The 71,782-nt window shown below is 46.7% G+C and overlaps 3 protein-coding genes and 1 pseudogene across 3 annotated transcripts; 2 read left to right on the top strand and 2 right to left on the bottom strand.

Annotated features, from left to right (window-relative positions):
• Nucleotides 1-23,071: 23,071 nt before the first annotated feature.
• LOC120667913 lies at nt 23,072-24,186 on the top strand (annotated as a pseudogene).
• Nucleotides 24,187-39,991: 15,805 nt separating this feature from the next.
• LOC120666250 lies at nt 39,992-42,666 on the bottom strand. Its single transcript, XM_039946048.1, has 10 exons — nt 42,344-42,666; nt 42,196-42,259; nt 42,042-42,107; nt 41,612-41,689; nt 41,399-41,534; nt 41,033-41,303; nt 40,859-40,943; nt 40,647-40,771; nt 40,475-40,546; nt 39,992-40,385 (listed from the first exon to the last, which is right to left on the bottom strand). The coding sequence occupies exons 4-10, from the start codon at nt 41,683-41,685 to the stop codon at nt 40,288-40,290; spliced, it is 861 nt and encodes a 286-aa protein (XP_039801982.1). The 5' UTR covers nt 41,686-41,689; nt 42,042-42,107; nt 42,196-42,259; nt 42,344-42,666; the 3' UTR covers nt 39,992-40,287.
• An 8,286-nt stretch (nt 42,667-50,952) lies between these two features.
• Nucleotides 50,953-52,275, bottom strand: LOC120666249. Its single transcript, XM_039946047.1, has one exon. It carries the CDS (start codon nt 51,934-51,936, stop codon nt 51,247-51,249), a length of 690 nt encoding a protein of 229 aa, XP_039801981.1. The 5' UTR covers nt 51,937-52,275; the 3' UTR covers nt 50,953-51,246.
• Nucleotides 52,276-65,743: 13,468 nt separating this feature from the next.
• Nucleotides 65,744-70,998, top strand: LOC120666248. The gene is made up of 6 exons (XM_039946046.1): nt 65,744-65,985; nt 66,485-66,851; nt 68,078-68,162; nt 70,020-70,106; nt 70,190-70,441; nt 70,617-70,998. Exons 1-6 carry the CDS (start codon nt 65,816-65,818, stop codon nt 70,688-70,690), a joined length of 1,035 nt encoding a protein of 344 aa, XP_039801980.1. The 5' UTR covers nt 65,744-65,815; the 3' UTR covers nt 70,691-70,998.
• Nucleotides 70,999-71,782: the final 784 nt, after the last annotated feature.

Here is a 71,782-nt window from a genome sequence, read left to right as displayed (position 1 = left end):
GACAAATTTGATTTCTTCTTTGATCACGAATTCATGGGAACGCTTTGTCATGCCTGCAAAACAATTCAAGTGCACAATCTACCCCCAAGGTGATGGTCAGGAGTAGAAACAAATGCCAACAAACCCACCATTCCTGAGATCTCAATTTGTGTTGTGGCATAGCTAGCTTAGCGAAACTAGTGAGTGTACGTGTGTGCTAGTGTAAATGCAAATGAGAGGAAGGCATATAAACAAAGACAATGTTTACACCTAGTTCTAAACACCATGTTTACAACTAGGTTGCCGAACTTCTCCATAGCCAAAAAGACTTATTTAACCAAGGTCAAAACACCATGTCTATCCCAAGATCAATAGGCCTTAATAGCACAAGAAAAAATAAAGCACATTGCAAAGCTTATAAACCAACCAAATGCAACCTCATAGCTTGGTAACTAAATGATGATGGTCTTCAATCATGTCTAAACACCATGTTTACACAAGATTGCAAAAAGGAAAATGCTCACGTGAAGCATTAACATGGATATGAAAGCTTTCATCAATAAAGTTGAGACCTGGCTAGCAAAATGAGTGCATGAACAATGAAATGGACGCAAAGTGCAAATGAAAATTTAGCAAAAACAAGTGTTAGCGTGGTTGAAAGGACCTTTCGATGTTGTTCCGCAACTAGCTTATTCAAAAACAATTGCTAAGAGTGACAAAAAGCCTTCACGACACTTCATAAGAAGTGAGGCTTTTGTCAATGAAAAGGTTATTTATCGAAAAAGGACCAAGCAACCAAGCTAACAAGGTTTTAGAAATAGGTTTATGGGTTTCCTATATTTTTTTGGCTTAAAACAAAAATTTTGAAGAGAGAGTGTTGGGTATATAAATTCTATCTAAGGTGGTTTCAAAAAAACTAGAGAGAAACAAAAGTTAGATTTTTTTTGAATGAAAAACATACCCTATGGTTTTGGGATTGCTCTATGAGTGGTTTTTCTAAGGGTTTTAGGATCTCAAAAGCGAGGCTAGTCAATTGTTTTTAGAAAAAGTTTTTTTTATGCAACATGCAATGCAATGCAAGGGTGAGACGAACAACAAGTTATGCAATTCAACACGGGGTGGGTGAACAAAATGACATGGCATGATGAGGTGGTCTAAAACAAAACAAAAAGTTAGTCTAAGTTAACTAGCCACAAGTTTAGAATCAAAGGGTGGTGCAATGCTTCATAAATCTCTCTAAAAAGACACAAAGAAAAAGACTCAAAAACACTAATAGGGACACAAAAAGGTCTACAAGTTTCCCAAGATCAAATAACAAAGTGCTCCCTCAATAACATTTAGAATGAACAACATGAAGTTGTGGTTTTTGTTAGAGCAACGGTACAATGTTACTTGATATTCCGATTAAAGAGTGCAATGTAGACGGTCATATTAATATATATAAATAAAATGAACGGGTTTCCTCCCGCAAAGCGCTTCATTTAAAGTCATAGAGCTTGACTTTCTCACATACCTTCTCATTGATGTGAAGCCATGGTCCTTCGTGCGAGAATCTGAAGTGTCCATGCAGCTTGATGTCGCCTCTTATAATCCATCGTGGTTTGCTTGCAACATCTTCATTTGTCGAAAGTCGACCGCTTGTGTCTTCATTTGCCGATGTCATTGGGGTTCTTCCTCTACTCCAAGCCTCTGAATTTTATCATGTATGCTTGATGAAAGCATCGCCCAAGCTCCCCATCATTGTTGTCATCGTCATCTTCTCTATCTTGTTCTCATCGCGTTGCTCCTGCATCTTCTTTGTGCAATATCTCCTGTATACTCAACAGAACATATACCAAAATATAGATCTATTGAAATGTTTATGAAATTACCTTTCCAATGAGTGGTCATTCATCTTAAACCGAGTCCAAACGAGGGAGTTACGCCCGTTTCACTTTTGGCGCTTCGTGCTGTCCAGAAATTTTCAGAGTGCACAACCTTCAATGTTTTAGCCATACCCGCTTGTAGGAATCTCTGATTGACTTGGTTCTTGCTTCATTGGAACGGGAACTTCGTGGAGCTTTTGAATATCCAAAAATATGCTGCTATTTGCTTCTGAGGTCGAGCTGGACATTGATGAGAACAATATCTTCTTGTGAATTCATCCGAAGATGTCAATGATATCGATCATGTGGTCTTTGGAGCGTAGTGTCATGCGTCCCTAGGCTTCATGGTCATCACCATTGATTCATCAGAAAATATCTTGGCTTCAATGATGTGTCTTCTTCATTGTGCTTGCTTTAACCAAGGTGTCGGGATTGGAAGATGCTCCTGTGCTTCGTGTTGATGATCCGAATGGTTTCCTTCCTTGATAGCATCACTCGATTAGAAGTATATCGAGCATCTCACTGGAGAAGATAGGTGGTGTCGTGGTTCTTCTAATATTGTTGCCTCCAGCTTTGGTTAACTTCAAATCATCATCTTTTGCGTACACAGCCTTCCAATCATCCTTTGACATCATCATCACCTTCTTCGTCGGTTGCTAATGCCTCTGTCCTCGTTGAATTCACCATCCTCCAGTGCCGAACATGTACCAAACTTCTCCTCCATTGCAAGGTGCATAAAATTATGTTTCCAACAAGTGGTTATTCACCCCAATTAGACTCCGGATAAAGAAGTTATGCTCGTTTTATTACGGCGCTGCAATCTGTCCAGAGGAATTTCAGGACACGCAGCGTTGAAATATTTTATCATAACTCTTCACACCGATCTCCAAAGCTGATGGTTCTTGATCCGTAGGAAAGAAGACTTGATGGAGCTTCAAAATAATCTATTATTTTCTCATGGTACTTCTCTGATGTCGGACGAAAAACTCATCACAATAGTAACACTTCATAGATGATGATGATCGCACGATTTTCTTCGCCGGCATGATTCATACCTATTGCTTGAACAAACAATTCTTCCCAAAAACATCAATCTTTAAAATTAATTGACATGGCGGCGTACCTTATTTATCATCTTTTGCTTTGGGGAGTGGGGACTCGATAGCGGATGCTGGGCCACTAACAAAAGTTAGCACCTACCACTAAAGAGTGAATCTTGATGTTGTTGCCGTCATGTCGATGTGGACGTTGTCAATGTTCCATGTCGAGGCTCCTCGATCATCTTGTTGCCGATTGTTGAAATTTGTCAAAGTGGATTATGGACTTCTCGAAGTCCAAGTTTGGTGTCTAACTTTTTCCACCTGCTTTCAAGGACACAAACAAGAAAACAAGGGTATATGCAATAATAAAAATTAGGGTTAGTCCAAAAAACTAGATAGATCGCCCTAGGGTTCGAGTTGACGATCCCTGGCAACGGCGCCAGAAAAGCTTGTTGACGCACCTTAGTGCCCCAATTTATATACTGCAAGCGCACGGGATCGTGTAGCTTTTCCCTTAGAGTATTCCCCCAATGTTTATCAATCCGTGGATCGACAATGAACTTACTAGGGTTTTCCATCTAATCTAACGGATCTATCCTAACATGAAGCATTGATTGCATATAAAGGGTAAACCTTTGATAGATATGAGTGATGTACAAAAGTTGATCTCATCCATGAACATCGGTAAGGATAAAGCATGACCGAAGGCACGACTAAACCGATCGCTCGCATTCTAGTTGTAGTTCTAGCTAAACGAGTAAGCACAACATGCATCTCATCCAAAGCCTCTTTAAACTAAAACCTCTAATCCAACCCCTCGGGAACCCCCCTACTCAGGCCACGCCCTGTCACGACACTCCCTTTGGACAAGGGCACCCAGAAGCATGCTAGTGTCGAACCCCCTGGGTAGATCCGGTATGAACTCCTAGCCACCATAGCTACAAGAACACCCCACGCAATCTATCTCGAGAATAGATCTAGGAATAAGCGCACCCAAGGCAAGAATGAAATCAAAGAGGAGAGACATGATCACTGAATAGATCGGATGACATGAAGACATTACTCACATAATAGATTCGTTTGGATCGTCACCACCGCGTATACACCATTGACGACTCTAACTAGCTCATGAACTCCTCCATGGCACAACCATGCAGGGAGGCCATGGCGGCTAGGGGTGGCCTAAGCCATCTCCTAGACAACTTCGAAGACTTGCGGCGGCCATCGTCTCCCTACAATCTTAGCCCTAGGTTTTCATCGAGTTCTGGGTGGATGGATGCTCCGAGTTGAATAAGGTGTGAGCTATTTATAAGTCAAGGAAGCCACCGGTTGAAGGGGAGGCAGAACCGCCTCGGAAACGGGCTAGGCCGGCCGGCCCCATGGGCCTAGGCTGGCCGGCCTACCCTCTTTCGGGCCCGCCTTTGTCTCATCTTTCGCGTGTAGACTCCTCGCGTCTTCTAGAGTTTATGTCCTTCACGATTGCACCCCTTTGGACGTCGTTATCTTGGAGATATCTTCGACGAAAGGATAGGATAGGGAATCCTTCCTTAAATCTTCATTTGCTTTGCTTAATCCCGAAGTATCTTGATCTCATCTTCGTGGGCTTGGTCCTTTGGGCTCTCTTGGAGGATGGATGTACGTGAATGGCCTTCGAATCAACATGGGCTTTGGTCCTCCCTTTGGGCTTTGGCCTTCGCCTTTCTCTGTGTTAGCGCTCGATCACGGGCCTCGTCATTTCATGCTCCAAAATAGGCCAAAAAACTGCAAAAACGAAGTTCCTCCAAAATATATGTGCAAGTGTGAAAATGACCAATAATTAGGCCGGGGTTAGGACGGTTAGTGATTTTGATATTAAATTCATGCCATTATCAAGGATAAACAGGGGATAAAATGGGTACTTAAGGAGCGCCAACAATGACGCAATTGATTCCAGTTGCACTTAGAGGTATTCTACCAGCTAATGTTCGAGCAACAATTATAAATCTATGCGCATTTCTCAACACAATTTCTCAGAAGGCAATCGATCCATCGAGTTTAAGCAGGCTACAAGAGGATGTTGTCCAAAGTTTAGTCAGTCTTGAAATGATATTTCCTCCATCATTCTTCAATATTATGACGCATCTTCTAGTTCACCATGTCAAAGAGATTGGTATTCTCGGTCATGTTTTCCTTCATAATATGTCCCCTTTTGAACGATACTTTGCAGTCCTAAAGAAATACATTCGTAATCGGGCTCGTCCAGAAGGAAGCATTGCGAAGAGTTACGTCACAGAGGAGGTCATTGAGTTTTGTGTTGACTATGTGGAAGAACTCTGCCCAATTGGGATTCCAGTATCACGTCATGAGGGGTGGCTGATTGGAAAGGGCACACTTGGAAGAAAATCAGTAAATGCCACAGATCATGCCACGTTGAGCAAAGCACCTCTCACAGTTCTACAACAATCAGTCTTGGTGGCTCCATACATGCAGGAGCACATGCAAATTGTACGAAGCATATACTCTTTGAAGTCTAAGACATGGATTACAAAACATCATAACGATACATTCGCCACCTGGTTGCAGAAGGAAGTCATGGCCAACGATCAAATTCATGAGCAGCTAGCTTGGCTGGCCAAGGGTCCGGCAAACTCAATCCTGATGTATCAAGGATATGAAATTAATGGTTACACATTTTATACAAGAGCCCAAGATAACAAGAGCACCAATCAAAATATTAGTGTCCGTATAGATGCCACCGACTCTAGTGGCCAAACAAACTCATATTTTGGTTACATTGAAGAGATCTGGGAACTCGACTATGGGCCGTTGAAGATACCTCGATTTCGTTGTCAATGGGTTAAACTCACAGGAAAAGGTGTCGATATCGACGAGTACGGAATGACAACGGTAGACCTCAAAGAGCTTGGCTATCGAGACGAACCATTCGTCCTAGCTAAAGATGTCACTCAAGTTTTCTATGTGCAGGACATGTCTAGCAAACCGAGAAAGGACAAGTCCAGGAATAAATCAAGTTTTGTAGCTGGCGGAGATGAGCCAAAGCGCCATATTGTTCTGGCAGGAAAAAGAAAAATTGTGGGAGTCGACGATGTCACAGATGAAGAAGAATACAATAAGGTTGAAGATATGACTCCGTTTGTAGTGGAGGTTGACACAAGTATTCTTTTAGCCGAAGAGGAGGCTCCGTACGCATGTAATGATCATAATGAATGGACGATTGTAAAGCAAACCATCATTAATACTCTCTTAGTTGAATGATTATGTCTTGTAATATTTTCTGTGAACATTATCATATTTCTTATGGAATGAATTGATTTATTGGGCAACTAAATGATTTAATATTCAATTATTTGATTTATTATGATTTATTATGCAATTAAAATGCTTAGTTATGCACCTAAATGATTTATCATGTAGTAATTAGAATTATTGTGCATTTAAATGATTTATTATGCAATTATAATAACTAGTTATGCACCTAAATGATTTATTATGTAGTAATTAAAATTATTGTGCATTAAAAAGATTTATTATTCAATTAACTAATTTATTAGACGATTAAATGATTTATTAGGCTATTAAATGATTTATTAGGCAATTAATGTAATTATTTGATTTGAACATTATCATATTTATTGGGCAATTAACTGATTTACTAGGTATTTATCAGATTTATTATTTAATTAACTAATTTATTGGATGATTAAATGATTTATTAGGCTATTAATGTAATTATTAGGCAATTAACTTATTTACTAGGCATTATATGATTTATTAGGTACAATATTTTTTTCGAATATCATGAAGCAATATTTGATTTATTGAGCAATTAACAAATTTATTAGGCAACTAACAGATTTATTAGAGAAACAGAAAAGGGAATATAAAAGAAACAGTAAAGCCTTAGGTACCGGTTCGAAATATGAACCGGTACCTAAGGCTGCCTAGTCCCAAAAAAAGGGGGGGTTGAGAAGTTATGAACCGTGGCCGCGGCAAACAAAATTTCTAGAGTTACCATTGCGCTATCGAGTAATTTCAGTTAGATCGTCGCCAACAAGCGGGAAAAGCAAATGTCGTGGAAGCCTTAGGCATCGGTTTTCGTTCCCCACCCGGTGCCAAATGGGAATTTCAGTTCCCGCCCGTTGGGCACCTAAGGCACCAGGTGGGAGGTCACCCGGTACCTAAGGCATTCCTTAGGCAACGGTTGGATACCCAACCGGTACCTAAGGCTGCCTTAGGTACCGGGTGACTTTATAACTCGGTGCCAAAGACTTCCACCATATAAGCACCGGCCCTCTCCATCTTCCTCCACTCGCTGCCGCCCTCCGCCGCCTCGACCTCCACCGCCGCTGCGCCGCCGCCCCACGTTGACGCTCCTCGCTCCCGAGCACCGCTCCCGTGCGCCGTCGCCGTCAACGCTCCTCGATCTGCAGCTCTGCGCCGCCGCCACCGAGCACCGCTCCCGTGCGCCGCCGCCGTCGATCCGCCGCCCCACCGTGCCTCTTCGCCGCCCGTTCATCACCGGAGCTAGGTGAGGTGGTGAGGAAGCCACATACCCCCATTCCCCTCTCTCTCTGTCGCTCTATCTCGCCGGTGATTCCTCGCCGAAGCCGCGGCTCCGCCGCCTCGCCGCCGAGCAGCCACCTCCGGCCACCGCCGCACCTCCTGGACCCCCTAGCCGCATTCCCCGTCGCCCCCTCTCCCTCCCCGGCCTAACCCCGCCACGAACCGAGCCCCAGAGCACCGTTTTCGGTGTACTCCGGCGGTCCGCCGCCACCTCTGCTCGCCGCCGGCGCAAAGCGCCACCGGCGCAAAGCGCCGCCCGCCCGAGCCGCCGGCTCCGCCTAGCGCCAAGCCGCCGTCCGCCTGAGCCTTCGCCCGAGCAGAGCCGAGCCACAGCTGAGCCAGCAGCCGCGTCTCAAGCCGCCCCCACCCTTTTTCAGCCATTAGATCGAGATACAACGGATCGGATCTGTTAGATCCGAGCCGAACCAGAGCCGCCCAGGTGCTTTTGCTAAAGAGACCCTGAGTTTCTTCAAAATTAACCCGCAGTCCTTCCTAGTTCAAAAGAAATTCCAGAGAGGCCCTTTCTAGATTTTTCTTGCAAATACACCCCTAGAATCTTATTTTAGCCATATCATTCACATTTTGACTCCGATTTTAGCGATTCTTGCGCTCATGCGATCCTTTCATCGTGCTCTACATCTTTTTCAACTTTTCCAGTACTGTTTTTGTATTGTTTCTTATTTGTATTGTTTTTTGCTCATGTCTGATCGTGTAGACGACATGCCGTTCGAGTGTGATCTTTCGAGGTGAGATAATTTTTTTCTAAACCCATTAATGGACTTTCTATTATTAGTATTATGTATAGTGTACAATGTTTTCATTATATATAGTGTATAATTTAGTTATAGAATTTAGTTATTAGATAGACTTTATTTAATCATGTATTTAAATAGAGAGTGAATAATGCTTGTATTTATGTATTTATCATGTATTTCTGTAACTCATGTATTTATCATGTAACTCATGTATTTATCATGTAACTCATGTATTTATCATGTAACTCGTGTATTTTTGTAACTCATGCATGTATTTATGTATTATGAATTCTTCATTCTTAATTATGAAATCAAACACGATGCTCTCTCCTTCTTAACGACTTCTTAACGGCGATCGGTCTCTCGCTAACTCTCGTTGTCTCCTTGTCCCCGACGCTCTCTCGCTGTCTCCCCACCGGCGCTCTCTCGCTGTCTCCTCACCGATGCTCGGTCTCTCGCTCACACACATGCACACACACACACACACACTGACTCACACACACACACTCACTAACTCTCTCTCTTTCTCGGTCCCACTAACACATAAACACACACACACACTCTCTCTCTCCCTCTAACATACATACACTCTCTCTCTCACACACACTCTCTCTCTCTTTCAAACACGCATATTCGTTCAAAGAATTGAATTCTCCTGCTTCATTTAAGGATGGACACATACTCTAACACATTTTTACGGTTTCAGTTAAGGATGGACCCCTTCGGTGATGACGAGGTTGCCAAGCAATACATGTTGGACGCAATAAACGAAGATACGAGGGCCAACACCACCCAGCCAATCGCTGAAGAAGATGCTCGGATAGCTGATTCATTCCTGAATATGTCTGGAGATTCCGATCAAGAAGATGATGACTTTGCGCCGCCGCCTAATCAACAGCAGCATGTTCCAGTACGAATCTTAAAACTATATGCATGGTGACTTCAGTAGATTAGTTTTGCAATTAACATATCTTTTCTGTAATTTAGTCGACCTCCGCATCCACTTCGTTGAGCCAGTCAAAAGGGAGACGCTGGCCAACCAAGAAAATGGAGGGAAGACATGTCATCACAGAAGTGGACGGAAAGGGCTGTCCAAGTGCTCCAGAGGCTGCTAGCACATAATTTGTCAACCAATGTGGGGTTATTGTTCGGGCATGAATTCCGATCACCACAAGACTATGGAAAACGAGCAAACCCAAAGAACAGCAACACGCCGTGCCTGCACATCAGAAGGAAATGCTATGGGCAGAACTCAAGGATATGTTCACTCTTCCTGAAGGAGTTGACCAAGAACTTGTGAAGAAATGTGCCTTGAAAAAGATGGCCCTTGCCTTTGCAACTTTCAAGAAGAAGTTGTACATCAATTACATCAAGAAGGATAAGGAGCCGAACTGGGATGATCTTCCTCAGGTTAAACCATACTGGGAGGAGTTCAAACAATACAAACTATCAGAGGAAGCCCAAGAAAAATCTGAACAGGCCAAGGTGAATGCAGCAAATAAGAAGTACAGCCACCACCTTGGGGCTGCCGGGTACAAGAAGTCAGTAATAAAATGGCAGAAGATGGAGCAGGACCTTATGGATAGAGGCATCAGGCCGACGACTTGGGATTGGCCGGATAGATCCAAGTGGTGGTTATTTGCTAATGGCGTGACACTAAACCAGTTGGATGGAAGTTTGGTCATGCCCGAGCATATGCAAGAAGTGTCCCGCGATCTAGTCGCTGCAATAGATGAGACCCAACAAGAAACATTCCAGACTCAAAGGGAGAATGATGAGCTGACAAGGGCATTAAAGAATCCGGAACACCCTGGACGAGCCCGCGGCATCAGCGTGGTCCCATGGAAAGTTGCTTGGGCCGGAGATTCCTCTTACAAGACTCACCGAAAGAGCAAAACCGAACAGGAAGATAAACTTCGTGCCATGCAAGAAGAGATGACTAGGAAGGTTGCGTCCTTGGAATCTCAGATGGACGCCAGGGTCAATAAGGCAGTGCAGCTAGCTCAGAGCCAAAGGGGCACTGCTGGGTCGCACCCGGATGTTGTGATAAGCCCAGTCTCTCAGTGACGCAGCAGCTGTGCATCCATAGCGGCGCCCGACGTACAAGCAGAACAGTAACCCCAGATTGTGCCAACGGCGGTAGATGACCAGAGGTATCCAGTGGACGATGTCACCATGCCGATACCGTGCGATCTTCATAAGCGAGCAAGAAATATATCCATTCATGTCACATACGGGTCAGCCCTGCCCCTGAATCCTTCTACTACAATTCATGGAAGGCCGATACCCCCTAGCTACACCTCTGTCACAGTCGAGCAGATACTTGGAAACAATGAGGATCTTGAGCTCGACTTCGTTGGAGGGGATGGAGAGAAGACATTGGGAGACGCACTACACGGGGTCGTTATATGGCGCAAGGCCAACATCAAACTTACTGCAAGCACAACAGCTCCCGTGCAGACCGATCACCTATCTCCGCGGTCTCCCTCACCGCCGTCCCCACAACCACTTCCTTCACCACCGACTCCGCCAGCGCAAAGGGCCACGAGTACTCCAACTCATCCTGACCCAGAAAAAGGAAAGAAAAAGACAGCATCCCTCCCAGCGGCTGGACCCTCAAAGAAGAAGTAGAAAACGGTCGAAAGAAAATTAACCTACGAGAAAACCGCTGAGGAGTTGGAAGAGGAGACTGCTCGATATATAAAAGATCAATTGAAGCCTAAAGTCCCCCACCGAGGGAAAAGGTACCTCTAGAACTAGGGAAAAAGCTTCTCGCAAACCTAGACAACCCACCAAAACCGAAAAGCTTACCCTCGGACTATGATCGTACTCTGACAAAAGCACACAAGATGAGAAATCTGAAGAAAAAATATGGCAAGACCATTCCTCAGCTTGGCACACAACAAAAAGGACTCGAGCCCCTCCGGGTGCCAGGGTTGCCACTCCTACACCCGAAGGACGTACAACTCCAGACGGACCTACAGGCCGCGATATTTCTTTCTGAAACTGGATTAATGCTAGAGGAGGCAACGGGGCAAGTGGAGGCGGAAATCCCTGTCGCTCCCGTTCTTACTCCATTCCAGCACGGAAAACCTTTTGTCACTGAGGAAGAGGAGAAAAGTCTAGGCACGCAGATGTTCAATTTGCATAGATGGTACCTGCGAATGTCAAATGACGAAGGGAAAATGTTTGGAGTCAAGTATCGTGACCATGATTTCTTCCGCGGGGAGGACGACTTTTGGGTGTACTTCGAAAATTTATATCACATTTACCATCGACAAGCCCTCAACGCCTCTATCATCACCATTTGGGTTTTGTAAGTATCACTTACCTCTACATTAATACTTTTTGTTAACAAGAACATAATTATATGTGTGCATTATAAAATTTCTATTGTATCGTTTAGACAGGAGACCCAAAGAAGCCGAAAACATGGATGGCACCATCGGATCGGCTTCATGTCTCCTTTGCTAGTCAACCAGAAAGTGCTCAACGAAAATTACAAGGAAACATGCCAAAACATGTACGATTCGTTGACTAGGCAAAATTACAAATCCTATATATTCATATCATACAACTTTGGGTAAGCCTTGGTCGACTCAATCCTCTGTTATATTACTAAATAAATACTAAGTCGTCTAATGCATGTATGTATATATCCTATCTATATCTGCAGTTATCATTGGATTTTACTCATACTTTCCGTAGAGACCGGCAATCTTATAGTCTTTGACTCAATGAGAAATTCAAAGTCCGCAATCAAACATATCCTAGACCCCTTGAACAGGTAAGTTCAGTTTGCACAATCAAATCTTTTTTCTATTAATAACAATTCCTGAATATCAAACTTAACTTGGAGCGCAGGGTTTCGAAAAAATTTGTGAAAAATAACAAAGGACATGGTCAATGGAGGCCCGAACTGAACATTAACATGGATTATCCGGTATGTTGATTCATAAAGATTTGTCTAGTTAAGTATATAATCCCAAATTGTTCTAAATAGAGTAATTTATTTGTTTCTCCTTAAGTGTGCGAGACAACAACAAGGAACTGATTGGTGCGGGTACTACGTATGCGACTACTTGCACATCATGACTCCATCCGGGAAGGCTACTGATGAAGACACGAGAGTACGTCCAAACCGTTCACTAGTACATTTTCATAATTGTACTAACGCACATGATGTTAATCCTTTTTTCCTAAATGATAGATGTCTCAAATGGGGGATGAATGTTACTCTACTGATCGGATCAACGCCGTGTGCGAGCAGCTCGCCGGATTCATTTTGAACAAGATCTTGGATCCTAGAGGCGAGTTCTACCATGATGGTCACATCCATAGAGGACTTCCATCGACCTCCTGAGGGGACCTGTAGTTGGACTGCAAACATGACTTGTACATTTGTAAATATTTTTAAACGTTATGCCTTGATGTTTGTAAATTTGTAAACATATTAGTTCATCTAATTAGCTTAATTATATGCTCACATTTCACTTTTAGTTAGTTTCAAATATTCTCTAAAAATGAACACGAACGACCAATGAACATATAGTACTGTAGAGCTTGAGTGCGTTTAGCAATTACAAAAGAATAAACTATAAAAAATATAACAAACAAAACTGGATTTGGGAAAAAAAGGAAAAGGCCACTGGCACCAGTTGGAAATACCAACCGGTACCAAAGGGGCTGCCACCTTGCGTCAGCATGGCAGCCTCTTTGGTACCGGTTGGTCTTTCCAACCGGTACCAATGGAAGCCTAAGGCACCGGTTGAAAAACCCAGTGTCTTAAGGCAAGACCATTGGTCTCGGTTTGCGGGAACCGGTTGGAAAACTGGTGCTTAAGGCCTTTTCCAACCGGTTCCCATAGCCTATTTTCCAGTAGTGAAAGTTCAGCGTCAAGAGGGACAAGGATGTGCTTAGTACAACCATTGGGACCAAAGAGCACGGAGGCCGCATCAGAGGCATGTCCTCAAAGTTGACCTTTAGGGATGGATTTGAGGAGGACCGCTCTACCTACAAGAGGCATGACCGCTACAAGGAAGAGATGATACAAGCGGCTGAGAAAGCAGCGGAATTAAAGTTTAAGGAAATGTTTGCACAATTAGAAGAGCAGCAATCAGGGCAAATATGGATGAATCCGTTGCAATTGGGGCTGCAGTAATCCGGCCAGATGGTGATGATGCCCCCTCTGGTAGTGGCCCCAGCGAATACGGCCTGTGCTCAGAGCAGTGTTGCCTCAACCACAGGACAACCATATTCGGTTGATTGCATCACAAATACTACTCCATGCATGCTGCTCTATCCAATAGGCAGAGCTGGAAAGACGAGGGAAGTTGCCAAGGCGCACGTGGATCCTGTGGCGGTTTTATTTGATGGAAAACCAATCCCGCCCCTATATGCATGCGTGCGAGTGCAGGAGCTACTGAAAACAAGCTACAAGGACAACGAGATAGACATCCTTACTTCGGATGGGAGGACCATGCTTGGAGAGTGCATTGGCGTCACCATTCTGTGGCACAAACGTGATATCGTACTGCTTGTTTCACCAGAAGGGCCGGCACATCAGACTCGACTGGCTCTAGATTATGTAGCGGCGGCCCCGTCACCACGAGCTACAGCATCGCCGCCACCGGCTGCAGCCTCGCCGCCACCGGCTCCAGCTTCACCGTCCCCAGCAGCTCAAGCTTTACCGCCCCCAGCAGCTCAAGCTTCACCGCCACTAGCAGCTCCACCTTCACCGGCCCCTGCAGCTCAATCATCACCACCACGACCGCACACGGCACCGGCTCACCAACCACAACAACAACAACAACAACAAATACTTGGGTTCCCTGTCCACCGAGTTATACGGTCATACCAGAAGGAGGACTCAGATATTGCAAATAAATGGCATGCCGCAAACACCAAACAGAGGTTAAAGGAAAAGTCAACGGATAAGGCACGGGAAAAGTCAAAAAATGTTTCAGATTCTAGTGCCACCAGACGACCGGGCGTTTCCGAGCCCCGCACTAACCACGACTTCATTAGGAAAATTAGGGTCGATGACATAGCAAATTTATCGGATTGCCCTAAAAAAATCGAGTATGGTAAAGATTTTCTACCCCACTCTTTGTTGCAAGACTATCCAGGTTTTATGAAAAGGATGCACACTTGGTACAGAAGGGCACGTAGACTTCACCTCACAAGCCTTTGGGCCAGGTACCCTCCGGAAGTTTTCAGATTACGAACTGTGGGTATCACTAATATCGTGTTCGATTTTGAAGACATCCAAGAAATGTTCCGCCTCAAAGAAATTAACATAGAAATGATCAGACTCTGGTGCATGTAAGTGTCACATCCAAATTCATATCTTATATGCAATGGTCTATACTTATATATGCATACATCTCTAATTAGTTGTGATATTTTGTTCTACAGTATGATGCAACGACAAGCGGATAAGGCAGGTAGGAAGGTTGTGTTCCTTGACCCGTTAGCTATTGCTGAGAAGCGCCATAAAGGGCCAATGTTTTGGGACGACGACCACAATGATTTCAAAAACTATAAATCGCGCAAGGAAATTAATGAAGTGCGGAAGCAGGAACATAGAAAAATCATTTCGATAGTTGCTGCGTACATATCGCATCAGTTTCAAGAGTGGCAAGACAGGGATGTCATATGGGCACCATATAACTTTCGGTAAGTGTAGTCTCAATGATTTGGTATAACATGCACTTCCTTCGAATATCTGACTAAGAAATCATATATGATATTTTTGCAGAAATCATTAGATTGTATTTATGATCAAGCCAAAGCAAGGACGTATTCTTGTATTAGACTCCGCTGATTTCGATCCGGATACTTATAAGGAATTCGAGGGCATCCTCAACATGTTAGCAAAATCATTATCCTATACTTCGACTTTATGCTGAATCTTGCATACATAAATAAATACTTATTTCTTTTCTTTTTCTTAAAAAACAGGTCTTATAGGCACTACATGTCCAAAAAATATGGTGATGCGCACACACTATCCATGCCACAAGCAACCTGCAGGTTCTGTGTACTGTGGATACTACGTGTACGAGCATGTGAGGGAGTTCGAGAGGTACACAAAAGATCCCGAACTGGTAAGCATCTACTCTTTGCTAGGATAGATGCATAACTGCATATTGTAAGTATTTGCATATTGTAATTTTGGAATGGATTTCTTATTTTTAGGATCAACGGCCACTCCACAATGGTCCACTCCATGAGCAACAACTTCTTTTTATAGTCGACGATTTATGTCACTTCATTTTGCATGAAGTGGTCCATATAGGTGGAGAATTTGTTCACCCAGAGCATGAATTATCACTCGACCCAAAATATGCAAGCCTCCATCAGTGGGAAAATCAAGAACTTCGGGCCGGCTCTACTAGCGTTTCTCAATGTAAATGATGTTTGTACTCTACGCACTTTTATGATGGATGTAATCTAATGATGTATGTAATGGTACTTTAATATGATTTTATGTTGGATTTGTAATTAGCAATGTTTACGAAATATATTCATCATCGATCAAAAAAATCTGGAATCGAAATAGAATTGGCGGGAAACACAAATAATAAAACAGAAATAGAATTTTGAAAACAATGGTGCAATTGCTTTACAGGTGAAAATGGGCGGAAAATAAAAAATAAAATAATTAAATACAGAGGGAAGTGTATTACAATAAATTGGCAGGAAACAGAAATTTGAATAGAATTCCAAATTTTGGCTTGGCGGGAATTGAATTTCAGGGGCGGCTCATGCTTTGAGCCGCCCCTGTAAAAGGATTTCCAGGGGCGGGTGATGGCGTCAGCCGCCCCTGGAAAAATCGTTTTCAGGGGCCGCCCCTGAAAAAGGCTTTCCAGGGGCGGTTGGTGCCATGGCCCGCCCCTGGAAATTGATTTTTAGGGGCGGGCCCTCTACCCGCCCCTGGAAATTGATTTTCAGGGGCGGGCCCTCTACCCGCCCCTATAAAACTTGATTTCTAGCTGCGGGAGACAGCGACGGGTCGCGCGCCCGCCCCTGAAGATGTCATTCTACGTGTCCCTATAAACATTTTCTATAGTAGTGTTAGTAGAAGATCGATCGATTGATTCTATCCAGCCTTGGTTATATATGAACTTTCTGTGGAATGTATGAATCTAATGAATTATCGAGGAAATATGTAACATGATCCTAGATCATGGAACCCTTTATTGCTGAATCTCTCTGAATTCCTATGCATAAATTGTTATTCTGAAACATTCAGATCCTCACATCGATCAGCAATTTATGTCTTCCACTATTCCTATATATATGTTTAAGTGGAAACGTTCACTACCGGAAACCGCAAATTTTCCGAGTGCCCAATCTTTCCGCGTTTATTAATCTTCTAGCGTCTTCATAGCATTGATAAAAAGCCGTAAGACATGAAACTTATTTGAAAAAAAAAGGAACGTTTGCCACTCCAAAATTTTGTCTGGCACACATTTTGTTTTGGTACAAGCTACTCTGTCAATCTTAAATGGATTTATCCAAGGAAATATTAGACAGATTAGACTTGAAGCAATGACTTATTAGGTGCTGTAATTAAATGTTCATGTGCAAGAAAAATTTAACCGTGCATGCAAAATTTTAAGAAAACCATCTCAATTAAACCATTCTGAGTTTTAAGGAGAATATTTCAACTAATAAGTGACCAACATGCGGAATATTAGTATTCGATAAACAAGGATTGCATTCTGTTTTTTTTTTCTTGAGATTACAGGATTGTATTCCATACCGTCGGATCATCCAATCAAGCAATTTTTGCGGCCACTTGTCCAATTTACCTCAAATGTAATTTGGACACCCTCAAAATATTCTCTCTTGATTTTTTCTATATTGTGGATGTCTTTATGTGATTTTGAGACCTAGGATTGCCACTTGATTTTAATACAATTTTTAATCAAAATTACATTTTAATACCTAGGATTTCAAGATTTACATAACTAGTGGACAATCGTCCACTAGGTCGACGAAATATATATATCGTCCATCGGTTAGACGAAATTGTAACAAATTGTCTACACGGTGAACGAAATACAGGAATTTCATCTATCCATAACACGAAAACTAATTCTGTCTGTCCAGTAGACAAAATTAATTTAAAAATGAAATTTTCAGAAAATTGCGTCAACTTTGCATGGATTTACATGACAAAATTTAGATATTGTCTAATGGTTGGACAAAATTTAGATATTGTCTACTAATATAGTATATTGGATGGACAAAATTTAGATATTGTCTACTGGCTGGACGAAATTTAGGAGATTAAAATTTTTACCAACCTTTACAGTGTGCTCCATATTTTGAATGTATTTTACAATATATAATTTAATATAAACTTCATTTATTTTCTATTTGAAACTGTGTAGACATAATGTTTTGTATATCAATGTGCTGAAACAAGTTCGTCAAATTAGGCAAGAAACATAAATTTCTGGCTTTCCTTAAGATAACAATTACAAAGCAACGCCCCATTACGTCTTTACTACTAAGGTAAATGACACGTGAGATCATTGCTCTTAACTGGGTACTTAAACAACAAAGAACAGTGGCACGTGCAATATGGTAACCGCGTGTTGTATCTAAACCTAACATACCTTAGGGAATGTAAATTGCCAAGATTACATGGTGGTGCAGTGCTTTACTGAGTGCACCAGGGATATTTCCCCTTCCTAATAGCTTCGTGTCCTGCTTTCTTAGCACGGCGGGCCCTCTCTCGCTTCCTCTCCCTGTCAGCTTCACGTTCCTCCGCTTCCTGGCGTTCCACTTCTTCAATCCTCTTCTGGATATCTTCCTGGTCTTTCTTGCACTTCTCCTCCATCTGTTCCTCACGCAGCATTCGTTGCCACCTTTCCGCAGCCCCCTTGCTTCACGTTCAACGTGGTCCTTAGCCTGCTGAGATTGCTCGGTGTCCAACCACTGCATGAAATCACATAGAGGCGGAGTCTTTCCCCAAATCATGTTAAGAATCAGTAACCGGTCTAGAATTGCAAAGCTCTGATAGTGTATTGTAGTACCTTAGGACGGTCCTTGCCGTAATGCTTGGGTGGGTCATACTCATAGTTGTCGCACATGAAGAACCTCATCCCGAAGTCGTCCCCCAAAACCGAGGACTCCATGAGCTTGCACAAGGAACCACAAAAGCACATAGGCACTTGGATTCATTGGGGGACAGTTGCTCTTTGCTTACTCCATGGAATATAGGTGGATCCTGAGGACGACATGCTGTTGAGCTGTGTGGTGCTTCCAGTGTGCAGTTCTATGGTTCCATGAGCTGCCTAATGGCCTTATTTATGGACCCAGTTGGAAGGTACATGGCCTATGTCCATGCACGTCCTGAAAAGAATGCAGTGAGTGATCATAGCCCCACACGGGGCCAAATATATAGGAGTGCTGGAACTGCACTTTTTTATACATAGCCTGCACCGGCCTATTTTTGATAATGACTTGGCACAGTTTAAAGCTGTGACCTTTGTCCTGGACATGTCCCATCAGTCTGAAATGGTTGGGTTGAAACATTGAATGAATAACTCGTAGCTTTTGAACCAACGTACACTGAATGATTCCCCGGCATTCAAACAACATTAAATATATAAAGACAATACACAAACGTACAGAAACCTCTAGGATACTTTCAAGCGGCACACAGACACCACGGACCCGAAACTTTAACCAATTTTGCAGTGGCATGTGGGGCACCTTGCTATCATAAACGAGGGGCGTTTCTAAACTTTAACCAATTTTGCAGTGGCATGTGGGGAACCTAGCATATTGTGTGGCGCCTTCGCCATAGTAACCTCCCATTGTTGTTGGCGGTGGCGTGGCGGCGGCGGTGGCAGATACCCCTCCTTGTGACAAGGACTTTTGCTGTATGGATCACTGCAGATTGGCTCCTGTGAAACGACAACATTGTTGTTGTCATCATCTTCCGGCACTTCAGTGGAAACGACAACATGGATCACTTTATATGGACAACTACTCACCTAGAACCTAGTGTGTCAAAGAGCAATGCCCACCTCTCCTTGGGCTCTGCCTCTATCCAGTGAGAGAAGCACTTGATATTTCGGCCCCCTCCGGCGTCATACGGTTGGATCATCTAGCCCTTCACCAAGTGGCGGTAGTCCCGGTGTCACCCCAGGGTTGTCATCTGTCATTGGTTTCTGGCTCATCTCATTGACAAGAGCTCGAGTCAGCTTATCTAACTCCTTCCACAGTGCATTGAACTTGTCCTTCTGGTTTTGGCAGCACAGTCGTTTGAACATATCCTGTAACTTCTTGCTCCTAAATTTTGTATAGAAATTCGCGGCCATATGGTGCATGCACCACCTACTTTGCAGGTCAGGCCAAGGTACCGGCTCATATGCATCCTCTTGCATGGACTTAATTGCTGACAATAAGCTAGCATGCCGATCATGAATCAGGCAAATGTTTGGGCGATCCTGCACTACACCAATCTTAAGATGCCTAAGGAACCATAGCCAGCTTTCTTTATTCTCACTCTCACCAAAGGCGAATGCCAAAGGGAGTATTTGCTGATTTGCGTCAACTCCAATAGCAGTTAGAATCTGCCCGTACTTACCAGTCAAGAAGGTCCCATCCACACAAAGCACTGGTCGACAATGCTTGAATGACTCAATGCAAGGGCGCAAAGATAAGAAGGCACGTCGAAACACATTTGCCTGTCCATTGTAGACTGACTCCTTGAATGTGGTGTACGTGCCAGGGTTCCTGTCCTTCAAGATGTCAAGCACACGGGGAAGATTACAATATATAGGATGCCTCATGTTGATCAGAGTATCAGACTACCAGAGCCAGGCAATTGTCTATTGAATAGCACATTGCAAAAATTGCTCGTCTTACTTTCATAGTTAAAGGGAAGACTCAAAATAGTAAAGGCAATAATTTATATCCTGCACTCCATCACAGCCTGTTGATCATTCCGATCCTCATTTCCTCAATGCGTGCATGGTGTTTCACGAGCTGGAGAGACAGAGAGAAGAACTTGAGGCGCTGTTAATTGCTGAGCGGTCTGAGATGGTCTGAAGGCTGACCACAACGATCTAATGTCTATCTTCCGTTGTAGATAACTGTCTTTTCTGATTTTGGTCCAGGATATTGCCAGCTATATGACATTTTGGATGTAACTATGTATGGATGCAATGTAATGGATGTGTATGGATGTAACTGTGTATGGATGTAATAAATGAATATAAGAAATTTTGATTTTTTGTTTTTTTAATTCCAAATAGATAACGGGCATTACCATAATGCCCGTTACCTATAACTGTTATTGGTAATGGGCGTATTGATGCCCGTTAGTGATATTCTGTTATCGGTAATGGGCGTATTGATGCCCGTTACTAATATCCCGTTATTGGTAACGGGCGTAATTGATGAATGTTACTGATATTCTGTTATAGGTAACGGGCATTGTAACGGGCATTGACTTAATGCCCGTTACCAATGAATGTTGTTGGTAACGGGCAAATGTCCGTTACTGATAATGGGTCATTAGTAACCCCATAAATTTAACTATTTATTTTCTTCTATCAATACTTGTAATCTTTGATTGAATATATGTGGTTATTAAGGTATTTTTTTACTATATTTTATGTACTAACTAGTTATACTCTAAGTGGTTCTTTATTTAAGGATGTGCTTTCTAATTTTTTTATTTAATATCAAAAGTCCATTTTTCCCATAAAAAATCCATTTTTCCTCCTCCGTACTATTGTGTCATTTTTTTAGTCAAAATCAAACTATTTGCGTGTAACGGAGTAGGCGCCGTTGCAAGCTGAAATGTTCCATTCTGTCCAGAAAAAAAGGTGAAAATGTTCCTTCCACGTACGTACGAATCAAGCTAAATATGGAATCTTCTGAACATTCTAGCAGTAACAAACGATGGAACATGTCGCAAGTCGGCTGCAACTAGCACGACGCTCAACCACGTCGGCCCGAAGGAGAAGAAGCAGGGCCGGCTCAAGGGGAGGGCAGCCGGGGCGACGGCCCGGGGCTCATAGAGGAGGCCCAACATTTAGTATGTCGTAGGTACTATTATTTAGTTCAACTCGGAATATACGAGCAAGCAGCCAGACACGTAGCTAGGCACGTAGATTTTCCAGCAAATATTAGGAGTCACACATGTGACTGGCAGTCAAACTATTAAACATATCGAAACATTTTTTTATTCTAAAACAATTTATTGTTCCAGCAATATAAAAACCGTTCCATGTTTAAAAAAAATATTTCAATTTGCTTATATTTACCGTGAATTGATATATTAGACCAACCTAACTTTACTTTCGGCCCATCCTGCCTAACATCCACTCGGGGTTCGAGTAGCGCACGGTCTTCCGAACTTCCGCCCTTTTGCACTGCGATCGCAAGTCGAAGTTCACCGTTTCGTTTTCATCTGCTTTTGCCCGGGGACCGGCACTGGATGTTCTCCTTCTCCACCAGACACTGACACCGGAGACAGGAGGCCGACGCACTCACGCACAGGCTGGCTGATGTTGCGGCACTGCGGCCCGCACGAGCATTTGCTGCCTTGGCGCTAGCACTAGCGCTCTAGCAGGTTGTAGATATTTCTAGTTTCATATTCTGCCTTTTTAGTTTCTCATATTGATATTATTATTTATTAATATCTATTTTATTTTTAATTACTATTATAAATAAAAAATAGTTGGGCTAAAGGGCCCATACTATGGGGCTCGCCCTGGGGCCCTTGAAAACTATGAACCGGCCCTGAGAAGAAGCGGCCACCCGGCGCACGGCGACCCCTCGTTAGCGCCGCCGTTCCGACAGCTCTAAGAGCAAGTATTATGGTGGGCAATAAGAAGGCTGAATGTTGAGGTGGAGGAGAGAGAAGAGGAGAGAGGAGAAGTGGGCTGTTAGCTTACAGCCAGCTTCGACACAAGAACAAAAAAATTTATGAAATAGACAAGTGAGCCATGTATTAATGGTGGAGAGCTAAACCACTATACTAGTAGGCTGAGAGATGAGCTGCAAAGGTTCTTACAGCCAACAGCAGGCTAAATTATTAGGCTTGCTCTAACACAGGTGACCCATGGAATTCTCTGAGGCATTTACTGGCTGTGCAGACTGCACCCGAACAGTCGCCGGGCCCGTGGGACGACGATGTATATAAAATGTGCAGCGGCGAAGAAGATGCGATGCAACGCAACGCAACCCAACACAATGTCAGTTCCCTTCGAATCTCATCGTCGCCTCCACCTTCTCGGCTGCTTCTTCGCCGACCCTTGTGATCAGTTGTCTAGCTGAGGTCTTCACTAGGGATGGCAATTGCTTCTGCGGATGTGGGCATCCGCGGATTTTAAACCCGACGGGTGCGGTTGTGAGTCCAAATTTTGACCCACAGTTGCACCCGCACCCGCACTCGCAATATGCGGGTGCAGGTGCGGGTTTAGAATTTCACCCGCGGGTGAACCCGCATCCGCAACACATTTATAAACCCAGCCCAATTCAATACTGTTTATCATATAAATACATGGAAACTCTGGCTCATTCTAATTGTTGTGCTGCTGAATTATGATTTGTCGTAGCGGAGATTTTGGAACTTATGAATTATTGCTTTGTTGCTAGTTGAAATCAGCTATTTGTCTATTCAAATTATGAAGCTGTCTATTTTTATAGTATAGCTTGCCAAATCCGCGGGCACCCGAAACCCGGCGGGTGTGGATGCGGGTGCAAAAATCCACCTACGAATTTGTCGCAGGCGGGTTTCTCCTGCCCGTGGGTTTCGCTGTGGGCGGGTTTTCGCCGCACCCGCACCCGAATCCGCGGGTGCCATCCCTAGTCTCCACTCCACCATACCATGAAGGAGATGAAGCACACCTGGAGCCTTCAATCCGAGGCCGTCCGGGCCGTCCACCTCATCAAGATCCACGGCTTGGATGGCTTGCACAGGGCCGGCTTCCGGCGCCGGCAAAGCATGTATTTCGTCAAATCCACATGGAATGTGGACGGGTACGACTGGGAGGTTCGTCTGTACCCTTCCCACGTCGACGGGTCCTCATTGTCGTCGTATAATGTGGCACTCAAGCTTATCTTCCTCGGTGAAGCCGGCGGGATCGACGTGACAGCGAATCTAACCTGTCGCCTGGTGGATCCAAGCGGGGCCCTTCAGCCATCGGCAGAAAAGATCACTGCGACGACTTCGTTCCGGCGCCCCTCAGATTCCTCTGAGTCACTTCGGCTCATGAGTCTAGGCGATGTATTCGGTTCAGGTTTCGTCCAGCGTGACCGTGGAATGCACTGTCACTGTGTTCAGAGATCTAAAAGCCATGAGCCATCCCCGTGCCGTCCTCCAACCTGCCCCAGCACCTCGGCCAACTCCTGGAGAGCCATGCCGGAGCGGACGTCACCTTCGCCGTGTCCCGCGAGTCCTTCGCCGCGCACAAGAACATACTAGCCGCAAGGTCCCCGGTCTTCTGGGCTGAGTTCTTCGGGGAGATGGAGGAGAAGACCTCCAGACGCGTCGAGAGCCAGGAGATGGAGCCCTCGGTGTTTGGGGCCTTGCTGCGTTTCATCTACACCGATGTGGTGCCGGAGTTTGATAAGAAGATGGAGCCGGCGACGGCCACCTTGGCCCAGCATCTGCTTGTAGCCGCTGACAGGTATGGATTAGACAGGCTTAAGGCGATGTGTGAGCGCAGACTCGCCGGTGGCATTGGTGTTGGCACTGTGGCGGCGACACTGGCTCTAGCGGAGCGGCACGGCTCAAGGCGAGGTGCGTCGAGTTTATCACCGGAGAGTCACGCAAAACTCTTGATGCCGTCATGGAGACACAGGGGTTCAAGGATCTGATGGTGAACAGCCCATCGCTGCTGGCCGAGCTTCTCGTTGCTGCGCATGGAAATGGAAGGAAGAACTGAATTATGTATTTAGTAGATCGATCTCGATGGATCGATAAGCCTTGGTTATATATGAACTTTCTGTGGAATGTATGAATCTAATAAATTTTTGGAGAAAATATGTGACATGATCCTTGATCATGGAACCCCTTATAGCTGAATCTTCTCCGAATTACTATGCATAAATTGTTCTTCTGAAACATTCAGATGCTCACATCGATCAGCAGTTTATGTCTTTCCCCATTCCTATATATTTAAAGGGAAACATTGTTTGTTCAATCTTTGCGTGTTTATTAATCTTCTAGCGTTTTCATCTTAAAGCATTGATAAGAAGCCGTAAAACATGAAACTTATATGAAAAAAAAAAAGATTTTGTCTGGCACATTTTGTTTTGGTGCAAGCTACTCTGCCGGTCTTAAAATGCATTTATCCAAGGAAATATTAGATAGATTAGACTTGAAGCAATGGCTTTTAGGTGCTGTAATTAAATGTTCATGTGCAAGCAAACTTTTAACCGTGCATGCAAAATTTTAAGAAAATCATCTCAATTAAGCGGTTAGAATTCAGTGTTTTAAGGAGAATGAGCCTAATTGGTTTGCCACCGATTGTTGCCATACCAAAACCAAGACAAGGCAAGGATCCGATCGGCAGATTTTCACGTCAACAGATTTACACCGGAGAAAACTGGCACATTTTTCTTACGCACATCTCCATCTACTTATCCTTTTCTGCTCTCGATCTCGGCCATAGTTCAGGGGCAACGTATGCTATGCAAACTAGGTTGCTGTGCAAACTATGCAAACCAGCGATCAGGACCTCAGGATTCTAATTCAATTGCTAGAGATAAAAGGTGGGTTATTTTAGCACTTAAGCCCCCCACCAATTTCCTCCTAATCTCAATTTGTGCAACTGTAGAGGCGGTGCTTAACTTCCACACGAAGCCGGGAGCCGAGAGGCTATAAGGGGTTTCTTTTCGTCGTTTGTTGCACCGCCGCGTGACCGAAGCGATCGGCTTGCTGGGCCGCCGCCTGCGCAGCAAACGATGGCGGCGGCGCAGCAAACGACGGAAAGAAACTGGCGCTGGGATCCTAGGGGGCGGGGTTGCACAAATTGAGATTAGGAGGGGATTGGTGGGGGGTTTAAGTGCTAAAATAACCCACCTTTATCTCTAGCCATTGGATTAGAATCTTGGGGTCCTGGTCGTTGGTTTGCATAGTTTGCACAGCCCCCTGGTTTCCATGCCATACGATGTGAACATGCTCTCTTTCTGGATCCCTACGATGTGGGTACTCATCTGAAACTCGAGCATCAGCAATCTGCTCAACCCGCTCACTGGCAGAAATCCTTCTCCCTGCAGGATCACACAGCATAGTCCTTCCCCCCAGCCGATCATGCACTGAAACCCTACCCCCCAGCCAATCATGTATAGGGATGCGTCTGTCATCACCCCTTTCTCTGATGATTGGCCCACGAGGCCTCTGGTTGAATCACGACTTCTTGTGCAATCGGTCTTCATGGTAGAAACAGTTGCACTCTGGACAATTATCCACTGTCGGCAGAGTCAAACCTTCCTCCCAACAATACACAAAGAAAGGACATCTCCAATGTCGTTCATGGCATCATGCAGCTTTCTCTCTGTACTGTCGCTTCTCCTGGTCACGTTGAAACTTGTTCAGCAACATCCGAGATGTGACCTTCTTCTTTGGCGCCACAGATTCTTTTTTCTCCTGTGGCTCCTTGCCCTTTGCTTCATCGGCCGATATCTGAGACTTAGGGTCAACAGCTTCAGATTCCTTGGCCGATTGTGACATGAGCACCTTGGTTTGCAATGTGTTCCTCTTTCCTCCAACGTCCACCATGTTAGTAGGGAATGGGTGCCCATCGATCTTCATCGGCTTCTTGGGTGCCTCAAACTTAAGCCTACCCTGCTCTATAGCCGAATGTATCTGCTGACGGAATACTTTGCACTTATTTGTGTCATGAGACGTTGCATTGTGCCACTTGCAGTACTTGATGTTCTTCAGCTCTTGATCTGTTGGGATCTGGTGATATGGCTTCAGCTTAATCTGACCCTCTGACAACAACAGATGGAGAATCTTGTCAGCCTTGGTGATATCGAATCCATACTTCTCGGGTTTCTTGTTGCCAAACGGGCACGAGATCGGCTTCTTATTGTTCTGAACCCACTCAGCCGATCCCACCATTTGGTCATCATCAGAATTGGAGGAATCTGAGCAATCAACGAAATTAACTTTCTTTTGAAAGTTGTTTCTCTTCTGCTCATAAGGTTTGATCTCTCCCGTCATCTTATGGGCCATCTAACTGATGCTGTAGAACTCTTAAGAACCATACTTTTCCCTGATGTGCGACAAGAGTCCTTGGAAGGCAACTCTACAAGTTGCTGATTAGACAGAACGAAACTGAAGCACCAGTTCTTGACATATCTAAACCTCTGAATAAAAGCAGCAACCGATTCATCATTCCTTTGCCTCAAGCTAGTCAAATCGGTCAGCTTCATCTCATGCACGCCAGAGTAGAAAAACCGGTAGAATTGCTTCTCCATATCGGCCCAGAATATTATGGAGTTGGCTGGTAATGTTATAAACTATGTAAAGGCCGATCCTGAGAGAGACATAGAGAACAGACGCACTTTCAACGTGTCGTTCTGTGCTGCTTCTCCACACTGCATGATGAATCTGCTGATGTGTTCTACTGTGGAGACTTCCCCTTGTCTAGAAAACTTGGTGAAATCTGGAAGTTTGTAGTTATAGGGCAGAGGTAGTTGATCATACGCAGCTGGATATGGAGTTCTGTACATCAGATTCATCTGCTTTGGCCTTAAACCAAACAGATCTCTCATCACTTCGGCAATCTTGGATGTCCAATCAATCTGCTGACCAGTGGCCGATGCTGACTGTGATGCTGGTGAAGCCATCGGTAAGGCTGCCGATGCTGGGTGTGGACTGGGTGTGGCTATCGACTGAACAGCCGATGCAGTCTGTGTGACATGCTAAGTGACTTGATTAGATGGTGGCTGATAGAGAACCATCTCATTGCCATGATTAACCTGCGCTGACCTCTGATTAAACTGCTGTTGTGCCACAGGAGGTGTGTTGGGCACATTCACATGACATACGTAGCTGGTTGCAGGATCATGGAATATCTAAGTAACTCCATTAGCGTGAGGGAGTCTGGACACAAGGACCTTTATAGGAGACTTGGGTTGTATCATCATCGCCAAATTCAGCTGTTGAGGTGTTGGCCCAAAAACTGACACGTTGCTTGGACTTGCTGACGATGACGCTGACGTAGTTGTAACCGACGGCTATGGAGTCGACGTGGTGTCCTGAGACTGGGTCGGCTGAGGAGCCGACGCATTAGCTTGTTGATTCATCGGCTATGAAGCCGATGAGCTTAGCTGCCCTGCTGAAGATGACACCATGTATTCTAGGAGCATACCATAACCAGTAGCAGAATTCCATCCAACCGGGAACCCTGTGATGAAGCTTCCCTATGCATGTGTAGCCATTGGCGTGGAGCTGGTATACACAGAAGAGAACTAAGACGATACTGTTGCACTAATCGGCTGTGTAGCCCCATTGTCTCCCTCCGCCTGAGCTTGAGGGTCAATCGGAGGCATTGCACTAGCCAATCCAGTAGGGGCAAAAATCATCTGACTAGCCTGATATAGGCTGGTCCCACAAAGCCAAACAATCCCCCATCTTGCAGTGTTTTGAGCACAGCATTGTGAACAGAATTGTCCATAATCGGAGCATGGTTTATGAAAGCCTGCCCGATTGCATGATTCATCATATGCACCATCATGTCCTCTTTCTGCATTTCATCATAGGGTGAGTAGGAAAATCATACTTCTTGAACACCTCTCCACTCCTATTTGTACTGAAGGATAAAAGGCACCGCTGCTCGAAAGCTTCAGTAGCTACCTTGAGTTTTACTTTCTGCTCTTCCTTCAGCTTGTCCTTGTCGATCGGGATCTGGTTGCCTGTAGAAACCTTATCCTTCTCTTCAGATGTCATCTTGATAATTCTGGTCCCACCGAACGTGCCAAAAAATGTGTTGATGTGAAACGATTACACACCAAAGCCCGAGAGCCCCGTATGCCAAGCTCGGACTGCACTTGATTCAAACCCAAGGCGCTTGTTTGCTGTATGTTGTTTGACGTGTCCAACACACGACAAACTCTTTGTCGTGTGTATTTGAGTCTTTGCCGTGTGCCTCTGGCACAATGCAAACTACTTGTATCCCGTAGTGCTCTATGGTTATCAGGTAAATTTTTTATTTTTATTATAATTTATGTACTAACAAATTATATATGCTTTTTTGTTTAAGTAATTTGCTTCCCAATTTTATTTAATATCGAAATTCTTTTTTTCCTTTGTAGTCTGTACTATTATTGTGTCTAAGACTTCTTTTTGGTCAAAATCAAACTATTCACTACTAGAATTGGCTAATTCGCCGTGTGCACCAAGCACACGGCAAAGCCTTAGTTGGCACACGGCGAAGTTTTTGTCGTCGGTGGCCGACGGCGAACCCCCGACGGCAGCACTAGGCACGGCAAAGGCCTTGTTTGCCGTGTGCCATTTATCGGGCACACGGCAAAGACATTCGCCGTGTGTATCCAAGGGTACACGAAAAAAAAAAAGCATTGACGTCGTGAGGACGGCCTAACGGCGTGACAGAAGACTTCGCCGTGTGCCAGGAAGTAGGCACACGGCAAAATTTCCCACTTCGCCGTGTGCCACCTGGATAGGCACACGGCGAACTTGGTCACGCGGGGCCCAGCAGCAGAGTTCTTCGCCGTGTGCCTAGTGCTTTGGCACACGGCAAAGTGTTTAGGTTCGCCTTGTGCCTTTTCCCTGGCACACGGCGAACAATGGTCAGTTCGCCGTGTGCCCGGTTTTGGCACACGGTGAACTTTCTGTTCATGGCTGGCCAAATGGTCACTTTGCCGTGTGCCTAGTCCCTGGCACACGACAAAGTGACCAAACAAATCCTATTTTTTTTGGTTTTCACATATAAAGGACCCCATATCACAACATATATATCACAGGCATTACATATCACATATATATCACAACAAACATCACAGGCAATATATATCACAATATATATATCACAACTAGCCACAAATAACTTCAAACACATCCAAAAGTACAATGCAAAGTCCTACAAGTTCACAACATATCCAGAAGTTCATAAATACATATCCAGAAGTTCACAAGTCCATAAATATTGAAATAAGCAAGTTTATGGCTGCGGTGGGCCGTCGAACGATGGTGGGCTGCCGAACTGAGGTGGGAACAACTGCTGTGGGAGCGTCGGTGAGATGCCCGGCGACAAGTCTGGCGTATTCAATGCTGCCGATAGATTTTGCAAAAAAATGTAAGACAGTAAATTGTAGGTGAGACAAAAACCAAGTTCTCAAGTTATAATCTAAACAAGTCTAAATATGTAGGTCCCCTAAATCGTAAAGTGAATAATATAAGTCATAATCTCTAAGTCTAAAGTTCTCTAAGTATCTAATACTTCAAAAGAAACTAAAGGGTTTTCAAGATACTCACCGGAGGAGTAGTAGGAGCAGGAGCCACAGGGAAGGCTGGGATGGGATTACCCATTTGGACAGAAAGACTTTGAATGTAGTTGTACATCTGAGCCATCTCGGCCGCCTGCTTCTGCTCGTTCTCTTGTCATATCCTCCTCTCTTCGGCCAACGCCGCCTCGTACGCCGCCTGTTGCGCTTGCATTTGGAAGAAGATCATCCATGTAGGGGATCCTCCACAGGCCCGACTTCTGAGTCCAGGCATGTTCTTCGCCATAACCCACAAAACCACCACCTTCTTTAACCCTCAGCGACTATAACCACTCACGGACCGCGACACCTGACATCATCTGCAGTGGAGGTTCATCAACCACGACACCTTTCGTAAAGTTCTTGATGTCATGTCGGAATGGATGGTCAATAGGGAGGAATTGTCGGTACTTGTCGAACGAAGAATACTTGCCACCCTTCACCAACCAGATGAACCTCATAGCTGCCTTGCATACTGGGCAAGGGAACTTCCCGTGCACACACCAGCCGCAGAATATCGCATACGCTGGCAAGTCATGCAGGCAGTACATGTACCACACTCACATTTTGAAGTTTGTCTTTGTAGCTCGGTCATATGTCCATACACCTTCCTCCCAAGCATGGAGCAAATCATCAATAAGAGGCTCCATATACATACTCATATTATCCCCCGGATATCCAGGAATTATCAATGACAAGAATATGTTCTGCCGTTGAAAGATAACTCCAGGGGGGAGGTTGAGGGGGATAACAAACACGGGCCAACAACTGTACGGGGCAACCGTCATTTCATAAGGATTGAATCCATCTGTTGCCAACGCAACACGTACATTTCGAGCCTCCAGAGCTTTCATTGTGTTACGCCTGTCAAAATGTTTCCATGCTTCACCATCAGATGGATGTATCATCTTCTCAGGACGGTAGCGTTTGCCATTTTTGTGCCATCTCATTTGTTGTGCTGAATCCTCGGTCATGAACAGACGTTGGATTCTCGGTATGAATGGAAGGTACCGTACGATTTTCATGGGGATTTTGAGCTATTTCTTTTGACCATCACCAGAATCTACCTCCACCCACCGAGATGATTTACATTTTGTACAGTAATTTGCGTCTGCATGTTCTTTCCTAAACAATATGCATCCCTTCGGACAAGCATGTATCTTCTCATATGGCATCTTAAGACTACGAAGAAGTTTTTGTGCCTCGTACAAGCTCTTTGGAAGTATGTGTCCTTCCGGAAGCAGACTACCAAAAACCGTCAACATTTTGTCAAAGCCATCTCGACTAATGCCACACTCAGACTTTAGGGCCAGTACGCGTGCAATAGCATCGAACTGAGAAACATTGGTATGCTGGTGAAGTGGTTTCTGTGCCGCAGACAACATGTCGTAATACTGCTTTGCCGTAGGCTCTGGCGGTTCCTCTCTATGTCCTTCTTCGAAGTTACATAAATTAACAGCGAGTGAGTTGGGCTTAATGAAGAGTTTGAAGAAGGCTTACGAATCGGCTACTGCGTGAGCATTTGGGCCTTATGGGCCGTGTATCATTAGATTTAGTTCATATTGAGATAGAGATAGAGTCCGATATGGACACATTAGTTTAGATTGTTTCCCAAGTCTCCGGACTATAAATATGTACCCTATGATATTCGTAAAAGAAGAACGTCATCATGTTTTGCAACAACAACTCTCGGTGCATCGCCACCCCTAATTCTAGGGTTTCATCCAAGTAAGCGCCATGTTGCCCTGATCGCTTCTTGCGATCAGGGCAACATTGTTCTTGCCTTTACCTTGGTATTACTCGTACCGAAGCGTTTTTGATGGTGAGTTGTGCTAGTTATCTTAATGTTCGTAGCATGATTTTTAGTAGATCTATCATGTTCTTATTGTTTACCATCTACGAATATCTTGTTCTCTCTATGCATTCATGCTTGATCTTAAGCTAATTCTCGTTGCTGAGGGTTAGTTGCGTAGAGTTAGCACCTTGCTTCTTTTCCATCTAGTAGATCCAATTTGTTACAGTTTGTTCTTATTCTATAAGGATTAGCTCAATATCTGCTAGGTTAGGCCCTGCAAACAGATTGGATGTTCCGGTGATGTAATAGATGCTTTATTTTAGCCTTAATAGGGATTGTTCCGGGAATCGGTTCTTGCTAGTTCTTAGGCCTCTGTTTTTTGTTATGGTTTAGTTATCTGTTATGTTCGCTACGCCTAGTTACGTGTAGGATGTTCCGATCTAGTGGTGAAGCTTTTACTGTTGTGGATCGGATCAGCTAGATTTAATTGAAGCAAGTTTCTCATAATTATTTACTTTATTCATCAAAATCTGGATAGATGCAGATCCAATCTGACACCGGGACTCGATCAGTTCCTTAAAGCCGATGCAAAAGTCGTCCCGGGGAGCCGACCACGGCTCGGACTTACGTTTCCACGTGTTTGTGTATGCAGGCAAATCGTTGCAAGCACGTTCGCACCTTCCTGATCGGGTATAGGTCAGGTGGCATGCCTTACATTCTCCAGAATCTTCGGCGTGTGCCGGATTGCGGGCCGTTGTCCGAGGAAGCAGTGCCTGCCAGCGCCCCGGCGACCTCCCGGCTCTTCGTGTTGCCTGTCGCTACTCGCCGGTGGGTTTTGACCGACAACAGCTTCATGAAAGTCTGCTAACATGTCTGCGCAACCGGCATCAGCATCATAATCATCGATGCGTTGTATGACTACCTCTTCTCTCGCACGATGGGCTTCACCATGGCAGATCCACCGGGTATAGTTTTCCACCAACCCATTTTTGATAATATGTTTACCCATAGTGAGTTGTGAATGATGTATCCTATTTTTACACTTCGTGCATGGACACGGCATTCTACTCTGTCCTCTATCAAATGCCTTTTCCAAAAAGTCATTGACCTTTAGAGCAAACTCAATATACTCTTGTTCGCTCTGCCAGCCCTTGTACATCCACTCACGGTCATCCATCCTTTAACATACGAGCGAGAAATTTAAAAATCGATTTCATATACACGATATCTAACAAACTCTAAAAGGTGAAGATAGGTCCTAAACCCACCCGATGATGCGTAGATATGGTTGGTTTCCATGATCCACTCATAGCCGAGACAGAATTTTGGCAGCACCTCCCCGCTGCTCTCCAAATACACGTCCTGTCAAGGAGATTGTGTATCCAGAGAACAACAGGGAGGTGATGCCGAAACTCTGGCACGGATCGGAGTTGACCATGAAGACTAACCATATCTACGCACCCTTGGGCTGTCCAAATGACGTGGACAATTCGAAACACATACGGTTCCATATATGCAAAGAGCTGCATATTTCGAACCGTATCTCTTTCGAACGGGAGACGCCTAGGTTACGTGAAGCACAAACAAGATAAGTAAATGAAAGTCTGTGATGACTCACCTAACTGTCCTGCAAAGTGACGAGTCAAGAATGGTGCCACAACCTCTCCTAACAAAAAAAACAACTACATAGTATCAATAATTGAACATTTCAGTTTCAAATTCTGCAAAAATAAAACAGCACAGTGGTCGACAACCAACAAACATGCCTCAGATATGTTCCCATTCATTTGACCTTGAACTTGAAGCATAAGAAACCTAAAATAAATTCATGACCGCCATTAAACCATGTGACACATCCAGCCCAATCTTAACATCATCGCATCCGAGTTGTTGCTTGGGCATGGATGTGTCACATGGTTTCATGACAACCATGATAAGCATATCCATAGAACAGAAATAACATACTTCGACTAACACTCATGCTCAAGCTCAAGGTCAATATATATTTAGCATATATCATCACAGGCAATACAATTTTCTATCCAAAATACTCTCCAGCAGTGGCGAAAGCGGCAAAGTGAGATACAACTACCTACCAGGCAATCGAGTTTTCTATCTAAACTAGTGACATACAACTACCTACCAACAAACTAATTAAAAGCACTACCAAAATACAGGATGCAAAATTTTTGTTCAAGTCCTCACCTAGGAGCTTAACGGCGAGCGACCTTCTTCTTCTTCTCCTGCAACGGCGAGCGGCGAGAACCTCTGATCTTCTCCTCTTCTCGGCCGGCTCCTCTTCCTTCTTCTCCCCACGGCCGCCGCCTCCTCTTCCTGCTCTTCTTCCCACGGCCGCCTCCTCTGCTCTTCTATGTTCGACCGGCTCCTCTTCCTCCTCTCCTCCTCCTCCTCCTCTTTCTCCTCTCCTGCTCCTCCTCCTGGGCCCGCCGGCAGGGGCGTGTGCCGCGCGCCTCCTCCTACCGGGCCCGTGGCCGGCGGGGGCGTCGGCCGGCCGGGGGTGCGTGCGACCGGGCCCGGGGGCGGGACGCGTGCGGCCGGGTCGGAGCTCGGCCGGCAGGGGCATCGGGCGGCCGCTGTGTCAGGCGGAGCTCGGCCGGCAGGGGCGCATGCGGCCGCCGGCGGCGTCAGGCGGTTGGGGGCGCATGCGGGACCTCCAGCAGGGGCGGCTCCTGCAGGTCGATGGTGGGCGTGGCGGGGCAAGGACGGGGAGGGAGAGAGGGGGTGGGGCAGGGCCCGGGCGGGGCCGCGCCGGCAAGGCGGGGACGGGGCAGGGCTGCGGTGGCGGCGCGGCACCGGGGCGGAGGGGCGGGGCGACTGCGGGACGGCGCTGCGCGCCACGCAGCGGCGGCCGGGCGGGGCCGGGCCGGAGCGCAGGGGCGGCGGCAGGGCAGGGCCGCGCCGGCGTGGCGGGGCCGGGGCAGGGCTGCGGTGGCGGCGCGGAGCAGGGTCAGAGGGGCGGGGCGGCTGCGGGACGGCGCTGCGCGCCACGCAGCGGCGGCAGGGCGGGGCTGGGCCGGCGCGCAGGGGATGTGAGGCGGCAAACCATTCGGTGTGAGGCGGCAAACCATTCGGTGTCAAAGAATTCAAGAACTCCGATGGGTAGTGATTGTTTGGATCATCAACTGCACAATCAAAGCTGTGATAGATCATTTGCTGTCCTGGGAAGCGTTCGATGAGCTTCATGTTTATGCCATCGACGTTCTCATTCCTAGTTGATAGAATAGCTCGTGATGTGATGTAGTTTGAATTTGTCATGTTTTCCTCTAGCATTGGGAAAACCACATCAATGAGGTCATTGATGTTAGATTCTTCACCGGTGTAAGGGACACATATATCGCTAGGTAGCCTTACGTAGTCCTGATCAATGGTTTCCTCAACACCATTTCCGATGCGCAACAAGTAATCTGAAAACCAAGGATCTGACTGAGCCCTCATATTCTGCACAAGCCTCAACTGATGCATGTAGTCCCATAGGTAAGATCTACGCAGCATTGAGTTAATTATTTGTACCCTTCCGTATGACCGGAAGGACCTGTCTAAAGTCACCTCCAAAGACAATCGTCTTTCCACCAAACGGTAAACCAGGCTTATCCATGATGTCTCTCATGCTCTTATCAAGTGCCTCAATTGCTTGTCTTTTTGTCATCGTGGCTTCATCCCACAATATAAGTGAAGCACGACGAAGAAGTGTTGCCATCCCACTTTGCTTGGTAAAGTTACACACACCACCGTCTTGTATGCTAAGTGGAATTTTGAATCTTGAATGTGCAGTTCTACCTCCAGGCATGATGGAAGCAGCTACACCGGACGTTGCAGTAGCTATCGCTATATTTCCATTGCTCCGAACTCTTGCTAGCATTGCATTGTATAGGAATGTCTTTCCTGTTCCTCCGGGGCCGTCAACAAAGAAAACACCTCCAGTACCACTATCGACGGATGCTAATATAGTGTCATAAGCTTGCCTTTGTTCACGATTGAGGTATGACACAGCTGATAGGTGTTCATTGTCTAATTCAATATTGGTCTCCTCAAATATTTCCCGTACCACACCAGACATGTCGTCATTTGAGCCAGAAATCTCTGGAAGAGGGAATAATGTTATATCCTTACCCATCGACTGGAGGATATTTCTAATATCTATCAACACCATCTGTTGTACTGCATTTGAATCACTTTGGCCCCATTGGAAGTCATCAAACATTGCTTGTAAGTGCTTATCCCAGAGACCTCGCACATTGCTAGGCTCACAGAAGACCAAAATCGTAGCAAACAACCTTCAGAGAGATGAAGGCATGTGGAAAACATCAGCCTCAGTCAAGCATTCATTGATGCTACTATCTGCCTCAATAAGACCTCTTTTCTCAGCAGCCTCTCGGAAGGTAGGATAGACAATTCCTTCAAATGATCTTAGATGTTCGTAAGAAGTCGGTCCTCGTACGTGGTTCAGCAACACTCTTAGATAATATCTCTCCCCCTCAGCAGGATGTGCAGAAATGATCCGTCCAACCTGTGTTCGCTGCTGTCTTGGTTTCCATTTCTTCGACCTACTCTCCCAAACTGCTTGTTCTGGAAACTCTCTATATAGTAGGGTTTGAGCCCATGGGAATTCTTGGTTTGCCTTAAAGAACTGAGTTAACATTGATTTCTCAACACCCTGTGCTTCCAAAACATTATGCACATCGGCATTCTCATTGTAGGAAACAAGATGCATGCCTGGAAGATGAAGTTGTAGCTGTAGAACGGGGGGTGAGATACCATTTAGATCAAACCCATATATTCTCCATAATGCCTCCTGCGGGCCCACCCATCTAGCATCTCTGAAATTTTCTATCTCGTTAATCTCTTGATTGCCATCTGCATCATTTATAGACACGGATGCCCTATCATGGCCCTTATAGATGTACTTGTAAAGGTATTTCATAGCTTGAATGCTCGAGCAAACCTCAACATTCAAGTGACAATCATACCTTCTCAATAGCTTCGGACAATAAGGCACGACCCACCTATTGTCCATGTCATGTCCTCTAACTAATTCTGTCTCTCCATCCTCCCTTCTTCTATATATTGGGTAAGAGTCCTTCCTTTGGAGAGTTGTGGTCTGAAACTGGCGTGGATAATGGCACTTGCATTGACCATCTCTCATACAGGGGCTACGTCTATTTAAAGAACCACATGGCCCATGCATCATGTGTTTGGCAACCATTTCACGAAGCTGGGGATACTTGTCCTTATTTGGAAGCTCCGCCGAGATAACAGCATCGTACTATTCTGGGCTTGTTAGTTTGTAGGGGGATTGCATGATAAGGAGGAAGTGTGCATGTGGCAAACCCCTTTTCTGGAACTCAATGTCATGAACTTGTGTTGCCACAACCCCAAGGATGTGTCTATGGAATAGCTGGTGTTTGAGGTCTTCTAATTTGGCTTTAAATACTCGCACAACAAGATCCGGTCGGTCCTGTGGTGTCTGGCCCAGTTCAAGCTCTCTAACTATTTCTTCCCAGTTAGGATTACAAGTCATAGTGAGAAAGAAATCTGGTTTTCCATACTTTTGCACCAAGGCCATAGCATCCATGTATCTCCGTCTCATATCCCTTCCTCCACCAATAAATGATGCCGGTAGCACCCATCTTTTGCCAACTCTACGTGCTCGAACCTCTCCAACACATAAAGTGTCAACTAAGCCCTGGTACAGTTCAGCTCGTATTCTCGATTGGTTGTGAAGGATATAGTTGAGCCGTGTTGTTTCAAGCTTGATATATGTATCCACAGCGAACTGCTGGAATAGACGCTTACCATGCAAGATGGTGTTGAATATACCATGGCGCATCTGGAATTTGTAGCAATAGTATTCGCGCATCGTGACGCACAACTGGCTATTAGTGTCTATTAATGATAAAAGATGCATGCGGTTAGTTAATTATTGGATCGGATCAAGAGTTGAAATCATCCGAAAAAATAAGGCAATTTCTCACATAACGTACCTGGATTGTCAGGTTGTGTGGATGGCCTAATGACCTGGCCAGGATTAACACCAACCTTTGGTATTTCTGGATGCCACCCAAGCTCGCCCCTAGGAAAGAAGAGAGGGTATGACAAAGGGTCATAACATCCATGATGAGGCTTGATGGAGTAACATCTGTTATCGTTGCCAAACAGGGTTATGCCACGGTCAATATGTTGGTAAATCTCATTCCCCTCAACCCATACAGCGGCCACCTCTGACGTCAATGGTGCATTGTAGGTTCTCTGGTCTAGTTTGTAGTCAGTATTAAGGAAAATACGACACTCATCCATGTTCTCGACCTGTCCTAAGCTCCTAAATGTTTTAGAGTAAGGGTTGGCTCTTAGTATATCCACCAAACTCGCAATGATAGAACGGTCTCTTTCTTGGAACAACTCAAATCGAGCCTTTCGAAAACGATGTGAAAGGCTAGGGTCATCATCGTCGAAGTATAGTTGCAAGTGGCTTGAATTCTCATCTCTTTTTCCAAAGGAGTGTAGGTTGTGGTAAATTTGTCCATTCGCTTTGAAGGTATATACTCCATCTCTTGCGCTTGCAAGGTTTTGGTCGTAATCACAAGCAAAGGTTGTGAACGAAAAATGTCCATTGAACCATCTTGTATGATCTTGGAAATGTTGTGAGTTTGGGTCCTGGCTGGTATACAACAGTCGAAGCTCTTCAGGCGGCTCAGGCATCTCAATCTTGACCTTCCCATCTCGGCAACAAAATCCCAACAGCTCATATTCAAACCTCTTTGCACTGCAATGGTAGCAGTCTGGCACCGACTTCAACATATGAGTGCTTTCAGGTAGGTTCTGGTATACGATGTCACCAAACTCAAGGTTGTTTGATCCCACCACAGCGGCATCATTAGTGCCATTGAAATTTGTTACAACAGAAAAGTTAGGAACATGTGTGGCGCATCTAGCCGCCGCTCTTGGGTATCTTCGAACTTGTCTGGCTAGCCTTTGTTCTGGTCTCTCATTTCCATACCGTTCTCTGGCACGCGCGCGTCTACTTGCAACTTGTCCAGGTGTCATGCTTGCACGACGTGCTCTTTCACGTTCCCTTCTTGTCTCTGCACGGTATGTTGCTCTACCACGAGTGCTTGCTCGAGATATTCGTGATGGATTTTGCTGCTCCATAAGGGTAGTACGTGCTGAAAAGTAAAACGAATTGGAGTAATGATTATATGTTTCATACGACTATTGTTTACAAATCAGCCACTTATTTTAATTAATTATATGAAGTACCCGTAGAGCTTTCGCCTTGTTGAACATGTGTAGACGTGAGGGTACTTTGGAAAGGGCTCAAAACTGAGGGAGGTAGTCCACATGGATGGTCATCATCTTCTGATGAACTTTCTTGCGTGGCACATGATGGATCTCGAATAGAAAGCCCGGTAGAGACTTGACGCATCCGCATACTTTCAACTCTCTTTCGCTTCATTTGTATATTCATAACTTGTATAAATAAAAAATAAATGAAATGAACACCTTACATGTATACATCCATTGATTGAATTTTGTAATCAAAATCAAAAGAAAATTTAACTAACAAGTTACAAATTCATACTTTCTTTTCCATTTCTTCTTGGGTGGTTCGGATCTCCCGACATTGTAGCCTCTAGACCTAACAAGTAAGGCATTTGTAACACACTATTCAGAATATAAAGCTAGAGCTTAATTTCAAAATTCATCCATGCACTTGAACTATGGCACGAACTGCATAGCAAAAGTATTATACTGCAAAATATTTTTAACCTAAATCGAATGGAGCATATTACAGAATTTTACAGCTTATCTCTATATACGATTTCCGCACCAAAAGAAGGCCTCCCAGTGTGGCCACATCATCGGTCGTTCCCGGCCGTCCGATCGGCCGGGCGGACGGCCCAGATCGTGCTTTCTCGGTCATTTTGCAAAACAGTCCTCAGACTGACATCTCATGTGGAGGTCGGGCGAGTCCGACCCCCCTGCAGGGGTCGGGCGAGCCGGACCCTCTTCGCAGATGTCGGGCCAGGCCGACCCCTCCATAGGGGTCGGGCGAGCCGGACCCTTTGTCGCAGGGGTCGGGCGAGTCCGACCCCCTCTACAGGGGTCGGGAGAATGCCCCGCCGTCCCCCCCCCCCCCCCCCCCGTTGCACACACAATTTGGACACAAGGGGTCGGGCTCGCCTGACCCTTTGTCGCAGGGGTCAGGAAAACGCCCTGCTCAGCGGCTGCGCCCCCCCCCCCCCCCCCGCCCGCGTTATGTTGAACGAATAACCATAACACACTTCCAGTCATAAAGAACAATGTCCATCATTTTGTTGTATTTTACTAACCACATAAATCATACAGTTTTTTTTGAAAGGGTATCATACAGTTCACATATGAAGCCAAATAATCCTGAAAGGTCAGGACGTGCAACAAGAAAACAGACACATTGATCTGTCGATCATGCCTGGGTGCCAACAGGTTAAAATACAGGAGTGTGGAACTATCAACCATGTTTAAGCAACTTCTGGCAATCCATACGACCCAGTGATGCCTGCCTCGCTCTTCTTGTATTCAACACATGATAACCAAAATATACTATCATAGTATATTGTCCACTCAACTAAACACTTTTGAATAGCACAACCATGAATGTATTGGAAATGTAGTCTTCTTCTGGTAACATTAATACAAATTTCGAAAACATAGCAGTGATAAATAGTCTAGTGACAAACAATCTAGAAACACTTCCTAATGACCCTACATCTAATTTTCCTTGATTCCCATATCGATCAGTGTGGTAACACGGTCGCCAAGTATGCCCATCTTGCTTCAAGATATCTGTTAACGAAGCGAAGATTCTGCCTTTCCATCATTATTCGCCGAACAGCTGCAATTTACAAGATATATTGTTTTAGTCTATATGTGTGCATTAACAGATGAAACTGTTATTTAGCTTAGGATGTAGCAGTTTCTCACTTGCTAGTTGATGCCATGTGTGATGTCTTGGGTTGAAGTCCAGTGATGTGTGGTCTGAGCTCTCCAAGCATCCTGTTGGTTAAATAGGGTAGGGTTAGGGTAGGGTTAGTTAAATTGAAGATATGACTGAGGTATATTTGATCAGGTAGAGGTATATTTGATCAGGAATTACTGTGTGTAGAGTTTCGTCGCAGCATAGTGGCAATTATAATTTCCTTTTCATCTCTAGCTTTGTACCATCGTTGAAAATTCCGGCAGAAGAGGTCACTCCAAATCCCAACAATAATAAGGTGCCACCTAGAAATTTAGCATATTAATTAAGACCGTTTAGTGGTGAGGTGTGAATATATAACATATTGTTGTAGTACCGATTTGAATGCATACCTTGCATCCATTAACACAACCTCTCTATATAGCCTATTGCCCACATGCTCCAATGGCTCCATATGGACAACTATTCCCATAACATCTGAAACATTTAGTAATTTATCAACTTAAAGACTATGGATATTAAGATATTTGTAGAGCCATTACAACAAAGTAGGTTAGGAGCAGTACCTACAAATGTCTTGTTGGGTTGTCGGATCACTTCATGAAATGGCATAAGATGCTTTGGGCAGGGAGGGAACTGAAGTCGGAAGGTGTATGGCTCAACACGAGTTTTTCTGGTCAATGTCACCTCAAACCGATGCCCAATATTTCTGAATTCAAGGTCCCCCCAGTTTGGCCCAAAAACTACATCTTTCAAAATGTACTTGCATCCTTGCTGAAGTAGTGTGTCAAATCGATGGACGTTATTGCCATATGAAATTGCTTCAATTTTGGAACCCTATAGAGTTACCCAGTACAGGAGAAGTGAGCGAGATAACTATGCCTAAAACGACTTAATGATACAATTTATTTTTAGCCTTTGTAGTGACTTATAGTGGTGTCGACAAGGATGAAGTGTTGCTTATCATGATACCTAGGCTCCATAGGGAATTTAACATCTATCCTTACAATTATAGTCCAAGTCTGAGGTAGACCTCGAGAATCATCAACATCATCGAACAACTTTAAGCTGTAAGCGACACACGTTTTAGGTTGCTATATATATGTGTGTATCTTAGGTGTTCTGATTAGTGTAACTAAACTCACCAATCCGTTGCTGGATTTGGCTCCGCATACTCCGCATATGTCCTCTTACTTCCACCAAGGCGAAGTGGTGCCATTAAACTAAATATAAAATGGGGTGAAGCAGGTGTTTCACCGATTTTGGTATATTGTATGACATTAGGTGTGAACTAACCTTAAACATACACTACATGCAGCTAGTTCATTGCAGGTCGAAAAACGGAACTAATGCTGGCATTTAACATCAAGAATCATGCATTTCACACAGTTAATATTGGACAAAGCATTCAGGCAATATGCAAGCAGAGAAACTGAGCTTATTGCAGTCACGTATTACTGACTACCCAATTAACACCAGGATCAATTAAGCAAGCAAGCAGAGAAACTGAGCTTTTGTATACATCATAGCATGCACACAGGATCAATTAAGCAAGGAAACAGAGAAACTGGGCACCTGGATGTTAGCTTCTCAACGCAGCAGGCAATCACAAGAGGACACACCGATGAACGAAGCACCACACTATCAAGAATCAACAGAGAACAAAGCATTAGCTGCCGCCACCATGAGAGAGGGAACCAGAACAGAAGCGACAGGGAAACTGGGGCACCTGGATGTAACCTTCTCAATGCAGCAGGCAATCCCAAGAGGGCAGGCGACACACCGATGAACGACTATCAAGAATAAACAGGAACAAAGCATTAGCTGCCGCCACCATGGGAGGGGGAACGAGAACAGAAGCAAGAGAGGAACTGCACCTTTCGTGTGTGCGACGGAGGAGCATGGCAACACTGAGTAGAGCTGCGGCTTGTCGCGGCTCGCGGGTGCGCTCGGTCGTGGCTCACGGTCAAGGCGGTTGCCAACAACGTGGGGGGGTGACGTTTGGTGGGGGAGCTGTAACTGGCGCGGGAGCGGGCGCTGGCGCGGGAGCGGGCGCTGGCGCAGGAGCTGGCGCCAGCAGCCTCCTCGTACCGGATCCGTGCCATGGTGGTCGAATCCCGGCCGGAGAGGGACGGCGAGCCACTGCGCGGTGGGCGAGGTACGGCGGGGCGCGGGAGTGGTAAGGCGTCGGCGAGCGCGAGGAGCGGTTCAGATCCGAGGCGAGGGACGGCGAGGGGCGGCGCGGCGGGTGAGGGGCGAGGCGGCGGCGCGGCACAGCGAGGGACGGCGAGGGCGGCGTGGCAGGCGAGGGGCGACCGCGCGAGGCGTCGGCGCGAGGGAGAGCGAGAAGCGGGGGGCGACAGCCGAGGAGGCGAGCGACCGGCTGTGTGGGCCGGGAGTGGGCTGCGTTCGGCCCACGCGGCGGGGTGCGGGGAGGAGGCGACGCACGAACTACTGCTGCATTATAGGAGTAGAGATTTTTGTCACCACGTGATCTTCTACCCGCCCATAATACCCGTCCAAAATCTCTGCCGCGCGTAGGCACGCCGCGGCGTCTGACTACGGAGTGCCCGTGACGCCGAGACGACCCCAAGCCACACCCTGCACTCCGTGACAGGCGCGCCCACGCCGGGAAGCCGTCGCCGTCGGGGACCGGCAGCGCCAACACGGAGGGGGAAGGGGAGGTTGCCGGCGCCGGGGCTCCGAGCTCATGGGGGTGTTGGACGTCGGCGCCGTGGAGCCCGCATTGAAGAAGAAGCGGTCGGTGGAGGTTCGTCCGAGGCTGCGGATGACAGCCTCCGAGGCTCCGACCACTCCGACGCAGTGGTCGTGGAGATGCTCCCGTCGTGCAGGTCCAGGTCATCCAGCGTCGCGTCACCACCCGCCTCCCAGCCGCCCCCGATGGAGTCGTCGTCGTCGAAGAAGAAGAAGCTGTAGGAGTCGGCAGCGTCGAAGTAGACCGAGTTGACCGTCTTGTACATGTCGTCGCCGTCCGCCGCCACCGGCATGGCCTTGCGCGGCTGCCGAGGGTGCACCTCAGCGTTGTCATCGCTGCCGAGCTCGTGTCTCGTTGAAGGAAGAAGATAAGCCTGGATGAGTGGAGGTGAGACCGTGAGCTACGGAAAGAATAAGACCTGCTCGCTTGGGAGGATAGAAGAGCTGTTGGGCTTGGCTTGTGGGGAGTTCCTGGGCCGTGAGAAAACATAGTGGCCTGGAGAGATTTTAGATATGGTAATTACTTATTTAACTTAATATATTTGTAAATAATGACGATCACTACTACAGAACAGGCCTTTGTTCCAGCCCATTTGTCCCGGCTGCCTTTGGGCCCGGGACAAAAGGTGGCTTTTGTTCCGGGTCCAACGGCTAGCCGGGCCAGCGGGGGGATAGGGGTCTTTTGTCCCGGGTGGAGCTACCAACCGGGACAAAACTGTCCCGGTTGGTGGTACCACCCGGGACAAAAAAAGGCTAACCCTTTTGTCCCGGTTGGTAACACCAACCCGGACTAAAGGTGACCCTTTTGTCCCGGTTGGTGGCACCACCCGGGACAAAAGGCATCTTTTGTCCCGGTTGGTGTTACCAACCCGGACAAAAGGCCCCTCCACGTGATAGTTCAAAAGGAAGTTATTCTAACATCGAGTTTATGCAATACGAGGGATCAGTGAGTCCACCGAGAGAGCCACCAAGAAAGAAACTCGCCATCTCGCAGAGGTCACCATCACCGACCACCATGGGCGACGGGCCGAGTTCTGTTGGCGGCGGCGTGAAGGAGAGCTCGCTCATGTGGCCCATGCTCACTCGTGACAATTATGCCGAGTGGGCTATGCTGATGCAATGCAACTACGAGGCGTTGGAGATTTGGGAGGTGATTGACCCAGGCTCCAACCCCAAGCGCGCGCAAGATCGACAAGCCATGAGTGCGCTCTTGTGCTCTGTCCCGAAGGAGATGTGGCAGTCGCTCGGTGGCAAGAAGACGGTGAAGGAGGCGTGGGAGGCAGTGAAGTTGATGCGGGTTGGTGTGGATCGAGTCAAGGAGGTCAATGCCCAGAAGCTGATGTGCGAGTTTGAGAACCTCGCATTCAAGGATGGGGAGACCGTCGAGGAGTTCGGCATGCGGATCACAAACCTCGTCGGCCATCTCAAGACTCTTGGTGAATTGATTGACGATGATCGTGTCGACAAGAAATTCCTACGCGTGGCACCTCCCCGGTTCACGCAAGTAGTGGTTTCCATTGAGATGTTCGTCAATCTCAAGAAGCTGTCGGTGGATGAACTAGTCGGGCGACTGCGCGCGGCGGAAGAACGGTTCGATGACAATGTCGAGCAGATCACCGACAAGGCTGGCCAGCTTCTCCTCGTGGAGGAAGACTGGTTGGAGAAGCACAAGCACCGGTTCCACTCTGGGAACAAGCAGTCCGGGGGGAACAGCGGTGCCGGATCATCGAAAGGCAAGGCGGCGGCGCGTTCCGATGGCGGCGCCATAGGGCAGGTCAAACTGACCAGCGAGGGCATGCCAAGGAGAAAGGGGCGGTGCTGTAATTGTGGCATCTGGGGCCATTGGTCAGAAGACTGCAAGAGGCCCAAGAAGAAGGAGAAGAAGGTCGCTGCACAGCCGGAGGCGAACATGGCTATCGGCGGCGGCACAGTTCAGGCCGGCGCCGGCACACTGATGCTGGCAACGTGCGACATCGTGCACGAGCCAGTTCAGAGTGTCCACCTAACTGAGAAGGTGATCCCGGTGGAGGTTCCTGACGGCGTGTGGGTACTTGACACCGGCGCCAGCAATCACATGACAGGAGCACGCTCAATGCTGACACAGCTTGATGAGCGAGTTCATGGAACAGTACGCTTCGGAGACGGTTCATGCGTCAAAATCCAAGGTATGGGCTTTGTTGTGATGCAAGACCGAAACCATGGTCATAAGGTGCTGACTGATGTATACTATATCCCTGAATTGAAAAGTAACATTGTCAGTCTTGGTCAGTTAGAGGAAAGGGGTTCAAATATGTGGGTGAAAATGGTAGGTTGTGTGTGTATGATCAAGAAAGAACATTGCTAATTTCTGCTCCTAGGGCTGGAAATAGATTGTATGTGGTAAGGTTTGGTTTGGCTACACCAGTTTGCTTGCTTGCACATTCTGAAGATGAGTCCTGGCGTTGGCATGCTAGATTTGGGCATTTAAATTTCAGATCCCTGAATAATCTAAGTGCTAAAAACATGGTCACTGGTTTGCCAACTGTTCCGAGAGTAGAGAAAGTTTGTGATGGCTGTGTTCTTGATAAACAACATAGAGCTCCTTTTCCCCAAGTGTCAAGCTATAGAGCTGAGAGAGGTCTTCAGCTGGTGCATACTGATCTGTGTGGGCATATCACCCCCAAAACCATTGGTGGAGCTTCCTACTTCTTGCTAGTAGTTGATGACTTTAGTAGGTATATGTGGGTGGAGATGCTTAAGTCAAAAGATCAGGCTCTAGAGTGTTTCAAAAGGATCAAACTTAGAGCTGAGGTGGAGTGCAACAGTAAGCTGAAGGCAATTAGAACAGATAGGGGTGGTGAATTTACCTCAAATCAGTTTTCTATCTTCTGCAGCAATGGTGGAATTAAGCATTACACTACAACTCCCTACTCACCTCAACAGAATGGAGTGGTGGAGAGAAGAAACCAGACAATTGTAGAAATGGCAAGATGTATGCTCAAAAGTATGAATGTTCCATCATATTTGTGGGGTGAGGCAGTGTGTATTGCAGTATATGTATTGAACAGGTGTCCCACCAAGAGCCTGAACAACATAACCCCATTTGAAGCTTGGCATGGGAGGAAGCCCAATGTGAGTCACCTAAGAACTTTTGGCTGTGTGGCACATGTGAAAAAGATTGGCCCAAGACTGGATAAGCTAGCTGACAGATCTGCCAAAATGATTTTCATTGGGTATGGGTCAGGAACTAAAGGCTACAGATTCTTTAACCCTGCTACTTACAAATTGGTAGTGAGCAGGGATGTTGTTTTTGATGAGGGTCAGCCTTGGGACTGGGACAACAGTCAGTGCAACACAGATCAACAGGCTTCAGACACATTTATTGTTCACTATGATCTACCTATCGAAAATCCCGACAATAGTGGGAGAAGTAGTGCCTGAAGATGTCCTGTCTGAAAATGCAGGACCTGCACATTCTGAAGCTGGGGAAGGGGCTGGAGGTTCTCCTGTCACAGGTGGCTTCCCTGGTTCAGTAAACACACCTCAACAAGCTCAGCAGACACCATCCAGTCAAGAATCAATTAGTGGTCCAGTAAAATTCAGGGCACTAGCTGAGTTGTATGATCAAACTGATCATATTCAAGACTATGAGTACAGTGGGGTCTGCATGCTGGCAGCTGATGAACCAGTGAATGTAGAGCAAGCTCTTGAAGAAGAGTGTTAGAGACAAGCTATGAGAGATGAATTAGAGGCAATTGTACAGAACAAGACTTGGGAATTTTCAGAATTACCAAGCCATCACAAGGAAATTGGCCTCAAGTGGGTGTTTAAAGTCAAGGAATTTTCAGAATCCTGCTGGTAATGTTGTGAAACATAAAGCAAGGCTGGTTGTTAAAGGGTATGCACAAATCCAAGGGATTGACTATGATGAGGTTTATGCTCCTGTTGCAAGATTGGAGATAGTGAGGTTTCTGCTGGCTCTAGCTGTCCAAGGAGACTGGCAAGTGCATCATATGGATGTCAAATCTGTTTTTCTCAATGGTAATCTGTTGGAGGAAGTGTATGTGCAACAGCCACCTGGGTTCCTTGATCCTAAAGCACCTAGAAAAGTCCTCAGGCTCAGGAAAGCTCTATATGGCCTTAAGCAGGCTCCTAGAGCCTCGAATGACAGGTTAGATCAGGAATTAACCACTCTGAAATTCATTAGGAGTGCAGAAGAGCCAGCTGTGTACATAAGAGGATCTGGCAGATCACTACTTCTAGTTGGGGTGTATGTGGATGATCTAATCATCTGTGGGCCAGATACTAGTGAAATTGCAAAATTCAAGCAGCAGATGAAAAATACTTTCAGCATGAGTGATCTTGGTCTGTTAAGCTACTATTTGGGCTTGGAAGTGAAGGAAGGACCAGGAGAAATCACTATCTGTCAAAGTGCTTATGCAAACAAAATTGTGGAGATCTCTGGTATGAAAGGATGCAACCCAGTTGACACACCTATGGAACAGCATCTTAAGCTATTGCCTGGCAAACCAGAACTAGTGTCCAATGCAACTAAGTACAGAAGTATCATAGGCAGTCTAAGGTACTTGGTGAATTCTAGACCTGATCTTGCTTTCTCTGTTGGCATGGTGAGCAGGTTTACGGAGACACCGAACTCTAAACACTGGGCTGCTGTGAAAAGAATCATAAGATATGTTGCTGGGACAACTGAGTTTGGCTGCAAGTTTGTCAAAGGGTCAAATTCAGAGTTGCTTGATTATACTGACAGTGATCATGCAGGTGACATAGAAAAGAGGAAGAGTACCACTGGCATGGTTTTCTTTCTTGGGGGCAACATTATTATTTGGAATTCACAGAAACAAAGAGTGGTGTCACTGTCCTCCTGTGAATCAGAGTATATTGCAGCTGCAACAGGAGCCTGTCAAGGAGTGTGGTTGAGCAGGTTGTTAGCTGATCTGACTAATTCAGAGGTGAAGAAGTTTAGGCTTCTCATTGACAACAAATCTGCTCTAGAACTAAGCAAGAATCCAGTGTACCATGAGAGGACAAAGCACATTGACACTCGATTCCATTACATCAGAGAGTGCGTGGCTGATGGTGTGGTGGAATTGGAACATGTGAGGACTGATGACCAACTGGCAGACATCCTCACCAAGGCACTTGGGAGGATCAGATTTGCTGAACTGAGAAGGCAGCTGGGCGTCATCAAGGTTTGACAAGATTAGGGAGGTGATTTGTTGCATTTGCATCCTGTAATCTTGCCAGTTATAGTTATCACATATAGATGCATTAGTTAGCTAAGTTTAGCAACTGCATATTTCTGTAACTGCGTAGAATCTCAGGTGGCATGGCGATTGCACACGTGTGCACGCTGAGACCGCATCCTAAGGCCATGCATGTCGCACGGGTGCCGCAATCCAAGGCGCACCGTGTAGCTGCTGACCCGACGGGGGGGGGGATCAAGGCCAAGATAAGAAAGGAACAATGCATCAGAAAAGGCTGCGCCATTCGCAGTAACAAACTCTCTCGCCATCTCTCGTGTTCTGCTCGCGGCGACCGCGCTCCGGGCAACGCCGGCAGCCGCGACGATCATAGGACGGCGAGCCGCCGATCCTAACACCACTGCGGCGGCGACGCTGGCTCTAGCGGAGCGGCACGGCTGCTCGCAGCTCAAGGCGAGGTGCGTCGAGTTCATCGCCGGAGGGTCACGCGAAGATCTTGACGCGGTCTTGGAGACGGAGGGGTTCAAGGATCTGATGGTGAACAGCCCCTCGCTGCTGATCCAAGTATATTTAAGTAGATGGATGGATTTGGAAGCTATATCTGGCTAGCTAGTACCAGATTTTATGAAATTCATATCAAATAGATGGAACTTAATTATTATGAATTTCGGAGCTAGTATATGTATTATGATCATAATTTCGTCATGGAAGCTTTTAATTAATCTATTTGTCTTTGAGTTCTATGCATAATTTGTTCTTGTGAAGCATTCAAATATTATCTTCCTGAATTTATGCGTTCTAGTTTTCCTAGGGATTCGAGTGGACACATCTGTCCAATTAATGCAATTTTCGTGCTTCAAGTCTTCTTGCGTTTTCAAATAATGCATGCATGCATGGCACGGTTTGTCACTATTCTTAATAGTACAAATGATACTCGGATTTGTCGCTCGTACTCTACACTGTCCCAGAGATGCTCAAACTAATTACTATATTATTTGCAAATTTGACGTGAGATACTAGCACATTTGCCTCCTAACTCAGTGCCACTTGCAAACTTAAAAAATTTGCCTGTCATTGACACGCTCCCAGGCCAAGTGAAGCTCCAACATTCTTGGAGTAAGCTCGCATAGCTAAGCAGGCCATGGCGACCCCCAGACGTGGGCGAGGCAGGCCCTCGGATCCGGTCTCGGCCCGCCGTCTGGGAGAAGCTCACCGAACTCCTCCGCGGGCCAGGAAAATCGAAATGCGCCCCGTCTGGGCTGCCACTGCCATCATGGCCCAGTGTTGAAAAAGTTTTCCGGCCCACAAAATATTGGGCTGGGTTGGGCCTCTAGTTAATTTCGCATCATGGGCTTTTTTTTGTTTCGGCTTCACTCGAGCCCATATTATCTTTTATGCGGCGTACTTACTGTATATAATAATAATATAAACGGAAATAGCCATATGAGAACGTTTAGCAAGTGATGGAGGTGGGTGTTCGAGGAGGGAACTAGTACCGGAGTTTGACTTCTAATCTCACTCGTCTGTTTCCAATGCGTTGGGCTCAGTGGTGGAGCTTGATCTCCGATTTCAGAAGAATGAGGAGGGGCCACCCTTTGCTACAGTAAAATCACTGTTCGTTACGTGTAAATTTTGCTCAGCCGGGGGCATGGCCCCCTTCGGCCAGCATGAAGCTCCGCCCTTGGTTGGGCTTAGGGGCAAAGTTCAGCAAGGAGTTCTTATTCAACCGTTTCATTGATTGGTTTGACAATGGGAGATATTATATATAACTTAAATCATGATGAACCAGTATTTGGCTGATACGTTTAGCAGTAGAGAATTGTAACTCAACAAGCCTTGATGAACATTGAGCTCTGAAATTCTCTCCCCCATCCCACTAAAGTTCCTATAACCATGAAGGCTTGAACTCCAAGCAAGAAATTTGAAATCTTCCACCTCTAAGTTCTCCTTACCTAGTTTCCTTCCAATAATAATTCGCACCAACCAAACACTTCTTGGATTCTTTTCCAGTCAGCCAACCTCTTCAACAAGATTCATTATTCAATGCTCTTTTCCAGCCAACTAAACCCTTACTTTCAACAAGAATAATAATTATGCGCCTTACTTTCCATGCCCTAAGTATCTATCATGATAAGTGTCCATTTAATCATACAGTACTACCTGTTAACGACCATACATTGATCTAGTAGTAGCACTAGTACTAATTTAGGACACTGGTACTTGAGTGCTGAGGCTAATAATGCAGGCCCAAATCATGAAGATCTCGTAGCCTTTCTCGAATTCAAAGAATCAAACTGCTGAAAGGACATTAGCCGCACGAGCTAAACAATTATTTTTGAGCCATATGCCAGTGCCCTGTACTGAATAAATTTGGGCTTTTCATTCAGAAGGACAAAAGCTGACCTTATCTATAAACCATACCAAGTAGTTTAAGGTGACATTATTTGGTTAGCTGAATATTTGTGTTAATGCATCAGTCAAAATAATTTTAGCCCGTTTTACATGGTAAAATTATCCTGGTAACCACACTTAAATCAACGTACATACGCATATACAGTTATGCACAGTACTGACATAGTTACCATCTACTGAATATATATAGAAATATATCAAAGAAAAGAAGTACAGGACATTTATCAGAATATGTGCAATCACGTTATTTCAGCTATAGTATTTTAAGAAACAGAGGACAAAAACAAGGCTTCCGCTGAAGAACCACAAAGAAAACCATAAGCTCTCGTAAAAAGGACACCTTAGAGCATTGCATGTAGTAGGACAGGTACAACCTGCTACCTTAATTTCCCTGATCAGAGCTTTGAACCAAAGCAGAGGAAGGTTTCAGTTTCTCCAAACCTTTGCCGACTTCATGTCTTGATACCGAAGTTTGAGCACTTGATGGAGCCTCTAGAGATGTCAATCTCGATCAGGCTGTCCTCCTCGCTGATCTCCGACAAGATGTCGATGAAGTCTCGCTTGTCAAGCACCAACTCAGGAAAGAACTCGGCGTGGAGCTCCTTCTTGTATGCACATTGCTCATCCTGCTCTGCCCCCACATAATGCCCATCAACAAGAGAGATCTCAATGAGGCTCTCATCGTCATCGTCGATGTCCTCTGAGATTGAGCCCTCCTCGGTGCACTCTTCGTCGTTTGTGGTGCACTCTGAAGAATCTGATAGGCTCCCCATCAAATCCTCCGGCGCATCCTCTGTCACCTCATCTTGTGGCATAATGCTCTTCTCCTGATGCACAGCCCCCTCCATTGAAGGGGGAGCCTTACCTTTGTGGGTGGTGGCTGCTTTGAGCAGGTGTCTGAAGTTGGAGAAGAGCAAGGAGATGCAGGTGGAGATGACAAGAACCAACAATGCAAGCGAGGAAGATGCTGAGAGGGAAGAAGATGAAGAAGAAGAAGAATACATACTGTAAAGGCTACATGAAATGAGTATGAGTGTGAGTTGTATGGCCATTTGGGAGCTGGGAGGCATCAAGAAATGCTTCACAAGGGCGGGAGCTTTAGTGGCACAAATGATGCAAATGCTAAAGGAGGACGAAGCCATGATGAGGCAGGCATGAAAGAGAAAGCAAGCAAAGGTTGTGTGTTTCCCTATCAAATGGATTTTTTGAATTGGCACAAAGAGGAGAAGCAGAGGAGGAGAGTAGGGCTCACCATGGAGAATGCATCTGGAGTACCATTTTTTCTGAAACTGATGGATGGGGGCAAAGGTAACTGCAGCAGTGAATGCATAGAAAAACTGAAACTTTTTGGTGAAATGACCAGTGCCCACCACCCCTGTCCTTTGCAGCACTAGGTTATGAAGGTAACTGCTGTCTTTGCATCATGGTCAGAGTTGTTAAGTCGCATAACAGCAATATTTAAGGTGTGGTCCATTGCAGTTTGCCTATGGGATGACAAATGCAAGGCAGAGCTTTGGGGTTCTGATAAGCTTAGTAGTAAGAGGATGCCATGTGCACTGGGTTAATTAAAAGTTTACCGCATGGGCCTCACATACTCATCTCTATCACTCACTGTACCTGTCACCCTTATCAAAAGCAGGGTTTTACTTTGTTCATGAAAGGTAAGGCCGTAATGAAATTTCTCCCCTTTCCCAGCAGTCTTCCCCTTGCAATGGGAGGTGCTCAATGTTCATTCATGATTTGCCCCATCCTGTGGAAATTATTTGTTCCCAAAAATGGTGAGTATGATTCAAATGATAACCCGCGTAGAGGCCCCCGCGTCGCTCCTCGGGGCGGCTTGGGCGGAACCCCCGCTCCCGGTGCCGCCTCCCCTCCAGCGGCGCCTCACCCCCTCGCCGTCACCCGAGCAGCTGCAGGAAGTCCGTGCAGCCGCAAGAAAGGTGGCGGCGAGGCTCCAACAACCTCCTCCCCTCCTCCACTCCCCCTTCGCGCTCTTTCGGGAGGATGCCCTAGCCATGGCGGCGGCGGCTAGCTCCGGACGTCTGCGCCCAGATCCGGCCGGGGATCGGCCGGTTCCGCCACCACGGCCACCGGATCTACGTTCCCCCGAAACTCCGACGTGCCGGGGCATGCGGCGGCGGCATCCTCTCACAGGCAAGCCGCCGACATGCCATCGGATCTGCCGTCCCCTTGCGACGCCAGCGCCCTGCTGCGGGTGGCGCGTGCGTCGGGCATGCGGCTCGGCCTGCCTGCGCCGAGGTGCGGCTTCGCCCGGCAGCGGTGGTGTCGGCGCTTGGTGTGCGGCGTCCGCGGTCACCCCGAAGGCGTGTCTCGGCGCGGCTACGGTCGTCCGCGGGCGCGCGGCGCGACCTAACGGCACGGTGGCGCCTGTCGTCTTCGCGTGCTTGGTGGAGACGCTGTGTCAGCGACAGCAGCGCTCCCGCGGTTACTCGTCGTGAGGGCCTCTGGCTTCAACGATGGAGAGGCTAGCTTCGGGTTTCGCGACTACTTCTGGCGACAACATCTTCACCCTATTTTTGCCTGTGTCTTTCACGCAGTTCCAGAGGCTCGTGTCATCTTGGTTTCAATTTGCGGATTCTCTTACTCCGAAGACAGGTTTCATCTGCACTTCGTTCCGGTGGACTATGCACGTATCTATATTGGACAGTTTGTAGCATGGTATTCGCGGAAGACGAGGCTACAGATGGTTTGCTAGACTTGGAGTTCATGGTTGTTTGAAGTGGGCCAAGTCTGGTATGTTTGGTAGCATTAGCTTGGCAAGAAGGGGAGCAGCGCCAGGTGACTTTGTCTATGTGGTACTTGTTTGGTACTGATTCTTCGGTGCCAGGAAGAAATTCCAAGGTCTGACCTTAACTAGTTGTATCTGGCAATGGTCTTGCTGAAGGCATTGTTTGGATTCCGAAGAATTGCTCTCTAGGGTGAAAACCTATGATCTGGCCTTAATTGGTTGGGTTATTGCAATAGCGGTGCGTGCGCGTACCGTTTCCACATTGGTGGCGTTGTCTTAGGAGCCTTATTCGAAATCCAGGTGTTGCTATGGTAATGAAGGAGGCAAAGAGTTGAAGATAAAGTTGTATGTTGTAGTTTGCTACGGCATAATTTTTATCATGTCGCTCTTTTATTTCTTTTACTCTATAGGTTGTGTGTATCCTAGTTATGCAGAGGTCGGGTTGGATCTTAGTATGATTGTATCATCTTGATGTAATTGTCTAAGATCAATAAAGCTTCCATTTTCTAAAAAAAAATGGCGAGTCTTATAATTTGTTAATTTATTGCACATTCATATTTTCGTGGTGAATGATTAATGCGCAAGTGTGTTTCTTTTTGCTGACAGAGCTATATTTTTTATATTGTGGTATATGTATAGACAAGAAAATGTAGAAGCGAAGTATCATGCTATTTTCTAACAGTACTGGTCTTTGGGGCAACCAATCGGTATATAGATCAAACCTTCACAGAACCCATGAATTGTAAACCTGGAATCCTATGTGATAAAAAAAAACAATGCCCTTTCTCGAGTTTCATGAGCCATTAATACTGGATGAGGCAAAGATACAAGTTTAGTAAACACATCAACGGACCTGAGTCAAATTAGATCTACTTTGGAATGGTCCTCCTCAATCACCTCAATGAAATCTTTTAAATATGAAGGCCCAGAAGTATTATATCTACAGTGTCAGAGTAGGATTGCAAAGTAGCATATCAGAGTATCAGACAAGCATGCAAGTTAAAATAGCCACCGACAGTACAAGCTTTGAATGAAACGCTTAGCATCCGGTAGTTTCCCCATTCCCAGGGTACTCTAAAAGCCTATTTGTTTTCTGATCAGATCTCTAAAAGACTATGTGTTGCCAGGATATGCTTACAGGTAGGTACAACAAGGTGCTGCAAATGACAAATGCTAATCTGTTATATGCAAATATATATAACAAGATCAAAGGTAACCTTTACATACTTTGAACAACATATATACTACTAAATAGTATTTTCTAATGCCTCCAGAACTTTGGTTTTTTTTCTGTTCTCATTACAGAACAGTAGGTCAGCTAAATAGTACTAAATATTAATGCTAACTTTCCTTCATTATATTTGATTTTTGTAACAGAGGACTCGGTAACATTGCAATGTCAAACAACCTAGATCAAGTATTGTGTATGAGTTCAAGTCCACCTGTTCATCCACAAATCAGTTCTCAGCTTCTTGCTCATGTACAGAATGGTGCGATTGATGCACAGAAACATGGACTGATATGTATCTGTCGGTACCCTAGGATTGGGGTACCCCCTCTTGCTGTGCCTAGGCAAGAGTCTCGTAGTTATCCTTAACTACGCCTCGACGGCTGGGCGAACGGACCCCTGTAGTCCGGAGCCCTACTCTCCCGACAAACGGACCCGGACCCGCTCCCCGCTTGAGGAGGGTCCGGTGATGCCACGTGTCCCGGAGAAGGGAGCGCTCGGCTAGGGGACCCGGACCTCCCACCAGGTCCCGGACCCCCAAATACTATCCGGACCCCTTAGCGGGGAGAGCACAGACACCCCGCCTGTCAGGGTCCGAAGCCGCCACGCGTCCGCATGTGCGGGCACGCGTAGGGGCGCGACGCTTCCCCGGGAAGACACGCCCACCTACCGCATTCAATACGGTAGACGTAAGTGCGCTCTGCCACAGCAGAGCCCGAGGCGGCTTTTGCCAGGCTGTACTATTGACCGCGCGTTACCAAGGCGCGCGGTGCAGCCTCTGGCACCGCCCACGCCACGCATGCCAGTTAGACACGACAACTCGACGACGGAGTATCATAGCGCCTACGCGGTAGACCCAACAGTCTACGCCGCAACCTACACTACCTCAACGGGCGCCTCGCCGATGGGACAGGAGAAGACCCCCTCGGTCAGAGAGTCTACAAGACGATGAAGTATATCCGGCAAGAGATTCTCCATCACTATAGCTCTATTAGTATCTATAGTATACATCCATGTTGGGCCCACCTGTCGGGGTCCAACACCTGTGTACGCGCCCTCCTTGCTCTATAAAAGGGAGACGCCCGTTAGAGGAGGGGTAGGGAAGCTTGACTCATCCTGAGCACAAGAGCTATACAGCACACAGTGGACGTAGGGTATTACGCTCCGGCGGCCCGAACCACTCTAAACCTGCCGTGTTCATCGTGTTCCTGAGCAAGATCGAACTAATCCTAGCTAACCCCCGAGTACTCACCCTCTGGGCTTAGGCGGGTGCATTCCGCCACCCGGCTGTGGTTTGCCACACCACGACATTTGGCGCGCCAGGTAGGGGCAGAGTTAGCTGGTCGCAGTTCATCTCTCCCTCGTCTCCATGGTTCGGGTGGACGACGTGGAGATGACGGAGGGTGTGGCGTCCTCCATGCCACACACCTCTCGCGTTCCTGCTCCAGGGGCAACCGTGCCTGTGGGGCAGCCACCGTCGGTGGCGGCGCGCGCTGCACGTCGGCAAGAGTCAGGGCGCCCATCAAGGGCCCCCTCACAAGCTGCGAGAGGCGGAGTGACAAATCCCAGCTCGCAGCATACCTCACTCATGTGAGGAAGCCCGCTCTGGCGGAAAACCGACTCCGGTCGCACCAAGCCCGCTCCGGCGGAAAGCCGACTCCGGTCGCACTAAGCCCGCTCTGGCGGAAAGCCGACTCCGGTCGCACCAAAGCCGCTCCGGCGGAAAGCCGACTCCAGTCACACCAAGCCCGCTTCGGCGGAAAGCCCACTCCGATCGCACTAAGCCGACTCTGGTGGATCTCTCCGGCGGAAAGCCGACTCCGGTCGCACCCCCGACTCTACATCTCTGTAAGTCCTACCCTTAGAGGCCCAGCAGGGAATAAAACATTTTCCTTTGTAACTAGGTAGTACTTCCGTGTGGTCAAGTCCGGTGAGCCTCCCCCGTGGAGAGGTCCGGACCTCTGCGAACCAGGTTCAGGGAAGCGTACTCACCCTCCGGGGAGGTCTGGAGCCGTGTAGCCGCTTAGCCTGGTTCCGTACCCTAAGCCTGCATGCTCTACCTCCCTAGGGCGAGTACCGTAGTACCTAAGACTGGGGGCCCGGAGGTCCGGACAGCTCCGGCCTCATAAACCCGTGTTCTGGCTTACATCGCACATCTCATGTACATCTAGTTATAAGGGAAAAGTTTATTCTCAGTTCGCCTCTAAAGATGTTACATTCCAGTTTCAATCTACGCATTCTGTTTGCGCTAACCCCCACGTGGCTTCTTACTCTTGTGCAGTGATTGTGGTCCGAATTGAGTTGGCTAGCTAGTGACTTAGCTCGAGACCCCTCATGGAAGAGAGGGGTTCGGACCCCTGGGAACCTGCAGGTTCAGGGAAGCGCACTCATTCTCCGGGGAGGTCTGGAGCCGTGTAGCCGCTTAGCCTGGTTCCGTACCCTAAGCCTGCACGCACCACCTCCTGTGAATGATTGCCGTAGTACCTAGGACTGGGAACCTGGAGGTCCGGACTTTCTCTTAACCTAAAGGCCGGCCCCTTGAGCTCCGTTCACTGAACCTAGCTGTCTATCTCAAAGGATTACAGCCAACAGGATTTGGGACCCGTGGGCACGCTACTAAGCATCTACCTTGAGTCATGTGTAGGTCCAAATGTGATGATGCAGCAGGTGACCCAAAGGATGGACGACGCAGGACAAGACCCTTGCAGCGCGTACCGCTGGGCGCCAGAAGCAGCCAAGTTGCTCACCCACCTACGGGTTCGTTGCCTCTCCCGAGGCGGGCCCAGGGGCCTCTGTCGGTACCCTGCAGCTGGGGTACCCACTCCTACTGTGCCAAGACTCGCGTACTTATCCGTAACTACGCCCCAAGGAGCTGAGCAGCCGGACCCCTAGGGTCTGACTCTATCTCACCGGACCAACGGTCCCAGAGCCGCTTCCTGCTCGGGGACGGGTCCGGTGTCACCACGTGTCCCAGAGGTGGAAATGCTCAGTACCTATGGCCGCGGACCCGGACCCCCGCAGGTGGGTCCGAGACCTCCACGTGCCATCCGGACTCCCGCAGATGGGTCCGGGACCTCCATGTGCCTATCCGGACCCCGTGAGCTCTCGGCTCAGCTAGCTGCTCGGGAGGGATCCGGAGCCGCCACGTGTCACACAGACGCGGGCGCGGGCACAAGCCTTCTGCTGGAAGCTCCCTCACCCACCCGCATTAAGTGCGAGTGGTTGAGGCGGGCTCTGCTGCCTCTGGGCACGGGGCAGCTTTTGTCAGTCCATACTGTGGATCGCCAGTTACCGAGGTGGCTCGTCAGTTACCAAGGCAAGCATTAAGGACTCAGCGCCGCGCGCATAGGCGACGAGTCATGATGACCAACTACTGACTGGAGCAATAGTGCACGCTGCTATAGTGGACTGAGTCAGTAGTTCGGCGCTTCATCATGACCTCGACACGCGGCTGCAGAGGCTAGACTCTACTCTGACAGGACAGCTCAAGACCATCCCTGGTGAGAAGCTACTCACGGAAGACGACGACAAGATCTCCAGATCTGAGGCATTGAAGGCCAAAGTGTAGTTTATAATACATCGCCGGGTCCACATGTCGGGGCCCCGCTCAGTGTACGTGCTCCCCTTGGACATATAAAAGGGAGAGCACGCCCGCTAGAACACAGATCTCTCAGACTCTAGGCAGGCTAGAGCACACGCAGACGCACGCTGGACTCAGCTCCAAGCTCTTCAGTCTTGAGCAATACAGCACACAGTGGACGTAGGGTATTACGCTCCGGCGGCCCGAACCACTCTAAACCCGGTGTGTGTTCATCGTGTTCTTGGTGTTCTTGAGCGAGAATGAACTAGTCCTAGCTAACCCCCGAGTACTCACCCTCTGGGCTTAGGCGGGTGCATTACGCCACCCGGCTGTGGTTTGCCACACCACGACAGTATCGTTCAATACTATATCTACCCAGAAACTATTTTTCTCTACCTATAATCATGAGAGGTGTGTTTAGGTTCTTGCATGTACCAATAAAAACTGATAGAGTCATGTGTCTTCTGAATCTCTTATATGCACATAAATAATTAATATAGACATCGACTTGCAATCAACTGTGCATAAACCAAATGTGCAAATAGTGTTCTGATCACAAATAGCCTTCAGTCAACTTGCACCAATTGATTTCTTTTCAGCTTTAGATGACAATGGTTAGCTGAGATCATGATGCATCTAAACCCAACAACCATGAAAGTATGGTCACACAAGCTCTCATGATTACTGAACCTTCTGCGAAAAACAAAAAGGGATTCTTCTCCTCTCTCTCTCTCTCTCTCTCTCTCTCTCTCTCTCTCTCTCTCACTAATGCTTGGCCTTCAGTACAAATCGAAAGAGACATCTCAAAGAGGCACCTATCATTTCGCGGTCCATGAGCTCGAGCAAAAGGCGCTGAACCACAAATCTCGACGAATAAGTCAATCATTCCCACAGTGTACAAGCACACTGGCAAAATCTCACTGTCTAGCTGCTGATCCTATCTTCTTGTTGTTTCCACATCTGTGGGTCCTTGTTTTAACAATGTGTGGGTCCTGAAATGAATATGCTTTTCAGGCACATTCTTGAAGGGGACATCTTGATGTTTTCTAGACTTGATTCATCTTTGTTTATTGGTGACTTGTTTCATCCTACTAGCTCCAGTTATGCTGTAAGGTTTTGATTCCTCCCTGTTATCTTAAGAAATATCTTTTCGGTACACAAATCAGATTGTTCATATTCTCACTCAAGTGCCATGAAGGTTATTTGACTATGAATGTAAACGACAGAAATGAAAAGGCACTTGTACACCAATTAAACATACCCCTTCAGAGTGTCGCTAGATCTGTGGAGGGATATGATGTTATTGTGATCAGGGGCGGAGCGCCTGTTATGGCGCACTATGGCGGACGCCATACCTAAAATCTGAGCTCAAATTTTTTTTCCTCCCTCCGCGTTGCATTTCGAGCGCTAGGGAGCGGATCTTGTCTGGGAAGAGAGTAAAGAACGGAGACAACCTGTGGTTATCCCACGGGTCAAGGAGGCAACAGCCGTCGTAGCACAGGGTCGTCGCCGAGCAGAGAAGGGGGAGGACTGGAGGGGCCCGCTGCGCCCACGGGTAGAGGAGAAAGCTTGACCGCGGAGACGCTCGGTGAGGCAATGGTGAGGAGGTGGAGATGAAGAACGTCGGCGTGGAGGAGGCTCGTCGATCTGGGTGAGGCCGCGAGGACGACAACCAGCTAACTTTATTTAAGGCATGGTGCGCATGAGATCTCTTGTGTTGCCCCGTTGGAGATAAGAGAGGAGAGAGAGAGCCAGTAAAAAAAAGGATCCTGCTTTGTTGTGACCGCACAGTCCTTGGCTCCTTGGGTGCTGTGTGTGTGGACGTAAAAGATTTCAGTGGCATTGGATAGTTTGGTCAAGGTCCTTGACCTCCCGCCACACTGTCTTCTCACTTCACGCAGTTGGGCCAGTTTCCAGGGGCGAAGCGTCTGTTATGACGCACTATGCCACGCGCTATATCTAAAATCTAAGCTCAAAATTTTTTTTCTCCCCCCGCGTTGCATTCCGCCCGCCGCCCGTCCGGTAGCCGCCTCCGCGCCGCCGCCCGCCTCCGCGCCGCAGCCGCCGCCCCGCCTCCGCCTCCGCCATACCTCAAATTTCATCCGTCCTCCGCCACAGATTGTGATTGGAATTTAGGCCTCCATTTTTTGAAAGTTTGGGAAAAAAATTGCCTGATTTTTCGCTGTGCTTCAAGAAGTCCCTTAGATTAGAACTGGCTGTTTAGATTTTGAAATCTTTAAAATCTGTGATAAACAAATCTTCTGAAACATCTAGGGGTCTCAAACTAGGATACTTAAGTATTTTGTAAGTAAGAGGAGAAAGGCCCCTGTGTAAAAATCACAAGAATTTCAGTTTTTCTGACAGGAGAAATCACAACTTTGTGACATTTATAGGCCACTTGTAATAGAACAGTGTGTTATGAATTTCAGTATTTTTGGTAGGCCTTTTAGGCCGACCTGAATAACTTTGTTTCTAAAACTTTTTCCAGGAGTGTATGCTTGGCTGAACTTTTTCAGCTGCTCCGAAAATTATTGACTGATGCCGTGTTGATGCATCAGAATAGATTCAGGTTCACATTCCAAAGCTATAGTAGATTAGCACTGCATGCTTTTGCAAAAGAAGTGCACGAGTTCTGATAATTTATTTCATTAGCTTTTTTCTTTGAAAGCTACTCATTATGATTGCTGGAAGAATAATTAATTCAAGGCAGGTGGCCTTACTTTCATCTTTTCTTTGTTGATGAGAACTTTTGCAATGCACTTCCATGATATAATGAGCATCACAGGACATAAAAGTGACTATTTCAACACCAACAATTCATATTTTCATATAATACTTTCGAGTTGCCTTTTATTCAAGAGTTGACAGCACAATATTTTTGGAAAATCTTATTCAGTTTCAGCACACAGATGTTCAGTTACAAAATATGTTTTTTTTTACATTCCACTCAGCCCAGCCCCTGCGTCGCCCCCACGTGGGCGTCACGGGTGGCACCTTTGGCGGCGCCGCCGCCCCCGCCTTCCTCCCTCCCCCCACCACCGTGCCGCCGCCGGAGCCAGCCAGCTGCCTCCTCCCCCTTTCCTCCCAGCGGGCGCGGGCGCCATGGATGACGAAGGGAGCTTCTTCGAGACGGGCGTCGCTGGCGCCGGTGAGGCCGGATCCAGGGCAGCGTAGGCCAGATCCGGTGGTCCAGGTGGTGGATCTGCTGCCTGGTGCAGCTGCGGCGGCTCTACTCGCGCGGCCCGGTGGCCGGCGGCTGCTAGGTCGGCGGCTGCAATGGCCAGGCTCCTCCGGCGGTGGCTAGGCCGCGGCGGCGAAGCGATGGCGTGTATAGGCCCGCGAGGATGCCCGACGTTGGTGGTGGCTGCCAGATGACCTGTTGACGGCTTTGACGCTGTAGGCGGCCTGCAAGCGGCGTCCGACAAGCCGGGGTAGCGGCGGGCAGCTGGCGATGCGCCAGGGAAGCGGCGGCCGTGTGAGTTGACCATGGCGTGCGGTGGTACGGCTGCGCCGCCGGCCGTGGGGGACTTCTTGTTTTGCCGGGCCGGGTCGCGAGGACAGCGGAGGGAGATGGAGCTTCGGCAGCGGGCTTTGTGAAGTTGTGACAGTGGCGCCCCTCGGTTGGGGCGGCCGCAGTGATGGTGCCGGATTGAGGCGACAAATGCGTGCAGTGGGGGTGCCGGCACTCCGGGCGAAAGCCCTTGCCAGATTCATTCTAGTGAAATGGCGGCGGCACCTCCGGGCATCGCTCTCCCTGTTGACGGCGTCATTTTAGAGTTGCAACCCTCCTGTACGAGGTTTCTGGGTGAAAACCCGGTCCAGCTCCTGGACAAGCGACGGCGGCGCCTATGGGCGTCATGACCTCCTTGGAGGCGTCGTCTCTAGAGACACCATTCGGCGACTTAGCCGGCCTGTTGCTCGCGTTTTACTTCGGCCGGTGGTGGCAAATCTGTCGGAGGGCGTGCGGAGAAGGGGGTTGCCTACCTCACGCCAAGACGCCTGCTCTTCTGTTGGTGGCCGGGGGTCATCACTCGGCTGTTGTTCGCCTGCTTGCAACGTTCCGCGGCACCTGGAGCTGTGTGGCAGTCTCCAGTGCGGTGCAGGACAGCGTTTGAAGGACGGCGATAGGCAACGACAATCAGTGACGACTTGGCCTGCAGCGGATCGCGGCGGGGTGTTCAGCACGGCTGAAGCCTTCCGGTGCGGTACAACGTCGGAAGACGGCGCGGGCGACATCTTCGGTCTTCTGGCTCGAGGGCGGCGTCTTCGTGCGAGGGGGAAAGTAATGTGATGATTTCGAACCACGTCGGTGGTCTGGCGGTTTGGTTCAGGTCCCGGGGAGGCAGGGCACCTCTTCTTGCTGCCTCGACGGCAATCCCTTAAATGAGTATGGAGCGTGGTGCCGTGTGGCGGGTTGGAGGTCCCCGCACACGAGAGAGGCGTGCTGAGTGGTGGGTTGGAGGTCCCCGCGCACGCGAGAGTGGCGTCCAATGGCGGAAGTGGCGAGGCCCCCGCGCGTTGGGTTGCTCCGGACTTGGTGTTTTTCATGCCGTCGGGCGGTCGGTTTGGGTGCAGCAGAACTACGGCGTTGGTGTCCCAATCCAACCGGCCAGTGAGTATAGTTGAGCGGTAACCCGTGTTGACATCCCAATCCAACCGGACGAGTTTGTTGTTTTTTTTTCTTTTTGTTTCCTGCCTATGGCCTCTCAGGGCTGTAGTCTTATATTTTTCTGCTATATCAATAGAAACGCACTCGTCGAGTGCCTTTCGTTCAAAAAAAATATGTTTTTGGAAATGGTAGTGCTCCGTTCCAGAATTAATAGTCTATTTAAAGTTAAAGCAACATTATTATAGCTTATTACCCATGCATAAAAGAATATAATTTTTTTCTTTTGTTGGGAAGTTTTTCGCTAATATTTTTTTTGGATAAACAGCATCACATGGGACCATGCTAGGGGGCAAAATTGAACTAGAGGGAATAATTGAGAAGCTACACTAACCACTAATAGCTAGGTACCCTTTCCAAGGACATGAATGATCCTGTTGAGTAGTATACACAAATGCCAACTATACAAGTTGAATATTTTAAGACTTTAAAGTACACTATCACGTGCAAATCCCCTCTCTGCAGATTTTCTTTTGCCTCATGCATTTATATACGTGCAGTTTATACAGTCTAGAACTAGGCCTAAGAAACTAAAAAAAACCTCAACTCACTTCTACTTGTGTTGCTACTGTGTGAAATGTTGGTACATACTCAAATTACTGGTTAGGGCGCCAGATGCGACAATCTCATTCCTTCTAACTTAAGCTCCAATTGTGTAGGGCACCACAACAATGTAACTTGTATAGTTGTACCTTGTTCTTGTTCTTTGTGAGCTTGCTATTCAAGGTAGCCAGCAACCAATGCTTAGGTCTGTTATCTTAATTCTCATAGGCATATACTATATATATATGTTCTCAAGAAAGATACATACTGCAAGTGCAAGGGACCAGGCAAGGGCATAGTACTATGAACCTTAAAGAACTTTACTTTTCTGCCATTTGACCGTCGAAATTGTGTTCCCAAAGCGAGCCATGAATGTAATGTTGTGCTTCTGTGTCCCCATCCTAAGAGGCAATTCCTTATTTCTGTCGAGATCTTGATGCACTGGCCTAGGTGATTTTTTAGAACTAATTAACCAAGTGTTGGTACGGCAACCTATCTACCACTTGTTTGATGATGAACAAGAAGTGGATTCGCAAGGGTCTATTGTACTTAATAACCTATGAACAAGAAAAAATGGTGGCAGTTAATTGTATCGTACTCCTAAGCATGTTTTTGTGTGAAAGAACATTCTTGAACGTGTACTACTGTTCAATATATCAAACAAGAGCAGAATAGTATGGAGCACCGTACCAAGAGCAAAATCATTTTATGGATGTTTAAGAGTGTATTTACAAGTGAAGGTAAAACAGAAGCAGCAGAAGGAAAAGGGTACAATTAGGCGTATCATTCGACGACTAGGATTTGTGTATCGCCTTTTTATTCGCTCAAATCAAACCGATTCCTGGTACTGTCATTCCTGGGTGCCCTATTTTGCTGCAAGTTGCAACCCTGGCCAAGCAGACACACAGTAACAGGCTCAAAAAGGCCCATTTACACTTCATGGCTGGCCATATTGAGCTGCTAACTGGCCGTTGCAGTTGAGCCCATAGAACTGTATGTCGTGATGCGGCAGGAGAAAAACGGAAAACAGGACGCAAGAAAACAGAGCACACATATTCAAAAGCTGCATCGAAGCTTGAGCACGCAGTCCTAGATGATTATTGCAGTGAAGAATCGTCTAAAAATCCATCACAACTTGTGAGATCCACTTCTATACATATGTATCTAATTGATGATGCGACAATACCAATTGAGTGCGGTGACATACATATCTCGCAATACAAAAGCGTGAGCTGAGGAGCGACACCTCAATTCGGCCCAACACAGCCCAGTGATTTCTCCTCTTTCTTCCTCCTCACGCTTGCGAGCTCCTTCTCTTCTCTTCCTCAAGCTCGCCATTCACCGAGTCGGGTTCGGAGCTTCGTGTTCGGAGTTTCGAGGTCGGGGGTTGAGGTCGGTGTTATTCTCTAGTTGTAGAGGAGATCCTTCGACGGTGGAAGAACAACGGTGGCCACGTGTTGTGGGCGGGAAGATGGGGCACCACCAGCCGCAGGTGGTGGGAGATATCCGGTGGACGGCGGAGGAGGAGGAGGCGTGGTAGTGAGCCCTCTTGCGAAGCTAGATTAGGCAGTGGCGGCATGTGGTGGCGAGTCTCCGGCGGGCGAGAGCCGTCGGTGGATATATCCGGTGGACGGCGGAGGAGGAGTGGTAGTGAGCCCTCTTGCGAAGCTAGATTAGGCAGTGGCGGCATGTGGTGGCGAGTCTCCGGCGGGCGAGAGCCGTCGGTGGATATGGGCGGCGAGGGGAGACAAGAGGAGAGAATGAAATCAGATTGGGTGGGTCGGCAACGGCAGATCCGACGACTCAGCCGGAGATGAAGGTGGAGGACGGCAAGCAGGACAACAGCTGGCGTATAATTGCACCCATCGAGTGCACCTATTTTCATTGTGTTCTCATTCAAAAAAATGTTTAGAGTGCTTTCAAAATATTTCAAACTTTGAAACATAACATGTTTGAATTATAAAAGTTGGATTTTCAATTATAATAATAATATAAGAAGAATAAAAAGAAGAAGAGTCCATTTTTCAGTTAAAATAAAAGAGAAGAGTCCATTACTTTCCATTTTTCAGTTTAAAAATAGAGAAGAGTCCATTACTAGCACGCCGTGCTGGGCGGAATTTGGCCCGAACTCGGACCCGGCCCATATCTATCTCAGCTCCGCTCCTTCCTCCTCTCCTCGACAGCGCGCGGTCGGCTCGGCTCCCCACGTCGCCTCGCCTCGCCTCGACAAGCTCGAGATCCCCCCCGCGCCAGCCATGACGGTCGGCCTCGCGCTCCTCCTCGACCTCACCTCCCGCCTGCCCCGCGCCGGGGCCTCCCCCGCCGCCCACTCCCACGCCGGCCTCTCCGCCGCCGCCGTCGCCGCGACCGCCGCCGCCGCCTTCTCCTCGACCGGGGTGCCCCTCTCCGCGCGCCACCTCTTCGGGTTCGTCTGCCCCTCCTCGCTCTGCTCGTGCTAGGGCTTATCGCGCTGCGAGCCGCGGGTTCCCCCGGCGCGTGCTCGGTTGCCAGCGCCCGGGCCACCCGTGTCGGCGTGCCGCGGTCTAGCTGTTCGACGCGTTGTGTAGCAACTAGCAAGCTGTGTCTAGGGATTTGGTCGAGTCTTCGAGGTGCAGGCAGCGAGCTAGGCTCCGGTGGTGCGGGGTTTGGTCGCCGTAGGTTGATTGGCGTCTCTTGCCTGATCGGGGGAGGAGCAGGAAGTTGGAAGATTATATTTTTATTAGATTATTGCGGGCAGGAAGATTGATTATAATTATAGTTTAGAAAAGTTGGATTTTGATTATATCTGAAAGTTACTCAGTAAAAAATTGCTACACTGTCTTGATGATGAGACGTTTATTTTTGCTTATAGTTTTCTTATGCTCTTCTTTTGCTTCATTCAATTTTATTGTCCTGACACTGGTTAATTTGCATTCTCGCTTCAGCTTTCCTGGGTTTACTGTTGCTCATTGCGATGCTGGCACGACTGCTGGATGGAACGGTGCTCCTGAACTTATTAATTACCTGAATACCAAGATCCTCGACTCCATCAAACAAGCAGGAACAGACCACTTCCAGTACCCAACAAAGGAATACCCTTCAGAGCTGAAGCCACTCTTTTCGGCGTTTGGGTTGAAGAATTTTACCATCACAACCCTGAGGTCCTTCTTGTTGTATTACTTGCCACTCATACAGCCTAAACCTCACACTGATACTGATGATGAGGACGAAGATCTGCTTCAAGATGCTCCTGAAGAGAAGGTGGATCTGGTTACTCCCTTCCACAATTCAGTGAAGCAAATCATGCGTGAGGTGAGTTCTTTTATTTTTCTTATTTACTTGTACATGTTTTCTATGAAGTTGCCTGCAATCAGCTCTCTAACTTTAACGAACTTCCTAGTATGCATCTCCAGTAGCAAGCACTTAATTTTACATGTTTTGTGCACACACTCTATTGTTGAACTGGTGATCAGATACCCAGATTTATTAGTTAGTATGTTCTAATTTTTAGCACTTCATTACCTTGATATTGAATGTTTCTAGTGTGTAACTTGACACCACACCCATTGTTCAGCTAGGCGGCGCCTAGGCGGCGATTAGGCGCGATTAGGCGCTAATCGGAGGGGCACCGCGTCGATTTGGGGCTAGGCGGGCTCCTAGGCGGTGGCGGCGGGCGTCCGGCGGAGGTTGCCGGTGGGGGAGGAGCTGAGGCAGGGGACGGGCGCAGCGGCGCCGGAGGAGGTTGAGGCAGGTGCTCGGAGGAGGAGGAGGAGGCAGGGGACGAACCTCGGCGGCGGCGGAGGCAGGGCGGCGGGGCAGAGGATGCAGGGGTAAGCGGCGAGGATGACGGGGAGGCGTCGTTGCGTCAAACCAGGTGAGGTGAGGCGGCGTTGGGGTCACGGGTGGAAAGATAAGGTGGGGGAGGTGGGCTGGTGGGCTATTTGGGCTGCCTTGGGTCTTTCTTTTCCATTCAAGGCCCACTAGTTCCTTATTTTTTTTCTTTTTTTTAGAGTATATGGTGTGTATTAATCACCGCCTAGAAAAATGCCTAGGAACGCCTAGGCGCGATTAATCCCGCCTAGGCGCTAGGCAGTGGGCCAGCGCCTAGAATCCGCCTAGCGCCTAGCTGAACCATGACCACACCTGAATAAAGGTTGCTTGAATTCTTTTTTCTTGCAGCACTTTTTAAGAATATTACTGTGATGTTAGCATTCCATCTTGACTACCTTCAAAATAAGTAATAATATGTTTGTCTGTATATATGAACTATAACTTCATTCCTAGTAATCTCATGTGGCTTGGAATCTGAATCAAGGCCAGTTAGGTTGGGCTTCCTTGGATTGTCATGAAAAAAATTATTTGGTTTGTACAGTTGTACTAAAACACCAAATAATCTAACCCGTGAGAAGGTAGGTTTATGGCACGTATAACCTGAAGCCTAAGTTGTATTGAAGAAGCTTAAGATTGGCCAAAAGGCCATTTTATTTTTCCTATTCAAAGTATGAAGTTATATATATTCTTGTCCTTTTACATTTCAGACTTCTATTGTCACAACCAGACAAGTATTGGAAAGGATTGTAGTTCGTCATGTTTCACAAAGAACAGCATGGAAACTTCTCAAAGGTAATAAGGCTTCTTTAATTTTCTCATCTGTTCCAACTTGTGGCATCTGATGAGTTTTCTTGGTATTTCAAAGTACTGTGCTATGCATCAGGTTGACACCAGCATTGTATCAATATCATCATGTAGGAAACTTTAACGTGTTACTCCAGAAATCCATAACTATGAATCTGTCGAGCAACAACCCAACATGCTTGAAGAAAAACTTGTGGACCACATGCACACATCACGTTTTGGTGCTCTATAATGTGCTATAGAGGTGCCTGCTCTCTCAATTGTTTAACTTAGTGAACTTTAACTCACGGCCATGTGAACATTCCAGCTGAATCTGTTCTTACAAAGCTGTTAATAGTGTAATACGGACATTTATAATTTGGATGACAAAAAAGACTGCTCCCCTATATCACAGTATTTGTGAATCATCATGTTCACAGATCAAATGTACACAAAGTCTAAGAAAATAGTCTTTTAAAAACCACGCATGCCTCTATAAATTTTATTAACCAGATCTTAACCACATTTATATCATTGAAGTAGGTGTTGTGAGTGGCTTTTATTCTCAATGGTGTGATACTTTGACAGCAAAAGTATTGCGAAACAGACTGGTATTATTAGTATTATTACAACTTCGAAAATTCTTTCATTTCCCAGCTAATGTATATTAGTGGAATCTGATGACCTAGACATGTACAAGAAGAAATATCATAATCCAGATAAAAATGAGATGCACATGTATCCACTAGAAAAATGAATTTTAACCCAATCTTAGCAGGAGTGCAAAAAATCCAACCCTACCACATTTCAATTAGACTCACCAGATAAGAAATATCTAGTGGATACATGTGCATCTCATTTTTATCTGGTGAGTCTAATTGAAATGTGGTAGGGTTGGATTTTTTGCATTCCTGCTAAGATTGGGTTAAAATTCATTTTTCTAGTGGATACATGTGCATCTCATTTTTATCTGGATTATGATATTTCTTCTTGTACATGTCTAGGTCATCAGATTCCACTAATATACATTAGCTGGGAAATGAAAGTCAGTGGTTGAAATGGCGGCAAGCTTCTGGCATCCTTTGTGACAAGAGGGTGCCACAAAAGCTAAAAGGCAAATTCTATAGGACAACAATTCGTCCGGCGATGTTATACGGTGCTGAATGTTGGCCTACAAAAAGGCGACATGTCCAGCGACTGAGTGTAGCAGAGATGCGGATGTTGCAGTGGTTTTGCGGGCACACAAGGAGGGATAGAGTCCGGAATGAAGTTATTCGGGATAGGGTCGGGGTGGCACCAATTGAGGAGAAACTTACCCAGCATCGGCTGAGATAGTTTGGACATGTCCAACAAAGGCCTCCTGAGGCGCCGGTGCGTAATGGAGTTCTTGAGCGGGTCGATAATGTAAAGAGGGGTAGAGGTAGACCTAAACTGACGTGGGATGAGTCGGTTAAGAGAGACCTTAAGGATTGGAATATCTCTAAAGAGATAGCTTTGGATAGGAGCGCTTGGAGACTAGCTATCAATGTGGCTGAACCTTGAACTTATTTCTTTCGGGTTTCATCTCTAGCCTACCCCAACTTGCTTGGAAAAAAAGGCTATGTTGTTGTTGTACATATCTCCACATGTCCGATAGATATGCTAGCTACATTTTCTTTTCATTATCACATGACATGACAGATGTCATATATGATGATGCTGTAATATATTTTGCTACAATATATGCTAAAATGTATTAATACATGACAATCTTACATTTTCTTTCCTCTTGCAGTTCATTTGTTTCAGTTTATGACTATTATTGTTATCACTTTATTATCTACCACTCCTTTTTTTATGCATTATAATGTAATTCTCTTTCAATAGACGCTTCAAAATCAGCAAAGAGGAAAGCTGCAAGGGGAATGTCAACTCCACAGTACACATTCTGTGTTGCCAGAACAACATTCCGAGGTCAGATTTGTTAGCGCTGGCATTTTTCTTTTGAGGGATCATTCTCACAATTTTCTTGTTCTCACAAATTCTTCTTTGAACAGCACATGCACTGGGAGTAGCTGCTGCTTGGGTCGTGCAATCCATAATTGAGGTGTACAGATGTTTCATCCGTAAGCCAAGCGACGAAACACTACCAAGTGACGATGATGAACAGTTTGACGATATGGATAAATTCAGATTGTTTGGGAGGAAGGTTTATGGCATTACCATCAAAAGTTGTTTCTCTTTGGTTTTGGCCTCAGTTGGAGCAGGCATTGGTGCTCTCCTCCATCCAGTGCATGGACAATGGTTTGGTGAGTAATAATTTCCTAGCTCTCTTGAGTGCAAGTAATAGGATGCTGCATGCGCTTGTTTTCTCAAAAAAAAAAAAGTGTGTTCATAGTTCATGTAGAACTAGCAGAATAAGGTCAGTGCATTAGCATAAGTATGAAGCGACATCAGCTAACGGTATCCTTGTATGTCTTGCAGGCTGTGCCTTGGGAGATGTGGCAGGTCCAGTTGTTGCTATAATTGTTTTCGAGAAGATGCAGCTACCACTGTAATAATCTGGATCTTCGATCACATTAGTGTTCACTCCATGCTAAAGTCTTTGCCATGAATCTGCTCTGTTTGAACATGTCTGATCTAACATGAAAGCTCACAGTTGATGAATAATATTTATCACCTCTATGCTCATAGTTTAGTAACATCTTCCAGAGATTGCCTCCGGGCCTTGTGAGATCTGAACATGTACTACCCAAATTTTGTACTGTATCAGATTTTGGAAATTTTGTGCTGTATCAGATTTTGGAATTTTGTGCTGTATCAGATTTTGGAATGAATACTAAATTTTGTTGAACATTTTTGTTAATTAACTTGGCATAAGTTCATCGCTGTTATTGCCATGTGCTGAATGTCCTTGGAAACATGGCCCTGTTTTTTCATGCTGGATTCCTGGTACATTCAAATTGTACACTACATTTAGCAAATTCCCATCCTGTGAGTCAGCTTACAGCCCAGTTGCCAATCCCTAGACCAAAACCTTCACAAAAGGTAGCCAACTTGAATAAGGTTAGTTTGAACCTCAAGCCAATGAAGCAGCCACATCAAGAATTACAAAAACATTTTCCAACAAGTAGAACGAATAATACATTGGCTGATATATTAAAATATAAGGAAAATGTCCGCTAGTTCCAAACAAGTGAGAGTCGACATATATATCTGCGGAACCTGGGAGCGCCTAACTACGGAAACATTTAGCTCCAACTAGTTGAGCCAAAGCACCCAAAGATGAGCACTATATAAATCCATTGTGGTGTTCACTGTTGGATGTTGCAACCAGGAATGCCACTGTTCCTACGTGAAGGGGTAGAAGTTGGAGAACAGTAGACAACCTAGAAAAATGTACGCAATGAAATAAACACATATCAAGTAGCCCCATCTTTTGGAGGAGCAGTTTGGGGAAGCCAAAATATGAGCAGCAGCCCAGTAAAATCGGGGGACTAGCAGACCAAAACCGTGTTGATACCTTCATCAAACAGAAGTTGGTATGTAAGCAATGAATCAGTTGGCCTCCATACAAACTTTTATTAATGAGGAAAAGCATGTACTGACCTGGACGTGCATTACAAAGAAAGCTGTGAATTGTTGGGGAG

Source organism: Panicum virgatum, chromosome 3N (genome assembly GCF_016808335.1).
Source record: "Panicum virgatum strain AP13 chromosome 3N, P.virgatum_v5, whole genome shotgun sequence".
Taxonomy (NCBI): domain Eukaryota; kingdom Viridiplantae; phylum Streptophyta; class Magnoliopsida; order Poales; family Poaceae; genus Panicum; species Panicum virgatum.
This window is presented reverse-complemented; position numbering and strand designations above follow the sequence as displayed.

Bases quoted from the DNA above. Each gene is read 5' to 3' on its own strand.
- LOC120666250 (XM_039946048.1), bottom strand. From the start codon at position 41,685: ATGGCACCACTTCGCCTTGGTGGAAGTAAGAGGACATATGCGGAGTAT. The intron at 40,772-40,858 runs GTATGCATTCAA...CTAAATTTCTAG, and splicing joins GTTGTGTTAATGGATGCAAG to GTGGCACCTTATTATTGTTG. The intron at 40,386-40,474 runs GTGAGAAACTGC...TGTAAATTGCAG, and splicing joins CACATGGCATCAACTAGCAA to CTGTTCGGCGAATAATGATG.
- LOC120666249 (XM_039946047.1), bottom strand. From the start codon at position 51,936: ATGGCTTCGTCCTCCTTTAGCATTTGCATCATTTGTGCCACTAAAGCT.
- LOC120666248 (XM_039946046.1), top strand. From the start codon at position 65,816: ATGACGGTCGGCCTCGCGCTCCTCCTCGACCTCACCTCCCGCCTGCCC. The intron at 66,852-68,077 runs GTGAGTTCTTTT...TTTACATTTCAG, and splicing joins TGAAGCAAATCATGCGTGAG to ACTTCTATTGTCACAACCAG. The intron at 70,107-70,189 runs GTCAGATTTGTT...TTCTTTGAACAG, and splicing joins TGCCAGAACAACATTCCGAG to CACATGCACTGGGAGTAGCT.